Below are 72,089 nucleotides of genomic sequence, written 5' to 3'. Positions count from 1 at the left end.
CGATTGAATTAACCAATCATCATTTTTACCAGCCCTAGTGATCTCTTTATCAAGTATCCATCTTATGTCTTTGAAGTACCAGATTCCTCAGACAAAGGAGTGAACCGGTTTACATTTTACCCACTGGACCATGCGTAGTGAACACAGAAGAATAGGTGGGCGGAGGAGCTGAATAGGTGGCGCTGTACGGTACCGGTGCATTGACGGGTGGCGGTATCCCGTACTGAACATGCGTGTTTCCGTATAGATGTGTTTGGACGGGAGCCGCGGTATAATTCAGAGTAGTAGTTGGATATGACTGTTGATGAAACAATCTTGTTTGTCGAACTGCAAAATAGAAGAAAAGACATGTTATATAACATCTCTCCAAATCAAATAGAACCATAATTTTGGTTTGTTTGTTTATTATAACGTTCAGCTCTCGTTACATCATGTGGGGGTGTTTTTTCATGGTGAATAAAGATCTGCTTTATTCAGAGGAAACAAAAACTTAAATACATGTATATTGATAGTGAAATCTTGCCTTTATTAATTGTTCGATATATTGATTGCATAGTGATTTAAGAACCGAATATAAAACTAACAGTTGAAAACAAAATCAATCACCTGTATTTTGGTACGTTACCGAGCTATTTAAATTCGCGACTGGCCATCCGAATCGCGACCTCGTTCGGAAGTGAACTCCCTTGCAGTTCTTGATACAAACACATATAAAGACGAATATCAGCAATCCAATAGCCGTAAACACCCCGATGATAATTCCAGCTACTGCCCCGTCACCACTAGATCGAGAATTTTCAAAATTAGATAACTCCATGTGATAGAATATGAATTAGCAAATAAATATGATAAAACAGTTGCTTGCAATTTAGTGTTAGGTGAAAATAAAGAGTCGGTAGTCGGTTCAATATTGCGCAATGTAAGGCGTAAATTCAAAATCTTACGCTTGTGAACAAAATATTACAATGTAGTACCCCTAATAACAAACCAATTTTCGTCAATAAATAATATAGAGTCTGGAATATCTAGATATATGGTAACTAGTGGTCTACAATCTGAAAAATGTGCAATTAATGCTGATCAATTGTAAACACTCAGTACTATAGAGTACTTGTCACATATATATTTGTTATTATCTCCTCGCGATTCGATATAGTAACGGAACCGTTCATGTGTAGATGAGTGTCAGTATGTGTGTATCTCTGAGCTTGTATCCACAGTTTATGTCCGATTGATTTAATACTTTACTTATAGCTTATATGCTACCAAAGAATCGAAATGCCTTGTTCATTATTAGGTCAAAGGTCAAGGTCACTGTGGGGCTTGTAGACTCTCTGGAGGTCACATGTCGTGTTCGACTGATATGGTGCTGCACATATAGCTTTGTTATCAAGAGAGGACAGCCTCTATTGGTTTCAGACTCAAAAGGTCAAACTCACTACTAAGAGTTTGTGGAGAGAGAGAGAGAGAGAGAGAGAGAGAGAGAGAGAGAGAGAGAGAGATGTAGTAGTATTATACCACAAACATATTAAATATATAGGTACATACTGTATCTAACAAAAATACTTACATGTAATAGTAGTTGTAGTCATAGTAACTGTAACTGCAATAGTACCTGTTATAGTACGATCCGTAATAACAACCCGCCAATGCGAAGTATACACCTGTGAACATAGAGACGATTTTGTTAACACTGACTATGTGTCTGCACAACAATAATTAATGTCTTGTCTATGCATACATGTATGATGCTTTCTGAGATGACTATAAGTGTATTTTTGATTATGCTTGATTTTCTTCTAGTTAGAGGTGTAAAGCATAGAAATATGGATGCAGGTGCGATATTCACTCTCAAACTGTGATTGGGCTGCTCAAGATCATGTTAATTTCCATTACCGAATTACAATGTCTCCCGTTACGATAAATAATGGGAATTTCAAAAGAATGCAGTCGATATCCACAACTTGGCGATGTTTGGAAAATCGATCAGAGTTTTCGATACCATGTAGAATTTTATCATTGTATCATTAAAATCTACAACTACGTACAATTAATAAGCGAATTATATTCAAGAACTATCAGAGAAAAAAATAATTTATTTACCAAAGTTCAAGAAAACTGTAGACGTAATTTCTAATTCTCGTAACATTTTTGCTGCTTGTGGTTTAGTAGAAACACATGTCGTCGCTAACGATCCAATACTCTCCCAAGCACCGGGACATATACAAATACTGCAAATGGTCGATCACAGGTACTTTAAACACACAATCAAACTGGATTTGCCATTGCCATTTTGAAACTCGTAGAAATATATAAGAACCATAGCATTTTTTACCTTCAAGGTTTCGCCGTCGTTATTTTTTTTTCTATTTTATTTATTTAATACCCCATGGTACGCCGAGTTAGGTAGACCTCCGGGGCACTGACTGATGGCTGAATCAAGGTCTTGTAGGGTCTTGTAACGACGACCAGATAAGAACTTTTTAAGTTTTGGGGAAAAAAAGTCGCATGTGGCTCGATCTGGAGAGTATGGTGGGTGTGGCAAGACGGTAACCTTCTCCGACTTCAAAAATTGCTTCACAAGCTTAATTCTATGTGATGGAGCATTATCATGTAGACTAACATGCCTAAATCCTGACACGGCGTCGTTTATGATAATATATTTAGAGGTTTTAGTGAAAGGCGAAGATAACGAACAGTGATCAATCTCATAACTCCTACAAGCAATACAAAACAGATAGTTGGGCAAACACAGACCCCTGGTAATACCGACCTGTAACACTTTTGCCCTTCGGCACCGGAATTTGTACGGCTTTACCATCACATGAGAAAAATATGCAATAAAGAACCTTCTTTGTGTTTATGTTTTTTTCTGGCAACTACAGGCCTTCTACCGTGTTTAGTTAGTCATCTTTTGTTTCCAATTTTTCTTACTAGTTTGAAATAGTGAACCCATGTTTCGTCATCAATAACAATATTTGCAAATTGTCTTTGATTGAATTTGGGAAACATTTTGAGCAATTTCTTAGCAGTTTGTACTTGTACCCGTCTTTGGTCATCTGTCAATATATGCGGTATTCAGCTGGCAGAAATATTTCGTACTTTCAAATTAAATTCAAAATGATAGACATATGCCATCAGCTTTGCCTATATCAAGAATCGTGTATCTGCCATTACTTTCAATTATTTCCCCGACTTTTGAGACATTTGCCTTACCTGTTACAGTTCCAGGTCGGCCAGATTTTACTGCATCTTTGACGGACTCTGTGTCAGTCAGAAAGGTCTTTCTCCACCTACCAACTGTCTCATAAGATACCTTATCAGACCCATAAACTTCCATCAATTTGGTAAAAATCTGCATTACCGAATGACCGAGATTTGTGCGAACTTTCATATAAGCTCTAATTTCTTCAATATTCTCAACCCGTTTCCCAACCAATTTTACAACAGTGGTCAACGACTGGCTCTATTGAAATTGTTATAAGTTCAAAACTATGGGGAGCTGAAGACTCGTATCTATACTGTTGGAAAGGTATTGAATCGAGCTATCCACAGAATCGTGTAAAGCGTTATCATGTCGTGGTAAAATACACACATCGAACTGCCTTAGTATTCGTATAATTTCTGCCTTTTTGCACGGAAACTTCATGTTTCAGCAATTAAAAGCCCGGATGAAACAGAGTACATTGCATGTGATGTGACACTGGTGACGAATTTTGCATATTAACCCATCACTGGTGACGAAGTTTGCCTATCAACCCAGCATGCCGGACAAGATCAGAAGCTTTGGATATATCGATGAAGACTGCACCATGTACTGCCTCTTTTTCATTCCTGTTGTGACTTCGACTTTTAGCTTAACAAAATTGTCTATTGTGCCGCATGCGGGACGAAATTAACTTGACACATGATCCAGCATGCCTTGTTTCTCCAGAAACCATCTTCACATGGTGTTCAGCATTCTTTCAAAAGTTTTGCACAAGTATCATAAAAGTTATATTGGTTTGTAGGAGTCAGGAATCAGAGGGTCCTTGTCTGGTTAAGGTATTGGGGCGCCTATGACATTGGTACGTGATGCTGATTAAGTTAGATGGTTTTCAGTTGATGTAACCATTGATCAGGGGATGCTTGCTCCTCCTGAATGCATGCGCCAATCTCTGGTATGTCCTAGGGTCCGTGTATGCAGTAATCTCAATTCTGTACTCTTAGTGGGATTTATGAGATTGGTCACTGTTCGTTACCTTCACTTTTCATGGTGATGGAAATGGGTGTTGTATGAAGGGTTTGTTGTAAAACAGTATTATGATTATGGTTTGTTTTAGAACAGTATTCTGCTTATGGATTATGGAGAGAGAGATGGGTTTATAATAAGATGGAATTGTGTGCCCACCAGTTATGTCATGCTTTTGTTGTGCATGAAAATAGGATTCATGTCATGTACAGTGCCCACAACGTTATTCTTCACATTCCTATCGCGTTCTATCGTGCGTGTATCCTATCGTATCGTGCGTGTATCATATCGTATCGTGCGTGTATTCCATCGTATCGTGCGTGTATCCTATCGCATTGTGCATGTATTCCATCGTATCGTGCGTGTATCCTATCGTATTGTGCGTGTAGCCTATCGTATCGTGTTTTGCGTTCATCAGGTTTTTCCTTTTATTGTGAAAATTCTTTATCGTCTAGCTTCGGAAACTATCGGGATCGTTAATCAAATCTAATCAAATAGTACGATAAGTGCCTGTCATCTTACTGTCCGTCTGTCTGTAAACATTTCACAGTTTCATTTTTTTCACCAGAATCACTGGGTTAATTTCTACGAAACTTGGCATAAATCATCTATGAGTGAAATGGATTCAAGTTTGATGAAATGAAGGACCATGCTCATTCGAAAGGAGAGATAATAACAACATGCAAAAAAGATGGAACCATTTGAAAATATTCTTAAGAACCACTGGGCCAGAAAAGCTGACATTTACATGAAAGCTTAATGGCATAGAGGAAATTCAGCTTTGTAAAAATCATGATCCTGGGGTAGGGTGGGGCCACAATAGGGGATCAAAATTTTACATGTATGCGAATGTATAGGGAACCAAACTTGGCACAAAACATCCTTTAATAAAATTTTTTAATATGAAAGGTTATACCCGTCTACAAGAGCATATGGTAATTAATGAATTAGTAGACAAGTGTAGTATTTAGGTTAGATGTTTTAACGTCCCTCTCGAGATTTTTCACTCATATGGAGAGTCATCAAGACCGGTGAAGGACTTCAAATTTAGGCCTATGTTCGGCACTTATGACCATTGAGCAGTAGGGGTTCTTTAGCGTGCCACACCTACTGTGACACGGGACATCCGTTTTTAAGGTCATATCCAAGGACCCCTGATGCCGAGCGTTTGGCGATGAAACTGTCACTACCTGTTTTAACAACTTACATGTAGGTCTGTTGCGGCCAGGATTCGAACCCGATCTTCCGCTTGCGGGGTGAGCGCTATACTTCTAGAACACCACTGTGGTTGAATAATGGTTATATATTTTTTTTTTCTCTAAACTTAATGGGATCACAATTACTCACTCGACTTAACAGTTTAAAAATCTTTGAAAAGTTGTACAATTTGTAATGTCTGTTGATGCTTTGTATATTAGAATGATCACCTGCAAATAGTGCTTATATATCTCAACTGATTCGATATGCAAGAGCTTGTTCTACGTATAGTCAGTTTTTAAATCGAGGTAAGCTACTGGCAAACAAGTTTGTTTTCATCTTTTGGGCCTACACATTGAAATAGTCCTAGCTACGCCCCTGGCTTGTGTTCTTTTTAGGAATCGAGGAAATACAGTACATTTGAAGGAGAATATAAAGCTGGTGATTTTAAGGCAGAGGAAGAGTTAAAATATATCACAATTTCATTCTTAGTAGTCTGGAAAGTAAGCAATGGTTTGTCGAGTAAACTAAGGATAGTAAATCGGAAAGCTCCTTCACCTGAACCTCATGAACAGTTGCTTGTCTAGAAAAATGATTCGTGGTAAACTCATACACGTAAATAGGAAGTTCCGATTTGAAAAAATAATCAGTAATTACACTGTTTATTACATACATGTATATCTTAAGAGAGGCTGTTTTAATATTCCGATTTTTTTTTCACCTGTATTCTACTTATATACCAACTACTGAACTTATATCTGATTTCGTATATTACCTTTGTTTTTACAGTAAACATTCTCAGGGACATTGTATTTCACACATTTAGAAGATTAAGTTTTAAAATGGTGTTGCATCTCCCAAACGTCTGCTCAAATGAGCACGACTCAGCTGTCATCGTTGTTTTGTTTTTTTTGCATGTACATGTGCATCTGTACCATGTACCAATAGTCGTACGGATAGTTACTGGAAGTTTCTTACATGGGTTTGATACCTTATAGTACAGATGGATCACTGGTCGTTATCTTCACCTTTCATGGAACCAGTGTTTTTCACAGGTCTCTCTCTCTCTCTCTCTCTCTCTCTCTCTCTATCTCTCTCTCTCTCTCTCTCTGATGGCCTAAGTGAATACAAACAAGGAAAATTACAGTAAGTGGTTAATCGTAAATACATCAATATTGTTGTAATTAGTTATTGTAACACGTTCTTTGCATACAAGTCTTATAAGACATTACTTATTAAAGACAAAAATTAGACTCTTATCTTTCTCAAATATTTTTCGCGCAATATCAACTTTGACGTTTATAATACTTACTGTGACGTCATAGTACTTTCGGGTATGTAGTCTTGCGTTACGTTGTTATGAGAGAAAAACACGACTGAAAAAGACCGGTAAAACGGTCGAAATATTTCTACAAAGTGTGTGAATTTGATAATGCAAGCTATGTTTTTGGCGTACATAAGACATTACATTAGAAAATCGCATTTGTAATTGATGTTTTAGATCGTCCTACTTTGTTTCTTTTATGAAGTATACACACACTTCTTCGTACAACTACCCCTGTAATTGTCGACTGAGTTCAACACGCACTGGAAACTACCTGGTATTCAGTCTATGCTATCAGATTTAGGTCAAAGAGCGACAACTCGACATGTCTTACTGCCGAGAATCTTTGTTTTGCATTTCCTCACCAGTAGTATAATTCTATCCAATTTCCTTCCGTTATTTTGGGAACGGACACGGTGACGTCGATATCTGGTATGTACTGTATATGAGAATTCCACAACACTGGTTTCGATAAGTGATGGAGAAGTGAAAGTCGGTTATTGTAATTAAGTTATAATTAGTTACTATTTTCTATATAATTGACTGAATATTATTAATTACAAGTAATCATATGTATTCAAGGGTATGTCTAAACATATACCGGTATGCAATTGCGATGATTATTACGGTTTAATAATTACATTTCAATTACATGCCCTCATCTCATATCATCATAAAAAGCATGATGTCCCCGTATGACAGCGAAGGTTATTTTGGTATACACTGTACGGAGTTCGAGATACTGAAGCTCAATTGTGTGTGATCTTTGTTGATGTAATATATGTCTCTTGGTAAAAACACGGGTTGCGTCGCAAATTTGAGATTTGAATAATCATCAGGCTCGTGGCGTAATCAGCGCCTTTATAAATTACTTTTCTGACCTTGTATCTTTTTAGATCTGACACTATAAGAAAGTAAGGTGTCGTTGGATTTTCATGCTAATATATATATATATATATATATGTATAAAAAGCACTAAAATGACCAACGACACGAACAACGAGATTGTCAAATTTTCGGGATGACCCGTCCCTTCTTCAGGACAAACAAAAACAATTACATAATGTGGTCAATATCAACAGAGCATAATAACAAAAACTACATATAAATACATCTAGCACTACAACTACACTAATCTACAAACGTATTTACAACGCAGACTACATGTTTTTGGTCTTTAGGCTTGCCAATCAATGTTAAAAGTAGAGCGAATTAGGACATGCCTTATTCGTCCAAAGAGCTGATCCAAAATGTCCGAAAAGAAAAACAATAAACTTAATTAATCTCAAGTGGAACGAGTTAACCCAATTACGTTGACAAATAGTTAAGCTAACCCGTACCCAGAGAGATTCTATTTTAACCATGTATAATTTATAAAAGATAATAATAAGTAACAAATACAAAAAAATAAATAAATAATAAATAAATGAAAATAAGCTATGTAAACGAAGTAAGAAATGAACAAAGTTTGAGAGAAAGATAATGTAAACAACAAGTTTGAATAAGTTAACAAAATGGATCAACTCCAAACAAAAACAAAGAATATGCAGCCCAGGAAATTGAATCAACATCAGACATTCCCGTACTGATCATGTCTAGGGTAGATGTGTAAAAAAAAAAAACCCATAGAATCACGGAAACTGATAAATGGGTTTTACATGTAAGCAATCGGTTATGAAGTTCAAACAAATTTTAAAAGATGGACTGATTGTAAACAGAATTGAAAAGAAAAAAAAAATGTGTTCAAAAATGGTCATAGTACCACTGTTAGGGACATGATCAGACGAGTAGGTCTAGATGAAGCTTAAGATCTAGTAAGGGTTTAGCCCGTATTCATCCTGGTGAAGTCAGTAGGTTTGTTGATACCATGCTGTTCAAATGACTTCAACCTGTCCATCCAGAATATTTCCTTCTGCTTTCTTTCGGTATCTGACCAACTAGGGTCATGCTCAATAACCACTACTGTCATGTCCTCCCATCGGTGGCTATTGCCATTGAAATGTGTTGCTACTGGCAAATCTTTTTTGGTTCTGATGGAGGACCGGTGGTTGTTGACCCGTCTGCGAAGGTCTGTTGTTTCTCCTATGTACTGCTTCTGGCAGACATCGCAACTGATTAGATAGATGCAGTTATTGGTTTTGCAGGAAAGGTGTCCCAATATTTTATAACTGCGACCCGTGACAGGACTGCTAAAACTCTCAGTTTCTGAGCTATATTTGCATAATTGACATCTGAGGTCTGAGCATATTTTGAAACCTCCATTGGGTAAAGGGTTATCCAGTTTGGTCCTTACTATCATGTCCTTCAGGTTTCTGGGACGCCTGAAGGATGCCATCGGTGGTTCCTTAAAAAAACACCAGCCATTCGTTTGTTGGCATGCAGAATGGGCAGGTGTTTCTTCAGAATACCGCTGATGTTCTTGAGGGCGGGATAATACGTAGTGACCAATGGAACCCTGTCATTCTGAGGTTTTTCTTTATACTGGAGGAGGGACTGTCGGTCCTGTAGTGACATCTATATATATATACATATATATATAAGAACATATATCTGAGAGAGAGAGAGAGAGAGAGAGAGAGAGAGAGAGAGAGAGAGAGAGAGAGAGAGAGAGAGAATAAACTAACGCGCTTCATGAAGTAACAAACTGATGGAAGACCTGATCATCAAAGACTACGAAAATATTGTCAATGATGAACTTCAGCATTTGTTTTCTTTAAATTCAGAGTACTTGTGCGTGGAGTCAGAGTGGTGTTTCCCACAATCATTTTTTTGGATCAGTGATCACTAGATAGGAATATTTCGTTTCTCCATTTTTGAAAAGCAACTGTCTATGATGTCAGAAAGTATCATGAGGAATGGTCGTGCAAAGTGTTGAAAAGGCATAAGTTTTGTTGTTACTTTTATAAAAGATTTGCGATTCAAATTTACATGAAGTTCTTTAGCATTTTTTAGAATTCACATTTGATTCACATCACTTCTGATTATATATATTGTGGCACAGTGCATTTAAAGTTTCCCCTTCACAGCTGTTAATATCATCGTGAGGAGCAATGATATGAAATACAGAATATTTGCACATAAATTGGCGTTTTAGCATCCCAAACACTACTCCAACGCTTGCGGACAACACTTGTTGAATTGCGCTTACCTTACATGGAATGCAAACAAATCCAAAATCCAATCTAATGTCCTTCATTTTTATCCAAAAAGGCACTTAATACGGACACATTAATTTAACACCTAAGGAAAACTGATACTCACTCCTCAATGGAAGACACTCACCTGTTAATCTTATTGAACTCCACATTTAACCCCAGCAGGAGAACTTGAATGCTTGTAAGAAAGGACACCAAACTTACTTTGCACTAAAATCTTCCACACAGCTCAACTCGATAATTGTCTCCAAGCTATACAAAAAAGTTCTATTATCCTCAGTATTGTATAGGAGCGAACTGTGGACGAAAATATGTTGAAAACATCAACACATTTCAACATTTCATATCAGGTACTTAAATAGCCTCCCTCAGCAAACTAGATCAGACGTGTAAGAATGTATATTAGGACTTTGTCCTATTACTGCAGAAAATGGCATTAGGACACTGCAATTTTCTGGACGTCTTTGTGAGTTTGATTTTGACTATCTCACAAAACATATATACATGTACCTTACCCGTCTATGTTTCCATGACATGTGAAGAACAATGATTTAAGTGATCTATAACTCCTATAAGGAATTCAAAATAAAGAGTTGGAAAAACACGGACCAATGGACATATTACAGGTGGGATCAGGTGCCTAGGAGGAGTACGCACCCCCTGTCCATTGGTCATACGCGCCGCGAGCCCTACATGATTTGGCAAACTAGATCGTTATAACGACCATAAAATTTGCGAAATGGTGACTTTAAACGTGACTGTTGAAACTCCTGCACTATCAACTTATTTATCAGTAGAATTCCTCGAATTGAAATTTGATCATAGGCAGAACAAGCTCTTGTGTATCAAATCAGTTGACAGAGATAAACACCATGTGCAGGTGATAATGGAATATTGCTACATAAATATGGGAAGCTGACGATGGACAAGCTGCAATTACCACGTTTATCATAAAATTGAGTTGTTAGTTTGCTGTCAATATCAATTTTCAATAAAATATCTAAGTATGAACCAGAAGTGGATGACTCTGTTGTGTCTTTCATTGCGAGTTCACAGGGATATATCGAATCGACATATGAAAATTAGCATTGTTAACTGATAAAACGTCGTCGATACGTATATCTAAATAAAAGATGAAGATAGCAAACAGTGATCAATCTCATAACTCCTACAAGCAATACAAAATAGATAGTTGGGCAAACACGGACCCCTGGACATACCAGAGGTGGGATCAGGTGCCTAGGAGGAGTAAGCATTCCCTTTAAATGTCGCTTTAAAGGACACAGCGAGAGATATTTTTCTTCTCACGTAGAAGTTTTGAATAAATCCTGCTTTATACGAGTATTTGTTATGCTATATGACGAATCATTGTGTCAAACACCGTGGATTTATCCAGGATATTACATCGGCACCTATATTGACAAAATATAATTTGCATCCTGCTTTAACTCGCTATATTAAAAGCGGTGACTTCCCTCCAATTCAGAGAGGAAAATGTCTGTACAATCCTCTGCCGCCACTTATCATTCTAATGCCATGTTTCCTGATCCTCACGTTACTCGATTTGTCTTCCTGTTTGCCAGAGAATCACCAACATCGTTCTGGATTTTTACGTGCAAAGAGATTGTTCTGTGTTTATTGTCAAATTATGGACCCTCCTGGATATACCGCCCGAAATTTGCTAATTGCCCTGACACGGCTTTATATCGTGACAATTGGTGGCAAACTTTCACATTTCTCTAGCTGTCTAATGATCGGCACAGTCCTAATATTATTTGTATTGATATATCCTCCGTGCAAGACACATGACCTGAACATTGCCCGAGTACGATCTCGCAGAACTAGTTTACATCTCCTAACTTTTGCTTTAAAAGAGATGCAGCTGTAATTTGCGATAAAAAAAAAAACTTTGTAACTTGCGCTTGCATGTTGTGTAGAGTATAACCACGCAGCATTTCTTTATCCTTTTCTAACCAACATCTTTTATTGCTTGTATTCCTCATGTTAATTAGTTGATTGTTTTACGGTCTCATCCGAAGGATTGATCCGTTTACTCGATTCAGCATGATTATTTCGCACATTTGCATACGTACTAATTAATGTACTACCTTTCTACATGCATGATATGTTAGTGAATTTCCATTTGGTGGAAATAAAGAAAGAAGGCAATTCAATACATGTACCGGTAGTACTCAAGAAAAGGATTTCAACAAAATAAAATTTGGGAGGTACATATATGTCCGTCGTAGCACACATAAATGATTATTTGCTGTATATCAAAGTTTGTACATCTTCAAATTGTTAAAGTTCTCAATTTAGCAACCTGTATTAAGTTGTTTATGGTAATGCATTATTCATTTTAATAATTTGCTGTTCTTAGTGTGTTCATGGAGTTATATCTCCAATTTGAGAATTTTCATTTATGTCACAAACTTTAAAGACCGAGTTTTTCGACCGGTTTGTTTACCTCAGGTAAGTTTAGTTGGGGGCGGAGCTAATTTTAAGCAGGTGTGAAGCCCCGAGGGAAGAATGGTAGCTTGTGTATAGCTTCCTGAAAACACGGGATATTACCTGTGTTACCTGTATGTTTTCGTACAATAAATCGTAAGTGCAATTATTTTTCTTGTGCATGGTATTCAAAATATTGATAAAAAAATTAGTGAATCAAACATGTTAAAGCACGATAAATTCATTTTGTAATTGAGGACGTTGGCCATTGAAAAGTTAGTCAGAAAATTCTTAATTATAATCATGATGAACTAAAGTAAACTATCTACAGCTACTATGTTCTTCACTGCCACAAATGTCCCACGTAAGGCTGTCTTTCAAGGTTTGGATACCATGCTCGGACTTCACGAATAACACAGTCAGGCATGATGTCTCTCTTGTATCTGTGAGTCTGTCAAACATACAGATTCCTACGAGAATCCCTTCGTACTGCAGCGGATTTTCTGGCGATATAACGATCATCGTCCCACACCCCAAGATGACTCAACATAGTCCAGAATTTCTTATAAAGTTTTTTTCTGTTAGATTTATTTTTTCTGGACGGCACACCGGGATTTTTTGGCCACCAAAGTTGTCTGTGCGACTCGTCCATAACGCACGGCCTACACCAACAGTTGGGATATTCAGCTCTTCCGGCATTTCCCTCAATAGCTGGTCCAGGCGAAGAGGGTACTTCCTCAGATATAACTTCTTCTTCCTCGGCATCCCAATCCCAACCATTGTATGCAAAAAGGTTCCTAACAGCGGATAATTTCTCTTCTAATAGAGTTGCTGTTACTTTTGTTGCCATGTTTCGTCGTAAAATGATGCTGATAAAATTTCAACTGAATATTAACGGAATTTTAATGACGTATTTACTCATAATTAAAATTTTGATAATAATATATAAACACATTTCGAATGAGAGTCGGTACAGTCTCTTGAGCATAAAATCCATGCTTATGTAAATTATGTTCTAACCATCCATAATTTTCGTTCGCACCTCTTCCGAAACGCAACCCATCATAATTTATTATAATTGATGTAATTATATGTAAGAGTTTGTACTCAATACATTATATTTTGTGACTATAGATGTAATACAAAGTCATAATTTTCTTATCAAAACTTTCTCTATTGAGCTGGCATACTACGCGGTAAACATCAAAATATTTCACGGACGCCTCGATCGAGAGACAATGTGGACAATGTATACACACGGATTAGTAACTAAACGTCCATCAATTTCTAGCATCCAATCTGAAGCTAAATTTCTGCTGATTGACAGGGGTTTACAGACCAGGTAAAATTGAAGGCGGTGCTTCAACGTCAACATTACGGTCATAAATAACTATTCAGAAGAACATAGCCTCATTGTCATACAATTTTGCATTTCACTTCATGTAAACGCTTTTGTTTTGAAATACGTTACGAAAAGTTTACATTGGATATTATGTTTTTGTGTCATTCTACTGTGACGTCACAATTGAATGCTTTCTTTCGATTAACTCTCTTAAACGTTAGTATTTGCTTTCATTAACATATATATCTAATTAACATATGATATTGAGTGTAAAATATAAATATTGCATGTAGTTGAGTGTAACATTGAAAATTTTAATGTTACCCTCAACTGCATGCAATATTTGTTTTATTATACTGAATGTTATGTAAACAGGAAAGCAGAAAAACTTACGTCTGCTGACATTTGATCAATCACTGTCATGCGATATTTCGTATATCGATGCGGGTATTCCCGTTTATTGCAAACGTTCAAATGACGTCGTATAACAATCTACGGCGAACCGTACGCGCATAAATTTGATGCATGTGATATTTTTTTATAATATCACCCGTTGTCAAGTACTGTTACCCGTTACTAGATATTACCACCCTGTGGCGCGTGCTTTCTGTTCTCAGAGGGTAACAATATGTTTTTGCAAATCGACCAATCAGATTCGAGTATTTTACATGAAAGTATAATAAAACAAAATAGTGCATATAGATGAGGGTAACATTGATTTTACCTCTCGAAAACTATTGACATTTTATCGGAATTTTCTGCAGAGAAAGTTGTTACGAATTTGCTGACGTTTCAAATAAAAAAAATATATATATGGTACAAAGTCAATACATGTGTGATTGTTATTCAGGATAATAAAACTATTATAGACTTCTTAGCAGGAAGACATCACAAATTATCAAGTCATACCGTTATCACCCGAGGGGGCATAGGCACCCTCGGATGATAGCCCTACGAGGACCTGGTGATTTGTGATGTCGCCTTGCTAAACAGTACATAATTGTACATTCTCAATTACCTAAATATGATCTCACATGTATCTACACATTTTGTTGGATAAAATATTTTTGAACATATACTGAAAAGAGAAATGTATAATAACATTTCAAAAGTGATTATGGAAAACCATTGATGGGATTGTGAATTTTTATAAAGAAATTGTTTATGAAATTAAGAGGGAGAAATACCATATGCAAGGTGAAGATACCGAACAGTGATCAATCTCATAGCTCCTATGAGCAATACAAAATAGATAGCATGGCAAACACGGACCTATTATCCTAACAATTTGCAATTATGATGTAAATTATCACAATAAATATTTCATTTAATTGTAAATGTGTTGTAGGTTGCCACTATATATTGGCAACTATAGTTCATAGTTCATCACGACCATACAAATACCATATATCAACAAAGGCGTAAACTAAACGAATGACTTTCCGTGTTACATATTTTTGTTAGGGAAGGTACACACAGTACACATCCATAAGTCTCATATTTTTCTAGAGACTGTAGTGAATCGGAATCGACTCTGCGCTCTGATAACAGAAACAGTTTGACAACATGACTACATGTACGTGTTGACTGAACTTGATTGGTTGGTGTACAGTGATCGGACCAACGTTTTATTGATACACAGTCTCAGTCATTTTACAGACAAAAGACAATGGTGAAATTATAATATCCATCAAATGCCATCCCCATATTATAATGGCATGGGATTAACAATTCATTCTAACTAAATTAATGTTACATCCAAGAATACGTCATCAATTTATTGCAGTAATTAAAGGTAATTTCCCTCATCTTTCGTCGTTTGACATATACATTGTATGTTATAAAGTAACATTCAATGGAATACTAGTCACACTTAGTACTTGAAAACGTAACAAACACTTACCTGGGAAGAAATGCACTGAGCGAGAGAACACAAATATGCACAACAACAAAATATTGTAGATCTACAATTTATTTGGTATCAAACATTACATGAACCAATGAAGAACCTTTATACAAGTCAGTCATATATTTTATTGAACATAGCCTCTATTGATTTATTAGTTGTTTTAAACTTTGTGCAGCATTACTTGATTCCTGAAGATTAAAATTTTGTGCAGCATTGCTTGATTCCTGAAGATTAAGATTTTGTGTAGCATTGCTTGATTCCTGAAGATTACGATTTTGTGCAGCATTGCCTGATTCCTGAAGATTAAGATTTTGTGCAGAATTGCTTGATTCTGCGAAGGGCTTTAAGACTTGGGGGAGAAAAAAAGAAGTAAATTAATGGATTAACAGCATTGTTTAAAAGCAAACACAGTGACGAAACAGATACAACGTAATAATAAAAGGAAATCGGACATACAGCGATGCTGTAATCTATAGAAATACATATAAAATATAAAATTATACCTACTAAAATTGGAGTGGTACTCAATAGATAAATCACAATGATTATAAATATCATCAGGGACATTTTTCTCGAAATTGATGAGTGTTGTCCTGATGACAAATGTCCCGTGTTTTTTAGTTTGAAAATTTTAATAATATGTAAAACCACAATGAGTAAAAACGGTACAAATATGACATATATACAGAATATCATTTCCAAAACAGAAGAATCCTTTAAAGTGATATTATCATGCAGTTCCAACACAATTCCTAGGCAGTATAGAGATCCAGTTAGTATTCCTGCAAACCACACTCCTCCCGACATTTTTAATACGCTTTTTGTGGTGATCTTCACACTTTCCAAAGGCTTAGTGATGAATACATAACGTAAATATGCAATCAACACGATATGAAAGTTCGCACTGTGTAAGAAATAAAACGTTATCGTTGCGTACATGGGCACAGCTTGGTATCCCATAAAATGTTTTGTAGCGTTAATCCCGACTACGTAACGTGAGCACAAACATAACAAATCAGCAACAGAGAGACAAGCTATCATCGTGAATGTCGGTGTCCGAAGTTCATTCCTTGCTAATACAAGAATGATTACAATGGTATTAGCAATCACTCCGATAACAAGGAGGATTGTTGAGATAATTGTAAGTGATAAGCCCCACGAAGAATCCGGAAAAGATGATAGTTCTAGTTGAAATATAGCATTGCTATAATTCAATAAAGATGACGTATTTAGAAGTCCGAACGTCAGCTCTGTAAAATAGAGGAATCTGAATAAATGAATAAATATATATAATAAACAGATAAAATAAAATAACCCCCCTATATATTGTAAGTCATGATGATAGGATCACTATACGTACCGTCCATGATAATTGGAATGTCTTTTACAGAAGCCGTCCGTATTCCTTCAATTTTGTTTTTCAATCCTCCAATTTTTGAGAAAGGATCCAATGCAGTACATGTATGCATATAACATATATATGTGTGAATGTGTTTACACAGTCACTGAATGTAAGCCTGAATACTAAATCGTTTTATAGAGAAGCTCTTTAAGTATGATATAAGACTAGATTATGCGTTGCTATAACGGACAGTATCTGAATTATGCTGTCATTGAACAATACCAACCATTGATAATTTCCAGTGCAGTAGCTTATTGTAAAATTCACGGAAGAGATAAAAAGTTCACCATATAATGCAGTGTGTTTAAACATAGGTCTGGAATTGTCAAGAACCATTTATACGATATTCTAGAACAAAATATGTGTTGTTTGCTTCAAAAGACAATTTTTAATAAGATATGTATTGTTTGCAATGTTTTATCATGTCATATTGGAAATCAAAATCCTATGTGGCAAGAAGTGAGAAAATTCCAAGAATAAAACATCAGGGTGGGTGGTTGTAATAGAACAGAATTATCGCATTCTAGTATGGTATGTAATGAAACACACGCGATGACAATGTGGTATTCTTGTTTTATATCATTCTGCTGACTTTGGAAGTTTCTAGTATACCGGTACATAGAAGTATGCGACTTTGCATGAACAGTTAGTAGCATTGCAGAAAGCATAGGTGGCGCTACGTGCGCATATTCCTATTCAATATGGAATTATTGACCCAACTGCACACCATGCTCAATTCCGCATCTTGACATGTTTCCTATACTATTAATGTATTTGATTGGTGGATATTTTTAAAGTCACGACCTTGAACGAAGTGTATATCAAAATTTCCCGGGAAAAAGTCAAAAGTCGTTATAAGTAAGCGCAATCGAATTTTAGACACACCACATTTTCGGCTTTAACGATCGACTACACGAATATTGAAGTGATATAGGAAAAGTTAAGTGTCCAAAATACATATATCAATAACAACCAACGAAGTATTTCCTCGTAATATGATCTAAAACATCTGCATCCCTACACCGGAAGTCTTGTTCAGAGAAAATTCGGGATTAATTCTCAACAGTCTCAATGTCAATAATAGTCTTAAAGGACAGAAAAAACGTGTACAGTGTGTTGCGATATATATTTTCTTTATTTAAGGAACGACTTTAATTCTGGGGCAAGTTATACGAGTATAACCTGGTTTGGGTCAGTTTACGCTTTATAATCCGCGAAGCGGATCATGAAAAAGCGTAAACTGACCCAAACCAGGTTATACTCGTATAACTTGCCCCAGAATTAAAGTCATTCCTTATAATTTAATGCAAGAGACAAAAATGCTAACCTTCGTTTATTAAAATGTACATAAACTCGGAAAAATACAAGTCAACCAAGCCGCGCAATGATTTACTTAGCAACAGCGACACGAAGCGTCTAGCTGCGAAGCCAAAGGTCGCCATCTTTAATCTTAGTTCTACGGAGCCTAGCCATTTATCAAAATATTGTATCGAAAGTGAAGTTTGTAATGATAGAAAATATGTGTAGACTATCCATGTAATGCGTATTTCGCTGCCCTTTAGAGATAGAGATCGACTTTGAAGTCGCTCATCTCCGACAGATTGAGAAAATACGGGAAATTACATTGTTTAGGCATACCCAAAATACATCTTCATATATTAGAAAATGCAATAATTTACGGCTTTCAACTCTGTGAAAACTTCTACTCAACGAAAACTTACCCTTGTATGCAATGTTGTCGCTAATAGTAAATCCGACACAAGAAAATATGTAAGCAAGTAACAAATAGCGATCCACATGTCAATGTGTCTGACGTCATGTGATAAAATGTGACGTATGAATTTTTGTTTGCTCTTTTGAAAGACGGATCAAGGAACAAAACAACGCAGCCCCCCCCCCCTTTTACCAGTGAGAAATGTATTTCAAAATGAACAGGGTAATGCTTACTTGGCAAATCATTAATTCGAATATAATATCTTTGTTTTAATCTATTATTAGTATTATTCGACCATACATACAGAGAAAGATGTTTTACAAAAGTGATTTGGGTACAAGTAAGCGTAGATGCTAATATTGACAACGAGAAAACGACATGTGTATCAAACCGCAGTATCTTAATGTGCACGTTGACTTTCTATTCCGTAGAAGGCTGAAAACAGTGCTGTGATATAAATTTAGAGAGAGAAAAAAAAAGTTCCGACATCTGGTTGTCAAGGGGGTGTATCCCCATACCAAACCAGGTTATACAAAAATAACTTGCGTTCCTGAATTGGAATTTGACCAATCAGAGACAAGGATACAATGAAAATTAAATTATTCTATATTGTCTTTAAATAACAAAACATGTCTACGGTTTATTGAAATTGATATTTGATTTGCTCTTAAGTATTGCCGACATCGAATGACTCTATAGTCTAGATCTATTATGTCAGAACTGAAACAAAATCATTACATGTATTATTAGGTAAAATGTATCTTCCAAGAAATGCACATTTACTGTGTAGACTTATACCAGAGCATTTGCCAAGTGAGATTTATGACAAACCATCAAACGAGATTGTTTAAAAAATAACAATATCGGCGGTGAAGCATGATAAATTACCATAATTTGATGTCTTTATGAAGTTGCTGACTGTCCCATAAGTGGTGACATAGTTTTATTTTTTGGTTATTTTACTAGTATAGATGCATATATGTTACCTAGATGTCATAAAATATAGAAATTTGACTTTTCATTAAATGAATCAGTCTTGAGACGCTTTTAGCTGGTTTTTTGTAAATCAAAGTGTTTCATATTCCACACGGGTGTTATACTAAATTGCCTGTCATTTCATTAAATATTGTTGTATCAAGTCAATTTTTTCTGTATTGATATTTAGAAAGGATCCAAAAAATACCCACAGTTAAAAGCATTTTAAATTTTCATGTTAACATTTTTGACTGGCATTGCTACAGTTAGTTCCCTTACCGTTGCTAAACGAAATGTAAACAAGCCGTCATTTGCATTTTCACCTCGGATGCTGAGCAATGAAAATCGTGTGATAAAGATAACAGTCCAACAGCATTTGAGTATACTAAGCGAGGGCTTCGAAGTGGCAGCCCCCGACAAGTCAAAAATAGTTCAAAATTGCCTTACTTTACAACATGAAATCATATAAGCTGTTGTTTGGGTTATTCAAATCGAGGGGTTGACGAACTTTTCATTGTTTGGCAATTGAGGATCCCTTTGATGAAGTAAGGTTAGATACGAGTATCGTATGCATATCTAATGAGTTCTAGAAAATTAAGAAATGGATCTTGACAGCCTGTAAGATATGTACTTGATCGAACCAGGTGTTTTTTAAAACCGGAAATTGTATTACATTTAAAAACGGAATGACCTTTGTAGTTCGATCAAATATGAACTGTACAGCCAAAAAACATACTTTGCTGCACGACCTGCGAATGATGTGGCGAAAACTGCATAGGACAAACCGGAAATAATGTATCCGACCGAATACGTGTCCATAAATAGCAAATTAGGGACCCCTTTGTTAGTTTAGGTCACCTACACGTTTGTCAATGCAGTGATCTACGAGACAACCGAAGTGTCATGACACTTACGTTATAAAAAAGAAAGAGCACAGTTGTTTGCTAAAATCGTTTAAGATCTTCTCTTCTTTGTTTGCTTTTTAAAATATTTTTATAGGCTTTTAAAACATAAATAACCATACAAGCCAACCTTCATCCTTGTATTCACACTGTTGGGAAAATAAGAACATGAGTAGCATTTTGAAATAATAGCAATTAATTGATACAAATTATTAAGTCATTCAAAACGACATTTTTATTTTGATCACCTTTTGATAAAGACATTTGTGTCGATTAGAATTTTCATGTAAATAGTGTAAATGTAAAGATCCTAAAATATCATTAAACGTGAATGGTAAACCTTTCCTAGAGGTTGAAAATATTTGTGCATCTATTGACCAACAAAGTAATCACATTAATAATTTATTCATGTTCAATCAATAGGCAAAACATCATTGTTTGTATATCAAATTGCACTATTTCCCTGTCTTTTGTAACATCCAGAAAGAAAGACGTGACCAAATTCTTTCAACAAATACACAGTACTGAAATAAATATCTCCGTTCACACTACGTCATAGCCGTGGCCATATGATTAAGAAAGTTCTCGACTTTATGAATGAATATGTCCGTATTTATCAACCAATCGGGAGGCTTCCATATTTTGTACTTGGTTATATGGTTGTATATTGTTTAACGCCCCTCTCGAGAATATTTCACTCATAATTTTGGAGATGAAAAACAAAACCACTTGGAAATCATTAAATGACTCGTAAAGGAATTATCCGAGGATTGTCGATTGGGAAAGATGACAGCATAGCCAATCAAAATAAAGTAACTGATACATGCAAGCATATTCTCATTTTGTTAATTAGGGCAGATTGCATTTGATAGTTTGCTATTTACTTGACTTGATTCTAAATGAATGATCTGTAAGCGTTTTGTCTGTTTTCATTTATAAACAAACGCTATACGTTTTACATGCGGGTACATCCATTTCCAGTTCGGTACATGCCCACGAACAACACCACCACCAAACTACTGCAACATGTCCACGAATATCATTGAACTACCGCAACCTGTCCACCAACACCGTCACCACTAAATCACTGCGATCTGTCCATGAACACCGCCACCACTAAACTACCGCGACCTGTCAACAAACAACATCAATGCGAAACAACCTGGCCTATCCACGAACACCGTAACCACCAAATTACCGCGATCTGTCTACTGACACCGTCACTACTAAACCACAGCAACCTGCCCACGAAAACCGTCACCACTAACCTACCGCGATCTGTCCACGCACACCGTCCGTCACCACTAAACTACCGCAACCTGTCCACCAACACCGTCACCACTAAACTTCTGCGACCTACTAACGAATACCATCACGGAAAAACAACCATGCCCTGTCCACGAACACCATCACCACCAAAGAACCGTGCACTGTCCATAAAAACCGTCACCACTCAACCACAGCGACCTGTCCACGAACACCGTCACCATTAAACTACCGCGACCTGCCCATGAACACCGTCACAACTAAACTACCGCCACCTATCCACGAACACCATCACCGCTAAAGTACCGCGACCTGCCCGTGAATACTGTCCCCACTAAACTTCTGCGACCTGCCCGTGAACACCGTCACCATTAAACTACCGAGACCTGTCCATGAACACATTCATCACTAAACTACCGTGACCTGCCCATGAACACGGATACCGCTAAACTACGCAAACTGCCATTGAACTCCGTCACCACTAAACTACCGCGAATTGTCCACAAACATCGTCATCACTAAAACTACCGCGACCTGTCCACAAACACCGTCACCACTAAACTACCGCGAATTGTCCACAAACATCGTCATCACTAAACTACCGCGACCGGTCCACAAACACCGTCACCACTAAACTACCGCAAACTGCTAACAAACAGCGTCACTGCTAAAATACCGTGCCTTGGCAACGAACACTGTCACCACTAAACTACCGTCACCTGTCCACGAACACCGTCATCACTAAACTACCGTGGCCTGCCAGTGAACACTGTCACCACTAACCTACCGAGAAATGCCCATGAACACAGTCATCATTAAACTAGATTGACCTGCCCATGAACACCGACATCGCTAAACCACTGCAAACAGTCAACGAACACCGTCACCGCAAACTCCTGCGATCTGTCGACGAACACCAACACAGCTAAACCAGCCCCAAGTGTCCATGAAGACCGTCCCCACTGTGACCATTAAACGAGCGTGACATGTCCATCATTCGATATTCAGATTTACTGCTTTTATGTCATAATGCAACTACTTGTATTGGATTCCCTATAGCATGTTTGATATTTATGATATTGACAGAGTAATATATCAATTTACCTTAATTACGAGTCACATTTCATTGTGCCAGTTACGCACAAAGACAGACTTCAGTTATCGGAAATTAAAAACACGCAAAAAATAGTAATACATGATTATAAACATTTATTGAAGTTGCTAACAATATAGTTAGATTAATAAGATTATCATTTAAACTTTCCAACACACTACACGTTGATGTTCCCTGTTGAATAGATATATGCATTGCATGGTTGGGCAAATGGTAGCTATTCATTTCCCATAGGATTTAACACAAACCTTTAGCACTCTTCCTATTTCACTATATTGATTTGAGACAAAACCCCGAAGTTAAATGTATTAATTAAGAATACGAGTATACTGTTTGCAAGGGGGTGCTCAACGTGCGGAAACTACGAGATCTTTCAGAAATGTAATTCATTTGAGGACCACGATTGAATTAACCAATCATCATTTTTACCAGCCCTAGTGATCTCTTTATCAAGTATCCATCTTATGTCTTTGAAGTACCAGATTCCTCAGACGAAGGAGTGAACCGGTTTACATTTTACCCACTGGACCATGCGTAGTGAACACAGAAGAATAGGTCGGCGGAGGAGCTGTATAGGTGGCGCTGTACGGTACCGGTGCATTGAAGGGTGGCGGTATCCCGTACTGAACATGCGTGTTTCCGTATAGATGTGTTTGGACGGGAGCCGTTGTATTATTCAGTGTAGTAGTTGGATATGGCTGTTGATGAAACAATCTTGTTTGTCGAACTGCAAAGTACAAGAAAAGACATCTTATATAACATCTCTCCAAACCAAACAGAACCATAATTTTGGTTTGTTTGTTTATTAGAACGTTCAGCTCTCGTTACATCATGTTGGGGTGTTTTTTCATGGTCAATAAAGATCTGCTTTATTCAGAGGAAACAAAAACTTAAATACATGTATATTGATAGTGAAATCTTGCCATTATTAATTGTTCGATATATTGATTGCATAATGATTTAAGAACCGAATATAAAACTAACAGTTGAAAACCAAATCAATCACCTGTATTTTGGTACGTCACCGCGCTATTTAAATTCGCGACTGGCCATCCGAATCGCGACCTCGTTCGGATGTGAACTCCCTTGCAGTTCTTGATACAAACACAGACAAAGACGAATATCAGCAATCCAATAGCCACAAACACCCCGATGATAATTCCATCTACTGCCCCGTCACCACTAGATCGAGAATTTTCAAAATTAGATAATCCATGTGATAGAATATGAATTAGCAAATAAATATGATAAAACAGTTGCTTGCAATTTAGTGTTAGGTGAAAATAAAGAGTCGGTAGTCGGTTCAATATTGCGCAATGTAAGGCGTAAATTCAAAAATCTTACGCTTGTGAACAAATTATTACAATGTAGTATCCCCAAAAACAAACCAATTTTCGTCAATAAATAATACAGAGTCTGGAATATCTAGATATATGGTAACTAGCGGTCTACAATTTGAAAAATGTGCAATTAATGCTGATGAATTGTAAACATTCAGTACTATAGAGTACTTGTCACATATATATTTGTTATTATCTCCTCGCGATTCGATATAGTAACGGAACCGTTCGTGTGTAGATGAGTGTCAGTATGTGTGTATCTCTGAGCTTGTATCCACAGTTTATGTCCGATTGATTTAATACTTTACTTATAGCTTATATGCTACAAAAGAATCGAAATGCCTTGTTCATTATTAGGTCAAAGGTCAAGGTCACTGTCGGACTTGTAGACTCTCTGGAAGTCACATGTCGTGTTCGACTGATATGGTGCTGCACATATAGCTTTGTTATCAAGAGAGGACAACCTCTGTTGGTTTCAGACTCAAAAGGTCAAACTCACTACTAAGAGTTTGTGGAGAGAGAGAGAGAGAGAGAGAGAGAGAGAGAGAGAGAGAGAGAGTAGTAGTAGTAGTAGTAGTATTATACCACAAATATATTAAATATATAGGTACATACTGTATCTAACAAAAATACTTACATGTAATAGTAGTTGTAGTCATAGTAACTGTAACTGCAATAGTACCTGTTATAGTACGATCTGTAATAACAACCCGCCAATGCGAAGTATACACCTGTGAACATAGAGACGATTTTTTTAACACTGACTATGTGTCTGCACACCAATAATTAATGTCTTGTCTATGCATACATGGATGATGCTTTCTGATATGACTATAAGTGTATTTTTGCTTATGCTTGATTTTCTTCTAGTTAGAGGTGTAAAGCATAGAAATATGGATGCAGGTGCGATATTCACTCTCAAACTGTGATTGGGCTGCTCAAGATGATGTTAATTTCCATTACCGAGTTACAATGTCTCCTGTTACGATAAGTAATGGGAATTTCAACTTGGCGATATTTGGAAAATCGATCAGAGTTTTCGATACCATGTAGAATTTTATCATTGTATCATTAAAATCTACAACTACGTACAATTAATAAGCGAATTATATTCAAGAACTATCAGAGAAAAAAATAATTTATTTACCAAAGTTCAAGAAAACTGTAGACGTAATTTCTAATTCTCGTAACATTTTTGCTGCTTGTGGTTTAGTAGAAACACTATGTCGTCGCTAACGATCCAATACTCTCCCAAGCACCGGGACATATACAAATACTGCAAATGGTCGATCACAGGTACTTTAAACACACAATCAAACTGGTTTTGCCTTTGCCATTTTGAAACTCGTAGAAATATCTAAGAACCATAGCATTTTTTACCTTCAAGATTTCGTCGTCGTTATTTTTTTTCTATTTTATTTATTTAATACCCCATGGTACGCCGAGTTAGGTAGACCTCCGGGGCACTGACTGATGGCTGAGCCAAGGTCTTGTAGGGTCTTGTAACGACGACCAGATAAGAACTTTTTAAGTTTTGGGGAAGAAAAGTCGCATGGGGCTCGATCTGGAGAGTATGGTGGGTGTGGCAAGACGGTAACCTTCTCCGACTTCAAAAATTGCTTCACAAGCTTAATTGTATGTGATGGAGCATCATCATGTAGACGAACATGCCTAAATCCTGACACGGCGTCGTTATGATAATATATTTAGAGGTTTTAGTGAAAGGCGAAGATAACGAACAGTGATCAATCTCATAACTCCTACAAGCAATACAAAACAGATAGTTGGGCAAACACAGACCCCTGGTAATACCGACCTGTAACACTTTTGCCCTTCGGCACCGGAATTTGTACGGCTTTACCATCACATGAGAAAAATATGCAATAAAGAACCTTCTTTGTGTTTATGGTTTTTTCTGGCAACTACAGGTCTTCTACCGTGTTTAGTTAGTCATCTTTTGTTTCCAATTTTTCTTACTAGTTTGAAATAGTGAACCCATGTTTCGTCATCAATAACAATATTTGCAAATTGTCTTTGATTGAATTTGGAAAACATTTTCAGCAATTTCTTAGCAGTTTGTACTTGTACCCGTCTTTGGTCATCTGTCAATATATGCGGTATTCAGCTGGCAGAAATATTTCGTACTTTCAAATTAAATTCAAAATGATAGAGATATGCCATCAGATTTGCCAATATCAAGAATCGTGTATCTGCCATTACTTTCAATTATTTTCCCGACTTTTGAGACATTTGCCTTACCTGTTACAGTCACAGGTCGGCTAGATTTTACTGCATCTTTGACGGACTCTGTGTCAGTCAGAAAGTTCTTTCTCCACCTACCAACTGTCTCATAAGATACCTTATCAGACCCATACACTTCCATCAATTTGGTAAAAATCTGCATTACCGAATGACCGAGATTTGTGCGAACTTTCATATAAGCTCTAATTTCTTCAATATTCTCAACCCGTTTCCCAACCAATTTTACAACAGTGGTCAACGACTGGCTCTATTGAAATTGTTATAAGTTCAAAACTATGGGGAGCTGAAGACTCGTATCTATACTGTTGGAAAGGTATTGAATCGAGCTATCCACAGAATCGTGTAAAGCGTTATCACGCTGTGGTAAAATACACATATCGAACTGACTTAGTATTCGTATAATTTCTGCCTTTTTGCACGGAAACTTCATGTTTCAGCAATTAAAAGCCCGGATGAAACAGAGTACATTGCATGTGATGTGACACTGGTGACGAATTTTGCATATTAACCCATCACTGGTGACGAACTTTGCCTATCAACCCAGCATGCCGGACAAGATCAGAAGCTTTGGATCTATCGATGAAGACTGCACCATGTACTGCCTCTTTTTCATTCCTGTTGTGACTTCGACTTTTAGCTTAACAAAATTGTCTATTGTGCCGCATCCGGGACGAAATTAACTTGACACATGATCCAGCATGCCTTGTTTCTCCAGAAACCATCTTCACATGGTGTTCAGCATTCTTTCAAAAGTTATGCACAAGTATAATAAAAGTTATATTGGTTTGTAGGAGTCAGGAATCAGAGGGTCCTTGTCTGGTTAAGGTATTGGGGCGCCTATGACATTGGTACGTGATGCTGATTAAGTTAGATGGTTTTCAGTTGATGCAACCATTGATCAGGGGATGCTTACTCCTCCTGAATGCATGCGCCAATCTCTGGTATGTCCTAGGGTCCGTGTATGCAGTAATCTCAATTCTGTACTCTTAGTGGGATTTATGAGATTATTTATGAGATTGGTCACTGTTCGTTACCTTCACTTTTCATGGTGATGGAAATGGGTGTTGTATGAAGTGTTTGTTGTAAAACAGTATTATGCTTATGGTTTGTTATAGAACAGTATTCTGCTTATGGATTATGGAGAGAGAAATGGGTTTATAATAAGATGGAATTGTGTGCCCACCAGTTATGTCATGCTTTTGTTGTGCATGAAAATAGGATTCATGTCATGTACAGTGCCCACAACGTTATTCTTCACATTCCTATCGCGTTCTATCGTGCGTGTATCCTATCATATCGTGCGTGTATCATATCGTATCGTGCGTGTATTCCATCATATCGTGCGTGTATCCTATCGCATTTTGCATGTATTCCATCGTATCGTGCGTGTATCCTATCGTATTGTGCGTGTAGCCTATCATATCGTGTTTTGCGTTCATCAGGTTTTTCCTTTCATTGTGAAAATTCTTTATCGTCTAGCTTCGGAAACTATCGGGATCGTTAATCAAATCTAATCAAAAAGTACGATAAGTGCCTGTCATCTTACTGTCCGTCTGTCTGTAAACATTTCACAGTTTCATTTTTTTCACCAGAATCACTGGGTTAATTTCTACGATACTTGGCATAAATCATCTATGAGTGAAATGGATTCAAGTTTGATGATATGAAGGACCATGCTCATTCGAAAGGAGAGATAATAACAACATGCAAAAAAGATGGAACCATTTGAAAATATTCTTAAGAACCACTGGGCCAGAAAAGCTGACATTTACATGAAAGCTTAATGGCATAGAGGAAATTCAGCTTTGTAAAAATCATGATCCCTGGGGTAGGGTGGGGCCACAATAGGGGATCAAAATTTTACATGTATGCGAATGTATAGGGAACCAAACTTGGCACAAAACATTCTTTAATAAAATTTGTTAATATGAAAGGTTATACCCGTCTACAAGAGCATATGGTAATTAATGAATTAGTAGCCAAGTGTAGTATTTAGGTTAGATGTTTTAACGTCCCTCTCGAGATTTTTCACTCATATGGAGAGTCATCAAGATCGGTGAAGGGCTTCAAATTTAGGCCTATGTTCGGCACTTATGACCATTGAGCAGTAGGGGTTCTTTAGCGTGCCACACCTACTGTGACACGGGACATCCGTTTTTAAGGTCATATCCAAGGACCCCTGATGCCGAGCGTTTGGCGATGAAACTGTCACTACCTGTTTTAACAACTTACATGTAGGTCTGTCGCGGCCAGGATTCGAACCCGATCTTCCGCTTGCGGGGCGAGCGCTATACTTCTAGAACACCACTGTGGTTGAATAATGGTTATATTTTTTTTTTCTCTCTAAACTTAATGGGATCACAATTACTCTATCGACTTAACAGTTTAAAAATCTTTGAAAAGTTGTACAATTTGTAATGTCTGTTGATGCTTTGTATATTAGAATGATCACCTGCATATAGTGTTTATATATCTCAACTGATTCGATATGCAAGAGCTTGTTCTACGTATAGTCAGTTTTTAAATCGAGGTAAGCTACTGGCAAACAAGTTTGTTTTCATCTTTTGGGCCTACACATTGAAATAGTCCTAGCTATGCCCCTGGTTTGTGTTCTTTTTAGGAATCGAGGAAATACAGTACATTTGAAGGAGAATATAAAGCTGGTGATTTTAAGGCAGAAGAAGAGTTAAAATATATCACAATTTCATTCTTAGTAGTCTGGAAAGTAAGCAATGGTTTGTCGAGTAAACTAAGGATAGTAAATCGGAAAGCTCCTTCACCTGAACCTCATGAACAGTTGCTTGTCTAGAAAAATGATTCGTGGTAAACTCAGACACGTAAATAGGAAGTTCCGATTTGAAAAAATAATCAGTAATTACACTGTTTATTACATACATGTATATCTTAAGAGAGGCTGTTTTAATATTCCATTTTTTTTTTCACCTGTATTCTACTTATATACCAACTACTGAACTTATATCTGATTTCGTATATTACCTTTGTTTTTACAGTAAACATTATCAGGGACATTGTATTTCACACATTTAGAAGATTAAGTTTTAAAATGGTGTTGCATCTCCCAAACGTCTGCTCAAATGAGCACGACTCAGCTGTCATCGTTGTTTTTTTTTTTTTTTGTTTTTTTTTTTACATGTACATGTGCATCTGTACCATGTACCAATAGTCGTACGGATAGTTACTGTAAGTTTCTTACATGGGTTTGATACCTTATAGTACAGATGGATCACTGGTCGTTATCTTCACCTTTCATGGAACCAGTGTTTTTCACAGGTCTCTCTCTCTCTCTCTCTCTCTCTCTCTCTGATGGCCTAAGTGAATACAAACAAGGAAAATTACAGTAAGTGGTTAATCGTAAATACATCAATATTGTTGTAATTAGTTATTGTAACACGTTCTTTGCATACAAGTCTTATAAGACATTACTAATTAAAAACAAAAATTAGACTCTTACCTTTCTCAAATATTTTTCGCGCAATATCAACTTTGACGTTTATAGTATTTACTGTGACGTCATAGTACTTTCGGGTATGTAGTCTTGCGTTACGTTGTTACGAGAGAAAAACACGACTGAAAAAGACCGGTAAAACGGTCGAAATATTTCTACAAAGTGTGTGAATTTGATAATGCAAGCTATGTTTTTGGCGTACATAGGACATTACATTAGAAAATCGCATTTGTAATTGATGTTTTAGATCGTCCTACTTTGTTTCTTTTTTGAAGTATACACACACTTCTTCGTACAACTACCCCTGTAATTGTCGACTGAGTTCAACACGCACTGGAAACTACCTGGTATTCAGTCTATGCTATCAGATTTAGGTCAAAGAGCGACAACTCAACATGTCTTACTGCCGAGAATCTTTGTTTTGCATTTCCTCACCAGTAGTATAATTCTATCCAATTTCCTCCCGTTATTTTGGGAACGGACACGGTGACGTCGATATCTGGTATGTACTGTATATGAGAATTCCACAACACTGGTTTCGATAATTGATGGAGAAGTGAAAGTCGGTTATTGTAATAAAGTTATAATTAGTTCCTATTTTCTATATAATTGACTGAATATTATTAATTACAAGTAATCATATGTATTCAAGGGTATGTCTAAACATATACCAGTATGCAATTGCGATAATTATTACATTTTAATAATTACATTTCAATTACATGCCCTCATCTCATATCATCATAAAAAGCATGATGTCCCCGTATGACAGCGAAGGTTATTTTGGTATACACTGTACGGAGTTCGAGATACTGAAGCTCAATTGTGTGTGATCTTTGTTGATGTAATACATGTATCTTGGTAAAAACATGGGTTGCGTCGCAAATTTGAGATTTAGATAATCAACAGGCTCGTGGCGTAATCAGCGCCTTTATAAATTACTTTTCTGACCTTGTATCTTTTTAGATCTGACACTATAAGAAAGTAGGGTGTCGTTGGATTTTCATGCTTTTATATATATATATATATATATATATATATATATATATATATATATATATAAGAACATATATCTGAGAGAGAGAGAGAGAGAGAGAGAGAGAGAGAGAGAGAGAGAGAGAGAGAGAGAGAGAGAATAAACTAACGCGCTTCATGAAGTAACAAACTGATGGAAGACCTGATCATCAAAGACTACGAAAATATTGTCAATGATGAACTTCGGCATTTGTTTTCTTTAAATTCAGAGTACTTGTGCGTGGAATCACAGTGGTGTTTACCAAAATCATTTTTTTGGATCAGTGATCACTAGATAGGAATATTTCGTTTCTCCATTTTTGAAAAGCAACTGTCTATGATGTCAGAAAGTATCGTGAGGAATGGTCGTGTAAAGTGTTGAAAAGGCATAAGTTTTGTTGTTACTTTTATAAAAGATTTGCGATTTCAAATTTACATGAAGTTCTTTAGCATTTTTTAGAATTCACATTTGATTCACACCACTTCTGATTATATATGCTGTGGCACAGTGCATTTAAAGTTTCTCATTCGCAGCTGTTAATATCATCGTGAGGAGCAATGATATGAAATACAGAATATGTGCACAAAAATGGGCGTTTTAGCATCCCAAGCACTACTCCAACGCTTGCAGACAACACTTGTTGAATTGCGCTTACTTTACATGGAATGCAAACAAATCCAATCTAATGTCCTTATTTTTATCCAAAAAGAAACTTAATACGGACACATTAATTTAACACCTAAGGAAAACTGATGCTCACTCTTCAATGGAAGACACTCACCTGTTAATCTTATTGAACTCCACATTTGACCCCAGCAGGAGAACTTGAATGCTTGTAAGAAAGGACACCAAACTTACTTTGCACTAAAATCTTCCACACAGCTCAACTCGATAATTGTCTCCAAGCTATACAGAAAAGTTCTATTATCCTCAGTATTGCATAGGAGCGAACTGTGGACGAAAATGTGTTGAAAACATCAACACATTTCAACATTTCATATCAGGTACTTAATTATCCTCCCTCGGCAAACTAGATCAGACGTGTAAGATTGCATATTAGGACTTTGTCCTATTACTGCAGGGATTGGCATTAAGACTGTTTTGTCCAGTTAACAAAATGCCTCAAACCAAAGTTCAAAATGCAATCCATTTTTTGATCAGCCAAGGGTCTGGGACAGACATCATTGTGAGACATTCTGTGAAAGCTACCAAAAAATACTAAGAAATATGTAATTCATGTAACTTTTCAATAAATGAATACAGATTTACATACAAACATTGTGTCAAATTAATCAACACATTCAAAAATATAATTTAGAGTCCTAACATTGTATATTATACATAGTATCAATTACTGAACAGTAGATAATCAGTTTTGTATTGTTCATAATGCACAAATAATTTACTAAATTCAAAATTATCTCATTCAAGACAGTCTAAAGATTCATAACATTGCAAAATTAAAAATAGTATTCACTCGAAAATGAAATGAACAGCATTTACACAATTACTTATAATTTCCACAATTCAACCTTTGCATAGTGAAATAAACATTACAATATATCATTCTGACAATTTTCAAGAATAAAACTTACATGGTTGCCGCTGTCTATGAAAATAGAATTATGTTACAATCTCGTGGATATGATACCGGAAATGAAAATATATACATAGAAAACAAAACCGTACATAACCAGGTATGAGAATTCCGGATTGATATGGCGTAATTACACTACACTCCCCGTCTGATTTGATAATATCACTACTATTTTCAAAACAAAATTATGAACGAACTACCAACTTGTAACATATATGCTCATAAAATGATTTCTGTGCTAATCAGTTCAAAACCCTATCTGAACACAATCACATTACTGTTTGTTTGATATAAGAAGCACAACTTCCGTTGCTGGACGTTTGAAAATCTTTCTGTCTGAGCCGAAACACATATCTACCTTGCAGACACGAGAGTCAACACTAGGATATGTGTTCTCAATAATTCCCATCGGCCAATCATTGTGATGAAGGGTCTTATCACGAAGAAGGACGATATCACCAACTTGAAGATTTCTTTCATTCTGTTGCCATTTCATCCGCTGTTGGAGTGAAGAAAGGTATTCCATTTTCCACCTTTTCCAAAAACAATTCGAAAGTTGTTGTACACAGCGCCACTGGTCCTTCATCAAATCCTTTGCTGTAAACTCTTCTAAGTTGAAAGAGTCTACCACACGTTTTGTTTTCAAGGAAAGTAACGTTACGGGGGACAAAGGAATGGGTGAATCTGGGTCGTATGAAATACCACTCAGAGGGCGCGCATTGATAACAGAGCATACCTCTGCCATGAAGGTCACCAGAACTTCATGAGTAAGTCTTGTCACTTTAGGATCGGTGAGCAGAGAATCCAATATCCTCCTAGAGACACCTATCAGCCGCTCCCAGGCCCCACCCATGTGTGAAGCGTGTGGGGGGTTGAACTTCCACTGAATTTCTTTCCTAGTCATGAAGTCTTTCAGCTGTGCATTGTCGATGTCAATCTTGTTGATATTCATTTCCGAAGTGGCTCCTATAAAGTTAGTGCCACGGTCTGAGCAAATGGTACGTACTTCACCTCTAAGGGCTGTAAGACGACGTAATGCACTGATGAAGCTAGAAGTGCTCAATTCCTCTATTACTTCAATGTGGACTGCTCGTATCACCAAACAAGTAAATATTACTGCCCATCTCTTAGCTTGAGCCTGACCGCTTCGTGTTTTTCGAGTTACAATGGACCAGGGTCCAAATACAACCACTCCAATATGTGTAAAAGGGGGTCCAGGATGAAGGTGTGCTTCAAAGATGTCGGCCATTTTTGGTTGTTGTTGCTTGCCTCGCAACTTTCTACAAGTTACACACTTCTGTATATGAGAGTTCACTCGACGACGACATCCTACTATCCAGTATCCTGGACTTCTAATTGCTCCTTCTGTGAATAAGCGTCCTTGATGTTTCACTTCTCGATGAAAGTGATCCACAAGCAAATTGGCAATATGGCTCTTTTTTTGGAATGATCAGTGGATTCTTCTCTTGAGGCATCAAATTAGAATGACGTAGTCTGCCTCCTACTCTGAGGAATCCAGCTTCATCCATGTAAGGGTCTAATTTGAAAACAGGATTTCTATGGTTTACAGTTCTGCCTGTCTTGAGAGCTGAAATTTCTTCAACAAAGGCCTCTTCCTGCATCAAATGAATGATAAAAAGTCCAGCTCCCTGCAATGTGAGTGGGGTTTGATTTTTGTTGTCATCACTCTTCATCATTTTTCTCTTTTGCATTATCTTCTGAATGAAACATATAGCTCGAGTCAATCGCTGCCAATCTGAAATTTTTTCAAAGCGATGACATCCTAGTTGACAAATGCTTTGTACATCCGTTCTACAAGAACTGACTTCCGGATCACAATCAATGTCAAGGTCATACTGTTCATGTTTGCTGCTATCTAGTAATTCATGTGGACCGTTCAACCAGAGACTGGTTTGCATTTCCTTCACTGCCACTGATCGGGTCCCTTCATCTGCTGGATTTATTTTCGTTGGAATATAATTCCAATCTTTCGGTTCACTAAATTTGCGAATTCTTTCTACTCGGTTGGCCACGTAGGTGAAAAAGCGCTTAGTTTCATTTCTAATGTAGCCCAAGACTACCTTACTGTCTGTAAAAAATCGAATCGAGTCAAAGTTAGTATCAATCTCTGAGGAGATAAGTTCATACAGTTCTGTTGCCAATACGGTCGCACACAATTCCAATCTTGGAACAGTATGTCCATGTTTAGGTGCCAGTTTAGCTTTCCCCATAACGAAACCAAGTTGCTCCTTCCCTGTGTCTGAAGCAAGTCTGAGAAACGCAACAGCTGCAATGGCCATGGTTGAAGCATCTGAGAATATCAGTAATTCTGTGAAACTTGCCTTACTGACAGACACCTCATCATATATGTACGAGGGATTTGCAAACTTTCTAAGTCTTTCAAGGATGATTTCCATGTTGTCCACTTTTGAAGGAAATCATGTGGCAAAGGTTCATCCCAGTCTAACCCACTTGTCATAGCTTCACGTAGAATACTCTTTCCTGCAATTGTCACAGGTGCAACAAATCCAAGTGGATCAAACAAACTGTTGATAGAAGAGAGGACGCCACGTCTAGTAAATAGTTTCTCCTCCATGTTTACTTTGAATATGAAATTGTCATATTAAAGGTTCCAACAGATTCCTAAACTCCTCTGTGTTGGTAGATCATCCGTCCACAGTTCTGTGTCTTTCAAATCTTTAGCCAGGTCCTGAGAATCGAAGGCAGATAAAACTTCACTAGAGTTGGATGCTATCTTGTGTACCCGCAAACAGCCATGGTCTATCAAAGCCTTCTTAGTACGTTGAAGTAGATCTATTGCCTCTTTTGCCGATGAATGAGAAGAAAGAGCATCATCTACATAGAAATTACGATGCACGAGGTTTTTCATATCTGAACCACACTGTGCCTCTGCGACATCAGCCGTACGACGTAGTCCATAAGTCGCCACCGCAGGGGAGGGACTATTACCGAAGACGTGTACTCTCATTTGGTAGTCCACCAGAGGTTGTTCAAAACAATTGTCGTTATGCCAAATGAATCTCAAGTAACGTCTATGTTGAATGTCCACCAGGAAACTATAAAACATCTGTTCTATGTCTGCAACTATTGCTACACATTCTCTTCTGAATCTCAGTAATACACCCACTAAGTTATTCATTAGATCTGGTCCGCTCATTAGGACATCGTTAAGTGATAGTCCACCACACTTTGCAGAGGAGTCAAAATCTCCACGGATTTTGTCTTTCTTCTGGGGGTGATAAACACCAAACAGAGGTAAGTACCAACACTCGGTGTTTGGTGGAAGCTGCGGTGCTAACTCAATGTGACCCGCTTCAAACAAGTTCCTCATAAATTCAAGAAAGTGAGTTTTCTTGGTTGAGTTCTTAATCAAACTTCTGTCCAGGCTAATGGCTCTATCCAATGCTTGCTGTCGATTGTTTGGTAAAATAAGTCGTGTCCTTTTTAAGGGTAAGGGAGCAATCCAATGTCCTGAAGAGTCTTTTTTCATATCACTGTCCATCTGAGCCAAGAATTCTCTATCTTCACAAGATAATGACGGTTGATTGTCTGTACTGGTTCTCTTAAATACTGATTGTTTTTCAACACATTCTGAAACATGCATGTTATGGTCGTATGGCATCAAAATGCCAATGGATGGTTGTTCAGAAGTCGAACACAACATAGTTTTCATAACATCAGCAGATTTAGGTGTGTGTATTCCATCCAAACACGTCTCTCCAATAATTACCCAACCTAATGATAGACGTTGAGCATACGGCTGAGATGGGTCGCCTCTTATCTGCTCAAGGACATGCTGTGCACTCAAGAGATCCCTGCCAATGAGTAATGATATGTTTGCCGCATTGTCAATAGGTGGAATAAAATCTGCTATATTAGTAAGATGAGGATAATGAATGGCCACATCACAGGTTGGAATTTCATGACGATTGTTAGGAATAGCGTCACACTCAATCAAAGTTGGTAAATTGAATGTAGTCTGATTGTTCAATGAGTTGATAACGAAGCCATGAGAACGTCTGTCACTCACTACTGAGGATCCACTACATGTAGATAGTTTGTATGATATTTCAAAAAGTTCAGGTTTAGCTAGTGACTTGTTGCTCTGTTCATCAAGTATGGCGTACACATTAACTGGTGGCTGTTCACTAAGTCGGGGGTGAATGCTGACTAGGACAATCTTAGCACACGATTTGCCTCTAAAATTTCCGCAGATTTCTGTACAAGCTGCATTAACGTGTGCCGCAGTTTCAGTCCGTGCTATCTGTCGTTGTAGTGTCGGTTTTTCACTTGTCAGTTTCTCCCCGCCATGATTCTGAGAGGGTTGATTTGATGTGTTATCATGCATAGCAGTGCAGTGATGTCTGCTACCACAAGTGTTACATTTCACATACACACGACAGTCCTTTGACAAATGCTTTCCATCACAGCACTTAAAACACTGACCATGCTTCCTTAAAATGTCCCTTTTCTCACCAATACTCTTTGTGCGGAAGGCATTACAGTCACTAGTAGAGTGGGATGAGTTGTAGAGTGCACAGCGCACTCTTTCGTCATCTTCCGACACAGCTGTTTTATTGGAATTAACAGCCTGTTTGTGAAACTGTTTGTTTGATTTTGTCCGTGATCCCGAATAACTTGCTGAATCAAGTCGCTGCGATTTTTTTTCTTGTGGTGGATCATCAAAATCAAATCCCGGGTCATTGATTATGTATGTCATATCTTGAACAAAGGTACAAAATACACTGAATGCGGGGTACACCACATCATTATTCCTTTTGTAGCTGATCGCCTTATCACACCATTTGTTCTGAAAGTTCTTGGAAATTTACGTAACACAGGGTTTACTCCATCAGATGTGTCAAAGTAGCTCAAAGTCTTGCTGTACTTTGGATTGTCTTTAACAGCATTGATTTCATTCAGGGTGTCTAAAAGACAAAAATATTCCAGCTTGTTGCTAAAGCCAAATTTCTCAATAATGTCCCATAACTTCCTCTTTAAAGCCTTTGCAATACGATCTGGACTGCCATAATATGAATCTAGTCTTCCCCATGCTTTTTGAATTGCACGAATTGAATCACTAGTATTGGAGTTCTTAATACTCTTCACTTGTTCATATGGCTGTCCTTTGAGGTTGTGTATCATGAGGTCAAGTTCAATAGATGGAGATGCATCAATTTCACTCATCACTGCCTTGAAAGTAGATTTCCATGCTAAGTAGATCTCAGGGTCACCAGCAAATGGTTTCACTCGTTCTAAGATGAAACTTTTCTTAGTCAAAAAGGTTGTCATATCCATAAATGCTCGATTGTGTTCAACTGTCTTGTTCTGATCACTCATACTCAATCGTGACACACAGCCCTCCCGCCCCTCTGGAACAAAGAGTTCAGCACGGGGATTCAGTCTACTGTCTGGTGGGGTAACAGGTGGTGGGGTGACCATGTTAGATAATGTTGGTCTCATTGTTACAAATGGAGTTTGCACATGGGGTAAATCTGGTTTAGGTGTTAACAGTCTTACTCTATCAGCCTCCTTCTCATTGTTCTCAACATGTACACTCTGATTTACAACATACCGGTTTGTGTGCGATGTAGTCCAGTCACTTTGTTCACTTTCACTAGCCACACTATGATCTTGAAGTTCCTCCTCGAGAATCTTCATGTTAATTTCAGCAACTTCTTTGTCCTCTTCTGCTTTCATGTGAATCAATTGGCTATCAAAGTTGGCCTAGGGCCTCTGCCTCCACCTTCGCTCTTTGACATATAAGTTCACTTTCTTTATCAACATATTCCAATTTTTTTCTTGCTGTTTCTGCTTTTATTTTCAGCTGTAAATATAGGTCTGATGCTGCACTGCTTGTTTGTGATCTCAGAGATTTACGAGTTGATTTTACTGATCTTGTCCGTGTTGAAGAAACTTTCTTTACTTTCACTGATTTCTCCATTTCTTGAGTAAAAAGTTGTTTCACTGATTCTTCCTGTAAGTGTAGAGCTCCCTTCACTTTTAACTGCACAGTGTCATAAATGAGTGTCTGAGACTGTAGCTCATTTAAGGTGGGTCGATCCTCATGTGACTTATCAATATTAATGGTTAAAAGTGGAAAAACTGTATTAATTTCCACTCAATATAGTTTAATCTAATCAATAACCAAAGAAAATGTGTATGTTGCCACCCTTTTAAAGATGTCAGACATACAAAAACAGAAGTATATATCAACATAAAAAAATTGCACATTTTCGTTGAACAGAATGATGAAAATTAATAAAAACTTGTTGAAATGACAAATTTTAAATGTCAACAGTTTAAGAAATCTGATAATTCATAGATATAATATGTCTTACGGCGTGACCGTGCTTGAGGGCGAAGCAAAAAGTATTGGCATTAGTATCTATATCCTAAGCAAGACAAAAATCAACCCGAAGTTAGCACGAGAACAGAGCTTCATCAAAGCATCCTACTTTTGGACATTCGATCCGCCTATATATTGAACGCTGGAAATATAACGTAATTGATGTAAACAGTACATTGTGACGTTGTATTCAGCGTCGTTATTTAGCAAATTTACAAACATAGCGTTTGAACCAGGGTAGACGAGATTCAAAATGGAGGAATACATGTCCACGTGCTAATATTCGACGCCATTGCTACCAAACTTTTCAAGTTCCATAGGTATGGTTTACTTTTTCATTATTTTCATATATTTTCCTTTTAAAACATGCTTCGCCCTCTAATAAAAATTAATTGTGGATATTAGGGAAAGCATTGTGTCATAGACATGCAGTAGAGGAAATTCCAGCATAGGCGTTATTGCCCTTGACAACATTTTTAAAATTATAGATAATTGATTATCTATGGAAATTTAAAACTTTTTCAGTATCAAAATTTTGCCAATTTTTTTATTTTCTTCAGTGAATAAAGTTCCTCTGAAAGATATATTTCAATAATGTGCAAAATTCAAATAGATAAAGATTTTGCAAAAACCTATGGCATCACAAGAGGATCGATCAACCTTAAACTGTCCTCTGTATGTACCCTCTTGAGATAGTCACAAAAAGTTTCATGCAATGTCACATACTCAGCAAAGTTTTTCTTAATGAGATCTTGGGTCAGTTTCTTGGTATCCTCGTTTTCCGTATGTTCAATGACAAGAATATTTTCATCGATGAGCCTGCGTATTCGAGCAAGTTTTACTGAATATCTTTCCACTTCTTCATGAAACAAACCTTGTCCTTTTTCTGTCATCTTTTGAGTGTCAGGTTCCATCTTTCACTGTTTTGTCCAGTTAACAAAATGCCCCAAACCAAAGTTCAAAATTATCTCATTCAAGACAGTCTAAAGATTCATAACATTGCAAAATTAAAAATAGTATTCACTCGAAAATGAAATGAACAGCATTTACACATTTACTTATAATTTCCACAATTCAACCTTTGCATAGTGAAATAAACATTACAATATATCATTCTGACAATTTTCAAGAATAAAACTTACATGGTTGCCGCTGTCTATGAAAATAGAATTATGTTACAATCTCGTGGAAATGATACCGGAAATGAAAATAGATACATAGAAAACAAAACCGTACATAACCAGGTATGAAAATTCCGGATTGACATGGCGTAATTACACTACAAAGACACTGCAATTTTCTGGACGTCTTTGTGAGTTTGACATTAACTATCTTCCAAAACGCATGTACCTTACCCTTCTATGTTCCCATGACATGTGATTTAAGTGATCTATAACTCCTATAAGGAATTCAAAACAGAGAGCTTGGAAAAACCGGACCCATGGACATACTAGAGGTGGGATCAGGTGCCTAGGACGAGTACGCATCCCCTGTCCACCGGTCATACCCGCCGCGAGCCCTATATTATTATTATTAGTCTATGAACTTGATTCGAATATATAGTCTACTAGTATATTATTATTATTATTATATGATGTGGCAAACTATATCGTTATAACGACCATCAAATGTGCGAAATGCTGACTTTAAACGTGACTGTTGGAACCCCAACATTATCAACTTATTTGTCAGTAGCCTGCCTCGATTTAAAATTTGATCATAGGCAGAACAAGCTCCTGTGTATCAAATGAGTTGACAGAGATAACCATCATGTGCAGGTGATAATGGAATATTGCTACATAAATATGTGAAGTTGACGATGGACACGCTGCAATTACCACGTTTATCATAAAGTTGAAATGTCAGTTTGCTGTTAATATCCATTTTCAATAAAATATCTAAGTATGAAGCAGAAGTGGGTGACTCTGCGGTGTCTTTTATTTCGAGTTCACAGGGATATATCGAATCGACATATGAATGAAAATTAGCATTGTTAATTGATAAAACGTCGTCGATACCTATATCTAAATGTCGCTTTACAGGACACACCGAGAGATATTTTTCTTCTCACGTAGACATTTTTGAATAAATCTTGCTTTGTACGAGAATTTGTTATGCTATATGATGAATCATTGAATCAAACACCGTGGATTTATCCAGAATAGTATACCAGTACCTATATTGACAAAATATAATTTGTACCCTGCTTTAACTCGCTACATTAAAAACGGCGACTTCCCTCCAATTCAGAGAGGAAAATGTCTGTAAAACCCTCTGCAGTCACTTATGTAAGGTGAAGATAGCAAACGGTGATCAATCTCATAACTCCTATAAGCAATACAAAATAGATAGTTGGGCAAACACCGACCCCTGGACATACCAGAGGTGGGATCAGGTGCCTAGGTATATCAAAGTGTGTAAATCTTCAAATTGTTAAAGTTCTCAATTTAGCAAACTATATTAATTTGTTTCTGGTAATTCATTATTGATATTAATAATTTGCTGTTTTAGTGTGTTTATGGAGTTATATCTCCAATTTGAGATTGTTCATTTATGTCACAAACTTTAAGTGAATAACCTAAAATTTGATTTTCATTTATGTATAAATGTATAGATGTTACAAGCTTTGAGTGAATTACCTCAAATTTGATTTTCATTTATGTATAGATGTTACAAGCTTTGAGTGAATTACCTCAAGTTTTGACCTTAGCATGGCACTTACGGTCGTTGCAGTGGGATACACTTATCGTTACAATACCTTTCATTACACTTTATGATGATATTCAAAGGATCTGTACATAACTTTCATTTCTAGTGTCGGAGACTTGACAAAGAAACAGTCATGATCTGTAATATAATATATTTGTGAGGTTTTAATCTTTTTACATATTGAATTTTTTAGGCATTCATGGGATTTGAACCCTGAAATCAACTTGTCCACTGAGCTAGGTTATTTCGTATTACATAGCATCATCATGTATGGTCATTTGTCAATTGGTTGAATTATTTTAATCTTTTAATTTCTTAAAAACAGTTGTTTATTCTATTTTTAATTGACAATTGTGGTTGAGAAAGTCTGTAAAATGTTTTGGTGACTATTTTTCTCGTGCTCGAAGCCATAATTTTTGTTGCTGACAGACATATTGTAGTAAGAGAGATTTTTGGTGAAAATCAAGCCTGTAATCCATGTTATGTGCTGTGGAGCTCAATAACCATTTGAAAGGAAGACAACTACTTTCATTTTCCCTTCCGTAGAGTGATCCTTCAGAATAATACAGTCAATTTTATTGGTCGATGGCTTGTCACGTGAAGGGAGGCAATTTATGATGTCTCCCTCACATGCAGTTGTCACCCTGCAGAAGATAAATTATTATTGCACAAGTGAGACAGCTCTATTAAAATTAATTGAAAATGAAAGGTGAAGATAACGAACAGTGATCAATTTCATAACCCCTACAAGCAATACAAAACAGATAGTTGGGCAAAAATATATACGAGATCGTTAATCATTAACTTCAGCGTCAACATTACGGTCATAAATAACAATTCAGAAGAACATAGCCTCATTGTCATACAATTTTGCATTTCACTTGATGTGAACGTTTTTGTTTTGAAATACGTTACGAAAAGTTTACATTTGATGTTATGATTTCGCGTCATTCTACTGTGACGTCACAATTGAATGCTTTCTCTCGATTAACTTTCTTAAACCTTAGTATTTGCTTTCATCAACATATATATCTAATTAAAGTATGACATTGAGTGTAAAACAAAATAGTGCATGTAGTTGAGGGTAACATTGATTTCACCCCTCGAAAACTATTGAAATTTTATTGGAATTTTCTACAGAGAAAGTTGTTACGAATTTGTTGACGTTTTAAATTAAAAAATATATATATGGTACAAGTCAATACATATGTGATTGTTTTTTAACGTTCAGATTATTCAGGATAATAAAACTATTATAGACTTCTTAGCAGGAAGACATAACATATTATCAAGTCTTAGCGTTATCACCCGAGGGTGCATAGGCGCCCTCGGATGATAACCCTACCAAGACCTGATATTTGTGATATCCCCTTGTTAAATAGTACATAATTACCTATATATGATGTCACATGTATCTACACATTTTGTTGGACAAAATATGTTTGAACATATACTAAAAAGATAAATGTATAATAACATTTCAAAAGTGATTATGGAAAACCATTGATGTAATTGTAAATTTTAAAGAAATTGTTTATGAAATGAAGAGGGAGAAATACCATATGCAAGGTGAAGATACCGAACAGTGATCAATCTCATAACTCCTATAAGTAATACAAAATAGATGGTATGGCAAACACGGACCTATTATCCTAAACATTTGCAATTATGATGTAAATTATCACAATAAATATTTCATTTAATTGTAAATGTGTTGTAGGTTGCCACTATATATTGGCAACTATAGTTCATAGTTCATCACGACCATACAAATACCATATATCAACAAAGGCGTAAACTAAGCGAATGGCTTTCCGTGTTACATATTTTTGTTAGGGAAGGTACACACAGTACACATCCATAAGTCTCATATTTTTCTAGAGACTGTAGTGAATCGGAATCGACTCTGCGCTCTGATAACAGAAACAGTTTGACAACATGACTACATGTACGTGTTGACTGAACTTGATTGGTTGGTGTACAGTGATCGGACCAACGTTTTATTGATACACAGTCTCAGTCATTTTACAGACAAAAGACAATGGTGAAATTATAATATCCATCAAATGCCATCCCCATATTGTAATAGCATGGGATTAACAATTCATTCTAACTAAATTATCGTTACATCCAAGAATACGTCATCAATTTATTGTAGTAATTAAAAAGGTAATATCCCTCATCTTTCGTCGTTTGACATATACATTGTATGTTATAAAGTAACATTCAATGGAATACTAGTCACACTTAGTACTTGAAAACGTAACACACACTTACCTGGGAAGAAATGCACTGAGCGAGAGAATACAAATATGCACAACAACAAAATATTGTAGATCTACAATTTATTTGGTATCTAACATTACATGAACCAATGAAAAACCTTTATACAAGTTATTCATATATTTGTTGAACATAGCCTCTATTGATTTATTAATTGTTTTAAACTTTGTGCAGCATTGCTTGATTCCTGAAGACTAACATTTTGTGCAGCATTGCTTGATTTCTGAAGATTAAGATTTTGTGCAGCATTGCTTGATTCCTGAAGATTAAGATTTTGTGCAGCATTGCTTGATTCTGCGAAGGACTTTAAGACTTGGAGGAGAAAAAAAGAAGTAAATTAATGGATTAACAGCATTGTTCAAAAGCAAACATAATGACACAACGGATACAGTGTAATAAGAAAAGAAAATATGACATACAGCGAGCCTGAAATCTATAGAAATACATATAAAATATAAAATTATAACTGTTAACATTGGAGTGGTACTCAATAGATAAATCACAATGATTATAAATATCATCAGGGACATTCTTCTCGAAATTGATGAGTGTTGTCCTGATGACAAATGTCCCGTCGTATTTAGTTTGAAAATTTTCATAATATGCAAAACCACGATGAGTAAAAATGGTACAAATGTGATATATATACAGGATATTATTTCCAAAACAGAACCATCCTTGAAAGTGATATTATCATGCAGTTCCAACAAAATTATTAGGCAGTATAGAGATCCAGTTAGTATTCCTGCAAACCATACGCCTCCCGACATTTTTAATACGCTTTTTGTGGTGATCTTCACACTTTGCAAAGGTTTAGTAATAAATACATAACGTAAATATGCAATCAACACGATATGAAAGTTCGCACTGTGTAAGAAATAAAACGTCACTGTTGCGTAAATATTCCAAAATTGGTATCCCATGACATTTTGAATACCGTTAATCGTGAACACGTAACGCGAGCACAAACAGCAAATCAGCAACAGAGAGACAAGCTATTGCCGTGAATGTCGGTGTTCGAAGTCTCTTCCTTGTTGATACAACAATGATTATAATAGTATTACCGGTCACTCCGATAACAAGGATGATTATTGAGATGATTGTAATTGACAAGTCCCACGAAGAATCAGAAAACGTTTCTAGTGCTGCTTGAAATGTAGTATTTGGAAGTCCGAACGTCAGCTCTGTAAAATAGAGGAATCTGAATAAATAAATAAATATATATAATAAACAGATAAAATAAAATAACCCATCTATGTATTGTAAGTCATGATGATAAGATCACTATACATGTACGTACCGTCCATGAGATTTGGAATGTCTTTTACAGAAGCCGTCCGTATTCCTTCAATTTTGTTTTTCAATACTCCAATTTTTGAGAAAGGATCCAATGCAGTACATGTATGCATATAACATATATATGTGTGAATGTGTTTACACAGTCACTGAATGTAAGCCTGAATACTAAATCGTTTTATAGAGAAGCTCTTTAAGTATGATATAAGACTAGATTATGCGTTGCTATAACGGACAGTATCTGAATTATGCTGTCATTGAACAATACGAACCATTGATAATTTCCAGTGCAGTAGCTTATTGTAAAATTCACGGAAGATATAAAAATTTCACCATATAATGCAGTGTGTTTAAACATAGGTCTGGAAATTGTCAAGAAGCATTTATACGATATTCTAGAACAAAATATGTGTTGTTTGCTTCAAAAGACAATTTTTAATAAAATATGTATTGTTTGCAATGTTTTATCATGCCATATTGGAAATGAAAATCCTATGTGGCAAGAAGCGAGAAAATTCCAAGAATAAAACATCAGGGTGGGTGGGTGTAATAGAACAGAATTATCGCATTCTAGTATGGTATGTAATGAAACACACGCGATGACAATGTGGTATTCTTGTTTTATATCATTCTGCTGACTTTGGAAGTTTCTAGTATACCGGTACATAGAAGTATGCGACTTTGCATGAACAGTTAGTAGCATTGCAGAAAGCATAGGTGGCGCTACGTGCGCATATTCCTATTCAATATGGAACTATTGACCCAGATGCACACCATGCTCAATTCCGCATCTTAACATGTTTCCTATACTATTAGTGTATTTGATTGGTGGATATTTTTAAAGTCACGACCTTGAACGAAGTGTATATCAAAATTTCCCGGGGAAAAGTCAAAAGTCGTTATAAGTAAGCGCAATCGAATTTTAGACACACCACATTTTCGGCTTTAACGATCGACTACACGAATATTGAAGTGATATAGGAAAATTTAAGTGTCCAAAATACATATATCAATAACAACCAACGACGTATTTCCTCGTAATATGATCTAAAACATCTGCATCCCTACACCGGAAGTCTTGTTCAGAGAAAATTCGGGATTAATTCTCAACAGTCTCAATGTCAATAATAGTCTTAAAGGACAGAAAAAACGTGTACAGTGTGTTGCGATATATATTTTCTTTATTTAAGGAACGACTTTAATTCTGGGGCAAGTTATACGAGTATCACCTGGTTTGGGTCAGTTTACGCTTTATAATCCGCGAAGCGGATCATGAAAAAGCGTAAACTGACCCAAACCAGGTTATACTCGTATAACTTGCCCCAGAATTAAAGTCATTCCTTATAATTTAATGCAAGAGACAAAAATGCTAACCTTCGTTTATTAAAATGTACATAAACTCGGAAAAATACAAGTCAACCAAGCCGCGCAATGATTTACTTAGCAACAGCGACACGAAGCGTCTAGCTGCGAAGCCAAAGGTCGCCATCTTTAATCTTAGTTCTACGGAGCCTAGCCATTTATCAAAATATTGTATCGAAAGTGAAGTTTGTAATGATAGAAAATATGTGTAGACTATCCATGTAATGCGTATTTCGCTGCACTTTAGAGATAGAGATCGACTTTGAAGTCGCTCATCTCCGACAGATTGAGAAAATACGGGAAATTGCATTGTTTAGGCATACCCAAAATACATCTTCATATATCAGAAAATGCAATAATTTACGGCTTTCAACTCTGTGAAAACTTCTACTCAACGAAAACTTACCCTTGTATGCAATGTTGTCGCTAATAGTAAATCCGACACAAGAAAATATGTAAGCAAGTAACAAATAGCGATCCGCATGTCAATGTGTCTGACGTCATGTGATAAAATGTGACGTATGAATTTTTGTTTGCTTTGTTTAAAGACGGATCAAGGAACAAAACAACGCAGCCCCCCCCCCTTTCCCCAGTGAGAAATGTATTTCAAAATGAACAGGGTAATGCTTACTTGGCAAATCATTAATTCGAATATAATATCTTTGTTTTAATCTATTAATAGTATTATTCGACCATACATACAGAGAAAGATGTTTTACAAAAGTGATTTGGGTACAAGTAAACCTAGATGCTATTATTGACAACGAGAAAACGACATGTGTATCAAACCGTTGACTTTCTATTCCGTAGAAGGCTGAAAACAGTGCTGTGATATAAAGTTAGAGAGAGAAAAAAAAAGTTCCGACATCTGCTTGTCAAGGGGGTGTATCCCCATACCAAACCAGGTTGTACAAAAATAACTTGCGTTCCTGAATTGGAATTTGACCAATCAGAGACAAGGATACAATAAGAATTAAATTATTCTATATTGTCTTTAAATAACAAAACATGTCTACGGTTTATTGAAATTGATATTTGATTTGCTCTTAAGTATTGCCGACATCGAATGACTCTATAGTCTAGATCTATTATGTCAGAACTGAAACAAAATCATTACATGTATTATTATGTAAAATGTATCTTCCAAGAAATGCACCTTTACTGTGTAGACTTATACCAGAGCATTTGCCAAGTGAGATTTATGACAAACCATCAAACGAGATTGTTTAAAAAATAACAATATCGGCGGTGAAGCATGATAAATTACCAGAATTTGATGTCTTTATGAAGTTGCTGACTGTCCCATAAGTGGTGACTTAGTTTTATTTTTTGGTTATTTTACTAGTATAGATGTATATATGTTACCTAGATGTCATAAAATATAGAAATTTGACTTTTCATTAAATGAATCAGTCTTGAGACGCTTTTAGCTGGTTTTTGTAAATGAAAGTGTTTCATATTCCACACGGGTGTTATACTAAATTGGCTGTCATTTCATTAAATATTGTTGTATCAAGTCAATTTGTTCTGTATTGATATTTAAAAAAGATCCAAAAAATACCCACAGTTAAAAGCATTTTAAATTTTCATGTTAACATTTTTGACTGGCATTGCTACAGTTAGTTCCCTTACCGTTGCTAAACGAAATGCAAACAAGCCGTCTTTTGCATTTTCACCTCGGATGCTGAGCAATGAAAATTGTGTGATAAAGATAACAGTCCAACGGCATTTGAGTATACTAAGCGAAGGCTTCGAAGTAGCAGCCCCCGACAAGTCAAAAATAGTTCAAAATTGCCTTACTTTACAACATGAAATCATATAAGCTGTTGTTTGGATTATTCAAATCGAGGGGTTGACGAACTTTTCATTGTTTGGCAATTGAGGATTCCTTTGATGAAGTAAGGTTAGATACGAGTATCGTATGCATATCTAATGAGTTCTAGAAAATTAAGAAATGGATCTTGACAGCCTGTAAGATATGTACTTGATCGAACCAGGTGTTTTTTAAAACCGGAAATTGTATTACATTTAAAAACGGAATGACCTTTGTAGCTCGATCAAATATGAACTGTACAGCCAAAAAACATACTTTGCTGCACGACCTGCGAAGGATGTGGCGAAAACTGCATAGGACAAACCGGAAATAATGTATCCGACCGAATACGTGTCCATAAATAGCAAATTAGGGACCCCTTTGTTAGTTTAGGTCATCTACACGTTTGTCAATGCAGTGATCTACGAGACAACCGAAGTGTCATGACACTTACGTTATAAAAAAGAAAGACCACAGTTGTTTGCTAAAATCGTTTAAGATCTTCTCCTTTTTGTTTGCTTTTTAAAATCTTTTTATAGGCTTTTGAAACATAAATAACCATACAAGCCAACCTTCATCCTTGTATTCACACCGTTGGGAAAATAAGAACATGAGTAGCATTTTGAAATAATAGCAATTAATTTATACAAATTATTAAGTCATTCAAAACGACATTTTTATTTTGATCACCTTTTGATAAAGACATTTGTGTCGATTAGAATTTTCATGTAAATAGTGTAAATGTAAAGATCCTAAAATATCATTAAACGTGAATGGTAAACCTTTCCTAGAGGTTGAAAATATTTGTGCATCTATTGACCAACAAAGTAATCACATTAATAATCTTTTCATGTTCATTCAATAGGCAAAACATCATTGCTTGTATATCAAATTGCACTATTTCCCTGTCTTTTGTAACATCCAGAAAGAAAGACGTGACCAAATTCTTTCAACAAATACACAGTACTGAAATAAATATTTCCGTTCACACTACGTCATAGCCGTGGCCATATGATTAAGAAAGTTCTCGACTTTATGAATGATTATGTCAGTATTTATCAACCAATCGGGGGGCTTCCATATTTTGTACTTGGTTATATGGTTGTATATTGTTTAACGCCCCTCTCGAGAATTTTTCACTCATAATTTTGGAGATGAAAAACAAAACCACTTGGAAATCATTAAATGACTCGTAAAGGAATTATCCGAGGATTGTCGATTGGGAAAGATGACAGCATAGCCAATCAAAATAAAGTAATTGATACATGCAAGCATATTCTCATTTTGTTAATTAGGGCAGATTGCATTTGATAGTTTGCTATTTACTTGACTTGATTCTAAACGAATGATCTGTAAGCGTTTTGTCTGTTTTTATTTGTAAACAAACGCTATACGTTTTACCTGCGGGTACATCCATTCCCAGTTCGGTACATGCCCACAAACAACACCACCACCAAACTACCGCAACATGTCCACGAATATCATTGAACTACCGCAACCTGTCCACCAACACCATCACCACTATTTCACTGCGAGCTGTCCATGAACACCGTCACCACTAAACTACCGCGAACTGCCAACAACATCACTGCAAAACAACCTGGCCTATCCACGAACACCGTAAGCACCAAAGTACCGCGATCTGTCTACATACACCGTCACTACTAAACCACAGCGACCTGCACAGGAAAACCGTCACCACTAACCTACCGCGATCTGTCCACGCACACCGTCACCAGTAAATTACCGCAACCTGTCCACCAACACCGTCACCACTAAACTTCCGCGACCTGACAACGAATACCATCACCGTGAAACAACCATGGCCTGTCCACGAACACCATCACCACCAAAGAACCGTGAACTGTCCACAAAAACCGTCACCACTCAACCACAGCGACCTGTCCACGAACACCGTCACCATCAAACTACCGTGACCTGTCCATGAAAACCGTCACAACTCAACTACCGCCACCTATCCACGAACACCATCACCGCTAAAGTACCGCGACCTCCACGTGAATACTGTCCCCACTAAACTTCCGCGACCTGCCTGTGAACACCGTCACCATTAAACTACGACGACCTGTCCATGAACACATTCATCACTAAACTACCGTGACCTGCCCATGAACACGGATACCCCTAAGCTACCGCAAACTGCCATCGAACACCGTCACCACTAAACTACCGCGAATTGTCCACAAACATTGTCATCACTAAACTACCGCGACCAGTCCACAAACACCGTCACCACTAAACTACCGCAAACTGCCAGCGAACACCGTCACTGCTAAAATACCGTGCCTTGGCAACGAACACTGTCACCACTAAACTACCGTCACCTGTCCACGAACATCGTCACCACTAAACTACCGTGGCCTGCCAGTGAACACTGTCACCACTAACCTACCGAGAAATGCCCATGAACACAGTCATCACTAAACTAGATTGACCTGCCCATGAACACCGACACCGCTAAACCATTGCAAACAGTCAACGAACACTGTCACCGCAAACTCCTGCGATCTGTCCACGAACACCAACACAGCTAAACCAGCGCCACCTGTCCATGAAGACCGTCCCCACTGTGACCATTAAACGAGCGTGACATGTCCATCATTCGATATTCGGATTTACTGCTTTTATGTCATAATGCAACTACTTGTATTGGATTCCCTATAGCATGTTTGATATTTATGATATTGACAGAGTAATATATCAATTTACCTTAATTACGAGTCACATTTCATTGTGCCAGTTACGCACAAAGACAGACTTCAGTTATCTGAAATTAAAAACACGCAAAAAATAGTAATCCATGATTATAAACATTTATTGAAGTTGATAACAATATAGTTAGATTAATAAGATTATCAATTTACCCTTTCCAACACACTACACGTTGATGTTCCCTGTTGAATAGATATATGCATTGCATGGTTGGGCAAATGGTAGCTATTCATTTCCCATAGGATTTAACACAAACCTTTAGCACTCTTCCTATTTCACTATATTGATTTGAGACAAAAACCCGAAGTTAAATGTATTAATTAAGAATACGAGTATACTGTTTGCAAGGGGGTGCTCAACGTGCGGAAACTACGAGATCTTTCAGAAATGTAATTAATTTGAGGACCACGATTGAATTAACCAATCATCATATTTACCAGCCCTAGTGATCTCTTTATCAAGTATCCATCTTATGTCTTTGAAGTACCAGATTCCTCAGACGAAGGAGTGAACCGGTTTACATTTTACCCACTGGACCATGCGTAGTGAACACAGAAGAATAGGTCGGCGGAGGAGCTGTATAGGTGGCGCTGTACGGTACCGGTGCATTGACGGGTGGCGGTATCCCGTACTGAACATGCGTGTTTCCGTAAAGATGTGTTTGGACGGGAGCCGTTGTATAATTCAGTGTAGTAGTTGGATATGGCTGTTGATGAAACAATCTTGTTTGTCGAACTGCAAAGTAGAAGAAAAGACATCTTATATAACATCTCTCCAAATCAAACAGAACCATTATTTTAGTTTGTTTGTTTATCATAACGTTCAGCTCTCGTTACATCATGTGGGGGTGCTTTTTCATGGTCAATAAAGATCTGCTTTATTCAGAGGAAACAAAAACTTAAATACATGTATATTGATAGAGAAATCTTGCCATTATTAATTGTTCGATATATTGATTGCATAATGATTTAACAACCGAATATAAAACTAACAGTTGAAAACAAAATCAATCACCTGTATTTTGGTACGTCACCGAGCTATTTAAATTCGCGATTGGCCATCCGAATCGCGACCTCATTCGGAAGTGAACTCCCTTGCAGTTCTTGATACAAACACATACGAAGACGAATATCAGCAATCCAATAGCCGCAAACAGCCCGATGATGATTCCAGCTATTGCCCCGTCACCACTAGATCGAGAATTTTCAAAATTAGATAACTCCAAGTGATAGAATATGAATTAGCAAATAAATATGATAAAACAGTTGCTTGCAATTTAGTGTTAGGTGAAAATAAAGAGTCGGTAGTCGGTTCAATATTGCGTAAATTCAAAAATCTTACGCTTGTGAACAAAATATTACAATGTAGTACCCCTAATAACAAACCAATTTTCGTCAATAAATAATATAGAGTCTGGAATATCTAGATATATGGTAACTAGCGGTCTACAATTTGAAAAATGTGCAATTAATGCTGATGAATTGTAAAAACTCAGTACTATAGAGTACTTGTCACATATATATTTGTTATTATGTCCTCGCGATTCGATATAGTAACGGAACCGTTGGTGTGTAGATGAGTGTCAGTATGTGTGTATCTCTGAGCTTGTATCCACAGTTTATGTCCGATTGATTTAATACTTTACTTATAGCTTATATGCTACCAAAGAATCGAAATGCCTTGTTCATTATTAGGTCAAAGGTCAAGGTCACTGTGGGACTTGTAGACTCTCTGGAGGTCACATGTCGTGTTCGACTGATATGGTGCTGCACATATAGCTTTGTTATCAACCTCTATTGGTTTCAGACTCAAAAGGTCAAACTCACTACTAAGAGTTTGTGGAGAGAGAGAGAGAGAGAGAGAGAGAGAGAGAGAGAGAGAGAGAGAGAGAGAGAGAGAGTAGTAGTAGTAGTAGTAGTAGTAGTATTATACCACAAATATAATTAATATATAGGTACATACTGTATCTAACAAAAATACTTACATGTACTAGTAGTTGTAGTCATAGTAACTGTAACTGCAATAGTACCTGTTATAGTACGATTTATAATAACAACCCGCCAATGCGAAGTATACACCTGTGAACATAAAGATGATTTTGTTAACACTGACTATGTGTCTGCACAACAATAATTAATGTCTTGTCTACATACATGGATGATGCTTTCTGAGATGACTATAAGTGTATTTTTGCTGATGCTTGATTTTCTTCTAGTTAGAGGTGTAAAGCATAGAAATATGGATGCAGGTGCGATATTCACTCTCAAACTGTGATTGGGCTGGTCAAGATCATGTTAATTTCCATTACCGAATTACAATGTCTCCTGTTACGATAAATAATGGGAATTTCAAAAGAACACAGTTGATATTCAGACCTTGGCGATATTTGGAAAATCGATCAGAGTTTTCGATACCATGTAGAATTTTATCATTGTATCATTAAAATTTACAACTACGTATGTACAATTAGTAAGCGAATTATATTCAAGAACTATCAGAGAAAAAATAATTTACTTACCAAAGTTCAAGAAAACTGTAGACGTAATTTCTAATTCTCGTAACATTTTTGCTGCTTGTGGTTTCGCAGAAACACAATGTCGTCGCTAACGATCCAATACTCTCCCAAGCACCGGGACATATACAAATACTGCAAATCGTCGATCACCGGTACTTTAAACACACGATCAAACTGGTTTTCCCATTGTCATTTTGAAACTCGTAGAAATATATAAGAACCATAGCATTCTTTACCTTCAAGATTTCGCCGTCGTTATTTTTTTTTCTATTTTATTTATTTAATACCCCATGGTACGCCGATTTAGGTAGACCTCCGGGGCACTGACTGATGGCTGAGCCAAGGTCTTGTAGGGTCTTGTAACGACGACCAGATAAGAACTTTTTAAGTTTTGGGGAAAAAAGTCGCATGGGGCTCGATCTGGAGAGTATGGTGGGTGTGACAAGACGGTAACCTTCTTCGACTTCAAAAATTGCTTCACAAGCTTAGATGTATGTGATGGAGCATTATCATGTAGACGAATATGCCTAGATCCTGACACGGCGTCGTTTATGATAATATTTTTAGAGGTTTTAGTGAAAGGCGAAGATAATGATAACAATCTCATAACTCCTACAAGCAATACAAAACAGATAGTTGGGCAAACACGGACCCCTGGTAATACAGACCTGTAACACTTTTGCCCTTCGGCACCGGAATTTGTACGGCTTTACCATCACATAAGAAAGATATGCAATAAAGAACCTTCTTTGTGTTTATGGTTTTTTCTGGCAACTACAGGCCTTCTACCGTGTTTAGTTAGTCATCTTTTGTTTCCAATTTTTCTTACTGGTTTGAAATAGTAAACCCATGTTTCGTCATCAATAACAATATTTGCAAATTGTCTTTGATTGAGTTTGGTAAACATTTTGAGCAATTTCTTAGCAGTTTGTACTTGTACCCGTCTTTGGTCATCTATCAATATATGCGGTATTCAGCTGGCAGAACTATTTCGTACTTTGAAATTAAATTCAAAATGAAATGCCCCCGTGATAGAGATATGCCATCAGCTTTGCCAATATCAAGAATCGTATATGCCATTACTTTCAATTATTTCCCTGACTTTTGAGACATTTGCCTTACCTGTTACAGTTCCAGGTTGGCCAGATTTTGCTGCATCTTTGACGGACTCTGTGTCAGTCAGAAAGTTCTTTCTCCACCTACCAACTGTCTCATAAGATGCCTTATCAGACCCATAAACTTCCATCAATTTGGTAAAAATCTGCATTACCGAATGACCGAGATTTGTGCGAACTTTCATATAAGCTCTAATTTCTTCAATATTCTCAACCCGTTTCCCAACCAATTTTACAACAGTGGTCAACGACTGGCTCTATTGAAATTGTTATAAGTTCAAAACTATGGGGAGCTGAAGACTCGTATCTATACTGTTGGAAAGGTATTGAATCGGGCTATCCACAGAATCGTGTAAAGCGTTATCACGCTGTGGTAAAATACACATATCGAACTGCCTTAGTATTCGTATAATTTCTGCCTTTTTGCACGGAAACTTCATGTTTCAGCAATTAAAAGCCCGGATGAAACAGAGTACATTGCATGTGATGTGACACTGGTGACGAATTTTGCATATTAACCCATCACTGGTGACGAAGTTTGCCTATCACCCCATCATGCCGGACAAGATCAGAAGCTTTGGATCTATCGATGAAGACTGCATAATGTACGGCCTCTTTTTCATTCCTGTTGTGACTTCGACTCTTAGCTTAACAAAATTGTCTATTGTGTCGCATCCGGGACGAAATTAACTTGACACATGATGAAGCATGCCTTGTTTCTCCAGAAACCATCTTCACATGGTGTTCAGCATTTTTTCAAAAGTTTTGCACAAGTATCATAAAAGTTATATAGGTCAGTAGGAGTCAGAAATCAGAGGGTCCTTGTCTGGTTAAGGTATTGGGGCGCCTATGACATTGGTACGTGATGCTGATTAAGTTAGATGGCTCTCAGTTGATGCAACCATTGATCAGGGGATGCTTACTCCTCCTGGGTGCATGCGCCAATCTCTGGTATGTCCTGGGGTCCGTGTATGCAGTAATCTCAATTATGTACTCTTAGTGGGATTTATGAGATTATTTATGAGATTGGTCACTGTTCGTTACCTTCACTTTTCATGGTGATGGAAATGGGTTTTGTGTGAAGGGTTTGTTGTAAAACAGTATTATGATTATGGTTTGTTATAGAACAGTATTATGCTTATGGATTATGGAGAGAGAGATGGGTTTATAATAAGATATGGAACTGTGTGACCACCAGTTGTCATGCTTTTGTTGAGCATGAAAATAGGATTCATGTCATGTACAGTGCCCACAACGTTATTCTTCACATTCCTATCGCGTTCTACCGTGCGTGTATCCTATCGTATCGTGCGTGTATCATATCGTATCGTGCGTGTATTCCATCGTATCGTGCGTGTATCCTATCGTATTGTGCGTGGAGCCTATCGTATCGTGTTTTGTGTTTATCAGGTTTTTCCTTTTATTGTGAAAATTCTTTATCGTCTAGCTACGGAAACTATCGGGATCGTTAATCAAATCTAATCAAAAAGTACGATAAGTGCCTGTCATCTTACTGTCCGTCTGTCTGTAAACATTTCACAGTTTCATTTTTTTTCACCAGAATCACTGGCTTAATTTCTACGAAACTTGGTATAAATCATCTATGAGTGAAATGGATTCAAGTTTGATGAAATGAAGGACCATGCTCATTCGAAAGGGGATATAATAACAACATGCAAAAAAGATGGAACCATTTGAAAATATTCTTAAGAACCACTGGGCCAGAAAAGCTGACATTTACATGAAAGCTTAATGGCATAGAGGAAATTCAGCTTTGTAAAAATCATGATCCCTGGGGTAGGGTGGGGCCACAATAGGGGATCAAAATTTTACATGTATGCGAATGTATAGGGAACCAAACTTGACACAAAACATCCTTTAATAAAATTTGTTAATATGAAAGGTTATACCCGTCTACAAGAGCATATGGTAATTAATGAATTAGTAGCCAAGTGTAGTATTTAGGTTAGATGTTTTAACGTCCCTCTTGAGAATTTTCACTCATATCGAGAGTCATCAAGACCGGTGAAGGGCTTCAAATTTAGGCCTATGTTCGGCACTTATGGCCATTGAGCAGTAGGGGTTCTTTAGCGTGCCACACCTACTGTGACACGGGACATCCGTTTTTAAGGTCATATCCAAGGACCCCTGATGCCGAGCGTTTGGCGATGAAACTGTCACTACCTGTTTTAAAAACTTACATGTAGGTCTGTCGCGGCCAGGATTCGAACCCGATCTTCCGCTTGCGGGGCGAACGCTATACTTCTAGACCACCACTGTGGTTGAATAATGGTTATATATTTCTTTTTCTCTAAACTTAATGGGATCACAATTACTCACTCGACTTAACAGTTTAAAAATCTTTGAATAGTTGTACAATTTGTAATGTCTGTTGATGCTTTGTATATTAGAATGATCACCTGCATATATTGTTTATATATCTCAACTGATTCGATATGCAAGAGCTTGTTCTACGTATAGTCAGTTTTTAAATCGAGGTAAGCTACTGACAAACAAGTTTGTTTTCATCTTTTGGGCCTACACATTGAAATAGTCCTAGCTACGCCCCTGGCTTGTGTTCTTTTTAGGAATCGAGGAAATACAGTACATTTGAAGGAGAATATAAAGCTGGTGATTTTAAGGCAGAGGAAGAGTTAAAATATATCACAATTTCATTCTTAGTAGTCTGGAAAGTAGGCACTGGTTTGTCTAGTAAACTAAGGATAGTAAATCGGAAAGCTCCTTCACCTGAACCTCATGAACAGTTGCTTATCTAGAAAAATGATTCGTGGTAAACTCAGACACTTAAATAGGAAGTTCCGATTTGAAAAAATAATCAGTAATTACACTGTTTATTACATACATGTATATCTTAAAAGAGGCTGTTTTACTCTTCCGATTTTTTCACCTGTATTCTGCTTATATACCAATTACTGAACTTATTTCTGATTTCATATATCACCTTTGTTTTTACAGCAAACATTCTCAGGGACATTGTATTTCACACACTTAGAAGATTAAGTTTTAAAATGGTGTTGCATCTCCCAAACGTCTGCTCAAATGAGCACGACTCAGCTGTCATCGTTGGGTGTTTTTTTTTACATGTACATGTGCATCTGTACCATGTACCAATAGTCGTACGGATAGTTACTGGAAGTTTCTTACATGGGTTTGATACCCTTTAGTACAGATGGATCACTGTTCGTTATCTTCACCTTTCATGGAACCTTTGTTTTTCACAGGTCTCTCTCTCTCTCTCTCTCTCTCTCTCTCTCTCTCTCTCTCTCTCTCTCTCTCTCTCTCTCTCTCTCTCTCTCTCTCTCATGGCCTAAGTGAATACAAACAAGGAATATTACAGTAAGTGGTTAATCGTAAATACATCAATATTGTTGTAATTAGTTATTATAGCACGTTCTTTGCATACAAGTCTTATAAGACATTACTTATTAAAGACAAAAATTAGACTCTTACCTTTCTCAAATATTTTTCGCGCAATATCAACTTTGACGTTTATAATACTTACTGTGACGTCATAGTACCTTCGGGTATGTAGTTTTGCGTTACGTTGTTATGAGAGAAAAACACGACTGAAAAATACCGGTAAAACGGTCGAAATATTTCTACAAAGTGTGTGAATTTGATAATGCAAGCTATGTTTTTGTCGTACATAGGACATTACATTAGAAAATCGCATTTGTAATTCATGTTTTAAATCATCCTACCTTGTTTCTTTCATGAAATGTACCTACAATTTTTCGTGCAACTCTCCCTTTAATTATCGACTGAGTTCAACACGCACTGGAAACTGCCTGGTATTCAGTCGATGCTATCAGATTTAGGTCAAAGAGCGACAACTCGACATGCCTTACTGCCGAGAATCTTTGTTTTGCATTTCCTCACCAGTAGTATAATTGTATCTAATGTCCTCCCGTTATTATGGGAACGGACACGGTGACGTCGATATCTGGTATGTATTGTATATGAGAATTCCACAACACGGGTTTCGATAAGTGATGGAGAAGTGAAAATCGGTTATTGTAATTAAGTTATAATTAGTTACTATTTTCTATATAATTGACTGAATAGTATTAATTACAAGTAATCATATGTATTCAAGGGAATGTCTAAACATATACCGGTATGCAATTGCGATGATTATTACGGTTTAATAATTACATTTCAATTACATGCCCTCATCTCATATCATCATAAAAAGCATGATGTCCCCGTATGACAGCGAAGGCTATTATTGTATACACTGTACGGAGTTCGAGATACTGAAGCTCAATTGTGTGTGATCTTTGTTGATGTAATATATATCTCTTGGTAAAAACACGGGTTGCGTCGCAAATTTGAGATATATAATAATAATAATAATAATATATATATATATATATATATATATATATATATATATATATAATTCAATAAAAAAGCAGGAAAATATACAGTTCCAAAATATATTTAAATCACTAGCGCTTTCTGGATTTTAACATCCATCCTCAGGTGAATACAAATTTTAAATCATTAAAATTTTAAATTTGTATTCACCTGAGGATGGATGTTAAAATCCAGAAAGCGCTAGTGATTTAAATATATTTTGGAACTGTATATTTTCCTGCTGTTTTTATTGAATTATTTTGACTGTGTGATATCAACTCTTTCTATTTGGATTATATATATATATATATATATATATATATATAAGAACATATATCAGAGAGAGAGAGAGAGAGAGAGAGAGAGAGAGAGAGAGAGAGAGAGAGAGAGAGAATAAACTAACGCGTTTCATGAAGTAACAAACTGATGGAAGACCTGATCATCAAAGACTACGAAAAGATTGTCAATGATGAACTTCAGCATTTGTTTTCTTTAAATTCAGAGTACTTGTGCGTGGAATCAGAGTGGTGTTTAACAAAATCATTTTTTTGAATCAGTGATCACTAGATAGGAATATTTTGTTTCTCCATTTTTGAAAATCAACTGTCTATGATGTCAGAAAGTATCGTGAGGAATGGTCGTGTAAGTGTTGAAAAGGCATAAGTTTTGTTGTTACTTTTATAAAAGATTTCCGATTTCAAATTCACATGAAGTTCTTTAGCAATTTTTAGAATTCACATTTGATTCACATCACTTCTGATTATATATATTGTGGCACAGTGCATTTAAAGTTTCTCCTTCACAGCTGTTAATATTATCGTGAGGAGCAACGATATGAAATACAGAATATGTGCACAAAAATGGGCGTTTTAGCATCCCAAACACTACTCCAACGCTTGCAGACAACACTTGTTGAATTGCGCTTACGTGACTGTTGAAACTCCTGCACTATCAACTTATTTGTCAGTAGCCTGCCTCGAATTGAAATTTGATCATAGGCAGAACAAGCTCTAGTGTATCATATCAGTTGACAGAGATAAACACCATGTGCAGGTGATAATGGAATGTTGCTACATAAATATGGGAAGCTGACGATGGACAAGCTGCAATTACCACGTTTATCATAAAGTTGAGTTGTTAGTTTGCTGTTAATATCCATTTTCAATAAAATATCTAAATATGAACCAGAAGTGGATGACTCTGTTGTGTCTTTAATTGCAAGTTCACAGGGATATATGAAAATTAGCATTGTTAACTGATAAAACGTCGTCGATACGTATACTGTAAATGTATTACATTTGACTGTGTATTCTGTTCAGCGCCTTTGGCGGAACGCAGCTTCCGCTAAATCAAGTACATCACTAAATGCCATCCGTAAATCTAGATGTTTAAAGTAATTCAGGAATGCGCTAAATCAAATCTACGCTAACTTGTTGAAAAAATGATTTCTGCCAAATATCGTACACGCCAAATATAATACTTTTACAGTATCTAAATAAAAGGTGAAGATAACAAACAGTGATCAATCTCATAACTCCTACAAGCAATACAAAATAGATAGTTGGCCAAACACGGACCCCTGGACATACCAGAGGTGGGATCAGGTGCCTAGGAGGAGTAAGCATTCCCTTTAAATGTCGCTTTAAAGGACACAGCGAGAGATATTTTTCTTCTCACGTAGAAGTTTTGAATAAATACTGCTTTATACGAGTATTTGTTATGCTATATATATGACAAATCATTGTGTCAAACACCGTGGATTTATCCAGGATATTATACCACTACCTATATTGAAAAAATGTAATTTGTATCCTGCTTTAACTCCCTACATTAAAAGCGCTGACTTCCCTCCAATTCAGAGAGGAAAATGTCTGTAAAATCCTCTGCCGCCACTTATCATTCTAATGCCATGCTTCCTGATCCTGACGTTACTCGATTTCTCTTCCTGTTTGCCAGAGAATCACCAACATTGTTCTGGATTTTTACGTGCAAAGAGATTGTTCCGTGTAAGTTTATTGTCAAATTATGGACCCTCCTGGATATACCGCCCGAAATTTGCCCACTGCCCTGAAACGGCTTTGTATCGTGACAATTGGTGACATTTCTCAAGCTGTCTAATTATCGGCACAGTACCAATATTATTTGTATTGATATATCCTCGGTGCAAGACACATGACCTGAATATTGCCTGAGTACGATCTCGCAGAACCAGTTTACATGTCCTAAACTTTTGCTTTAATAGAGATGCAGCAGCAATTTGCGATAAAAAAAACTTTGTAACTTACGCTTGCATGTTGTTTAGGGTATATCCACGTAGCATTTCTTTATCCTTTTCTAACCAACATCTTTTATTGCTTGTATTCCTCATGTTGATTGGCATCGTCGGTTACCCACGGGTGCTTCTATTCGATTAATCTCCATCACCCGTGGGTCAATCCTATTCAAATAGCTCGTTTCTCATTAAATATGCATGAACTTTTTGACTTTTTCTTATCCAATGAAATCATCGGTTACATATACTTATTGATCTTCTGCTTCGGAGATAAATATGGTGGCCCATGTTTACGATGCAAAAAGATAACCAAGGGAAAAGTTGTGAATTATCAAAGACAAAAAATCCTACAGACAGGTGAAATCAAATGTAGATTTTTGTCAGTTATTTTTAGAACTGAACTTGGAAGAAGACGGTTTCGTTTGCAAGTTTTGTGACGACGACATTAAAACGAAAGTAGCGAAGTTGACCGAGAAACGGAATGAGTTGTTGGCAGAATTAAAAAATGCTGTCGGTAGCAAAGTACTTACACCTGTCATTAAAAAACGGGGACGACAAAAAAAACTCAACACACCAACACCCCGTAAACTAAAGGTCCGACGCTTGTTGTCATTCCCAAATTCTCCTGGAGCTAGTGACGTGCGTGACCCAGCTGATTCCATAAAGCCATTGAGAGATGAATCAGCAGGAGAGAGATCTCAGCAAGCTGCAGATGTATTGGGTGAACAAATTCAGCCTTTAGTTGTAGACAGTGTACAACCTGATTCACAAACTAAGTTATACCATGAAAAGGACTTTGATGTCAAGGTAATATTAAAATATTATTACTTTTATTGTAGTGAAATATGGGGAGTGAATCTCTCATTCAAAGGTATTTCAAAGATAGAAAAAAATCATTTAAAATTCATTAAAGATATCCTTGGAATGCACTGCAAAAATCCTATTGCTGGTTGTCTGGCAGAACTTAACAGACTACCACTTTGGTCCAAAATTTCATTCTAAAAATATTGGAATCACCTGATAATTCTTTGGCTTTTAAACTTTACCAATTCACAAGTGATTACAGTACTTGCCACACTGGTGTGATTGAGGATGAAATTCATTTCTTTTTCAATGCATGTACAAATCTTATTGTAAGCTAAGGAACACCTACCTTAGAAATATCTATAATATTATACAGAAAAATATTTTTCTGGACATTCAAAGATACATGTTACAAGTAAATATTTAAACAGTGATATACATTAAGTCTTTAAAATTACTGTGAAATTTATAAGAAACTAATCCAATAAAAATCTGTAAACATTATGTATGGTGTTCAATGGGCCTTTGCCAATTATTGTAATTGTGTTTGTGTCAATAAATATTGTATTTGTATTAAACAAATACTGTGTATGTACACACACCTGACATGTAAAAAAAAATTGCATTGGTAGGCATTGAAAACAAATAGATCAAGTTGATACATATATTTCAAAACTATTGAAGGGAGATGGTGTATATTAAATTTACTCCAGCATGCTTGAGGTTCATGGCAAGCTACTTTTGACATATATATATGGAAAGTTAATCGAAGCTCTATCTGCTTGGAGTAGGTGTTATATATTGTCACCAGTATAATTTTGTTTATCTTGACTTCGAAAAAGTATTGGTATGGTAATGGCTGACATAATTTCAACTGACACTGGCAGTAAACAAATACACAGAGCAGAGTGATGGCAATTTCTTGAAAAAAAAATGGTTCTATTTTTTTTTAAAATAAGATGCTCTTACATCAATGTCTTGTAATATAACCCCTGGCCCTCTGTACCTACTTATCTCTATGTGGTACTGACATCTAAAATGTTTGTTTGTGGGTGAATGAAAAAATGAAGCAAAGCATACTTGACCAATTTTACATGATTTACAAACTGTCTTGGTGATTTTAATGATATATTACCATATATTGTGTCATGGTATTTTGTAGGAGTGTTTCTTTATTGATTATAATGCCCTTTTGTATTTATTAACTTCAATGTATATACAACATAACATTACTTAAGAAAAATGATTTCAACTAACTTGAAATTCATTGACAAATAATTTCAGTTTGTGCCTCTTTTCTTTTTTAAATTACTCAAATCATGACACTTAATTATGTTCCCCAAACAAAGTTTGGGAACATATTGTTTTTACTCTGTTTATTATTATTCTTCCTTCTTGTGACATTTTTGTCCTCAGATGTTCTCCTTTGCAATCTAAGTTAGTTTTTTTATTTTTTTATTTTTCAATGAAATCATTTGATATTTATATCGTTGGTATAACTTGAGACCTTAACTGTTTAGCATGGTCAAAATTACAATTTTGCACGTGCATGCACGTGTGCTTAAATTTGATAGGATATAACAGAAAAACGTATAGAACTTTAACGTTAATAAAGGAAATCTAATGAAATTTACAGGAAAGGTAGATATGCCAAATTTCTACAGATCCTTGCAATAAAAATTTCAAAATACATACCTTTTACATTTAAGTAGATGACATTAGGCTTCTAACTTTTCATATCCTTATCTTACTATATTGAAATACTTGATTTTCTGAATTGCAGAGTGTGTGCTAAAAGATGGACATCGTGTTGTCACAGATTGGCCATCGCTCAGTCAAGCTAACGAACCGCTTTCCAAACTTGATCCAAAGGCTATGCAACAGTGGATGCAGTTTCAGAAGAGAATTGCTTCCAAATTACTACACTAGAACATGGACAGTGAAAATGTAGTCTATGTAATCATAGTAGGTCTTTGTTAGGCCTCGCCTAATGACAGGTGCCCTATAGGTATCATTTTATGTCAATGAAGTTGTTTCTTTGAAAAGAATTTCATGAACTTTACACTTGATTTCACAGAGGAAGGCCTGATTTATCAGATTTGTCATTGAATACATAGTTATGGGAGTCGGAATTTTTTTGTGAAATCAGTAAAATAATGATAGCATCTTCTTTGATATGCAATATCTTTGAGACTAGAATTTTTTTAGGGTGGATGTACGAATTCAACTACCAGACCAGATACATGTAGTTCAGTGGTACAGCACCAGATGGTTAATATTCATTGTAGGTCTCTTTCTCACTTGGCAGTTTTCTGTTAAATATGAGAAAGTATTTAAGCTTGTTACAATTATCGGTATCAATGGCCATTTTCACAAAAAATCTTTGGAGTAATAAAGTTTGACTCTGCCTTAAACTCAACTGTTTAAGAATGCCAGTTTTAGTACCTATGTATATAATTAATAGTACGTAAAAGATATTAGAATTAGTGTTTTAATGTATTCAATGTAAAACGATGGGATAATCAGCAATTTTGAAGGATTTAAATCAATTGAAAATAATATATATTGTTAAATAATGATGAAATTGAAGTAGAATATATTTTCATGTCTGGTAAATGATTAGAAGCTAGTCTTTATGCACTTCAGACTTCAAAGTTATCTGCCCTTTATAAAAATTAGAATTTTCTACAGATATGTGTGGTAAATGATTAATTTTATTTCATGTTTTCATAGAGAAAGTGTATGAAACTTTTTACCAAGAGATTTGTATGAAAATATAATTTCTTTCAAAAGTATTTTAATATTTTTAACAGGCTCCTCTCATAAACTTCAATGTATAGGTGAAATATGGTTGTTATACATTGGATACCTTAAAATCTTTGATTTTCATCACATGTTCTTTGTGGAAAGGACCACAGATCAGTCTTCATTTCATGCATACAAAATCCCTCACTATTGTTTTTTCTTTGCTCAAATACCTTTAACCGCATCATGATTGTGTATATGTTCACATGCAAGACTAAATGATTCAATTTGTGCAATCATTCAAACATACTGAATGAAACTGAAATCTTGAAAGCAATTTCACATTTTATTTATTTCTGTTAAGGTAGTTCCAACTTTGTGTGATGGTTGAAAATGAAAAAAAAAAAATCCATAACAAGAGTTTACCAATTTTTTTTATCCGTTCAATTAAATTTCTCTGAAAGAAATATCTTCATCATCATGCGCAGTTTCATTTGATAAAATATTTTTTCAAAAACCTATGATCGATGACATCTCATGAAGATCGATCTACCTTAATTTATGTACATGTGTTGACTTTTATAACGGGTGTGTATGTGTGTGAAACAAAAATGTTGAATGTTTGGTTAAAAATAACACAGTATCTAATTGCATGGGAGCAACTTCAAAATCTGAGAATTTTTTTTACATTACATAATAATACCCACCCCCATAGAATTCAATGCCATAAATATTTATCTAAATTTGATTTTCCTCATTCTTATATATAAAAAGAAACATTTCCAATAACAACAATGCAAGATGCACTTTTTAATAATACCCGTATGAAATTTTTAGACGTACTACGCCTGGAAATCAAAGAAATCCAGGCGTACAAGAGTTTTACGTAGTTTTGAAAATACGGTTAAATTTGAGACGTACACGTATTTTGACAAAAATACGTCTCCTTAACCCAAGGCGTATTTTTCAAACTCCAGGTGGATTTTGTAACTTTGTTCATTCTAAATAGGGAATTCAGAGACTTAGACTTTTCAAGAGGCATATTTTTTTGTTAAAAGAACTTAGTCAATTTCATGAGACATATTATTATAAATCCAGATGGATTTTATAACTTTGTAACTTTTTTTGAAATTGAAGCTATTCTCTTTTTTTTTTTTTGTATGATTCTTTTAAATTCCCAACTTCAAGCAAATGTCTCAGTCCCTTGATACCAAAACCTTAACCAAAAAAAAAAACTTGACACAAGTAGCTACATGAAATGAAATGCTTTTATCTTGGATATATACAAATTACAATTTCCTCTAGAATGTATTGAAGTTGTGAACATTGCACATACAAATCTTGATAAATAATAATTACTTGGTATGTCTATTTCAATGACTGAGAATTTTGACAGAAATTTAATTACAATACATAAAAAATAAATTTCATTTTTGAAATTACATGAGGGTATGAACTGCAATGCTTCAAACATGTCAAACCGGCATTCATGAAGTGGTATAATGCTTAAAGAAGCATGCCAGTAGGAAGCATTGCTTTTTCAAAAATGAAATTCATTTCTACATTATATCAAATGTATCATCATCCTCATCATCAAACTCAAAATCTGTGTCATCTGACATACCAAAACTTTCATCACTTGAATCATCATCAGTTTTGTATAAATGAAATAGGTGCTGAAACTGTAAACAACACTTGTCTTCACAATCACATTTCTGTGAGCAAATATCACAACACAGATGCTTGATACCTTTTCCATTTGGAAGAGAATCGTATGACTGTAACATTTGAAGTCTACGGCATTTATCTTTATTCTCAATGTAATTTTTCATGTCAGAATCAAGTTTGTGTGTGTGTCTGCTGTTGTAAATAAGCAGATGCAAAGCTTGACAACCATCACGACCAGCACGCCCAAGTTGTTGAACGAAACTGTCCATATATTTAGGTGGACCATAATGTACAACATTGTTGATGCCTTTATAATTCACCCCCATACCTGCTGCACTTGTAGCAATTAAGACTCGTATTGTCCCATTCTCATCATTCATGTCCTGTCTAATTTTTTCCTTCACTGTTTCAGATGTACAAGAATGAAACATATTGACATATTCCATAACAGACTTGTCCAACACCATCAGAAATGCAGTATATATGTCTGCACAAGTTTTTATACTTGAAGAAAATACAAGTGTTCTGGTACAGTCCTTTTTCTCAAGAGACAAATCCTTTAGTAACCAACCAAATGTCACTTCAATAGGCACAGTGTTTTTAATCTTTTCCAGAAATAATTTTATGTTTTCCCTATCTGGACTGTCAATAATGTCTACACAGTTGTTTAGAGCAAGTCGTTTCCTAATTAATTTTCTTGCTTCCTTACTAGCAGTGGCTGTGATCACTAGGGCAGGACAACTGATCAATGATCTTATCTCCCCGGTCCGTGAAAACCATTCCCTGAAAGCCTGGATATGCATTGTACTTTCTCCCCTGTGAACAAAAGTGAAATTAGAAATGAATTGAAAATGAAAGAGAAACTTGCATGTAAATTGTTGACAGAATTACAAATAATGAAAACAATTGTGTTTCACATGGGGAAGGGGGGGGGTACTGGGGTGAAATATAATTAAATAAGAAAAGAGCCACACAAGCCGATTATTATGGACCCACCCCTACCCATGGTATGTTGAAATTAACTATTTCAATAAAGGACAATGAGACCTGGGACTAGTAAGTTGTTAGAATTTGTTTCCCATTCCCTTTAATTTGTTCAATAACCAAGATGCCCACGGGCCTTATTAGTTCACCTGTCAGTGATGAGCCATGATGACTGATCTGATCGAAATTAAAGTCATTTCTGACAGGGTTGGCAAAAAAGTGGTCAATATGAGTATTGACCGTACTGGTGGTCAATACTGGTTAAAACCGGTCATTACTGGTTAATACTGGTCGATTGAAAATATTTGGTCATTATTGTCTGTGTTATTTATTTTAAATAAATAATGTACAAATGACTGTTGAATTGGGGAAGATGTAAAAATTTCCGTAAGTATAAGTATTGTTTCATCAGTCTTCATTTTAACTGTTGAATAAACATTTGAGGGGGTGGGTTGGTGATGTTTTCATAACAATGTCATACTAATATTTTTGCCCAATTTGTCTCCAATCTTTTAGGTTTATTTACATTTACAAATACTCATAAGACCTATATGATTATCATGTGAAAATGACATTGAATATTCCTAAATTCAAATTAATCTATCATTATTCAGTATGTCTTCATTTCATTCTTCATATATTTTGAAAATACATAGATATTTTTGTTGCGGACACTACAGGTCATCATACATTACATATCTAATACATTGTCATTTATTTTAAAATCAATGTTGATAAATGTTTCTTTCTCGACTAATTCATGTGTCATAGGATCAACTCTGGAAAATTAGACATCAAAAGTTGTAGAATGGGTTTTATTTTAAATGGGAATTACCATATAACATTGACCATTAATTTTCCCTCATTATATATTGTTATGCAGTTTCAAAAAATATTGATGATGTCACAGATGTTCATTCTATTAAACATGTTCTAAGGAATGATTTTATAGATTAAATTTCATAAGTTAAAGAATACTGATGACTCTTCTTTGTTTTCTCTCAAATTTTATATTGTTGCGGACACTACAAATATACTAAAGTATTTGAATATGTATATACTAGATGTTATGGGTGTAAATTCCGAGTTTGAACATATATTTTCACAATATTTTAATCCATTACATGTTTAAAGTAAATACTTGAAAATTATAGTTATCATAAAGATAAATCATAATACATTTTCTTGAAAAAATCTATGAAATCAAAAAGCTGTTGCAAAACAAAAGTTGAAATAATGAATTAACATGAAGTTTTTTTTTTTTAGCTCACCTGAGCTGAAAGCTCAAGTGAGCTTTTCTGATCACCCGTATTCCGGCGTCCGTCCGTCCATCTGTCCGTCCGTCTGTAAACTATTCACATTTTCAACTTCTTCTCAACAACCACTTGGCCAATTTCAACCAAAGTTGGCACAAAACATCCTTAGGTAAAGGGAATTCTAAATTGTTAAAATAAAGGGCCAGGCCACCTTCCAAGGGGAGATAATCAAGAAAAGGTAAAAATAGGGTAGGGTCATTAAAAAATCTTCTTCTCAAGAACCACTGAGCCAGAAAAGCTGAGATTTATATGAAAGCTTCCTTATATAATACAAATTCTAAATTGTTAAAATCATGGCCCCCGGGGGTCGGATGGGGCCACAATAGGGGATCAAAGTTTTACATACAAATATATAGGGAAAATCTTTAAAAATCTTCTTCTCAAGAACCACTGAGCCAGAAAAGCTGAGATTTATATGAAAGCTTCCTTATATAATGCAGATTCTAAATTGTTAAAATCATGGGCCCCGGGGGTCGGATGGGGCCACAGTAGGGGATCAAAGTTTTACATACAAATATATAGGAAAAATCTTTAAAAATCTTCTTTTCAAGAACCACTGTGCCAGAAAAGCTGAGATTTATATGAAAGCTTCCTGATATAGTACAGATTCTAAATTGTTAAAATCATGACCCCCGGGGGTCGGATGGGGCCACAATAGGGGGTCAAAGTTTTACATACAAATATATAGGAAAAATCTTTAAAAATCTTCTTCTCAAGAACCATTGAGCCAGAAAAGCTGAGATTTATATAAAAGCTTCCTGATATAGTACAGATTCTAAATTGTTAAAATCATGGCCCCTGGGGATCGGATGGGGCCACAATAGGGGGTCAAAGTTTTTTTTGTTTTTGTTTTTGGTTTTGTTTTTTTTTGTGTTTTTTTTTTATATAGTGCAGATTCAAGTTTGTTAAAATCATGGACCCCGGGGATTGGATGGGGCCACAATAGGGGGTCAAAGTTTTACATACAAATATATAGGAAAAATCTTTTAAAATCTTCTTCTCAAGAACCACTGAGCCAGAAAAGCTGAGGTTTATATGAAAGCTTCCTGATATAGTGAAGATTATAAATTGTTAAGATCATGTCCCCCGGGGGTCGGATGGGGCCACAATAGGGGGTCAAAGTTTTACGTACAAATATATAGGAAAAATCTTTTAAAATCTTCTTCCCAGAACCACTAAGCCAGAAAAGCTGAGATTTATATGAAAGCTTTCTGATATAGTACAGATTCAGGTTTGTTGAAATCATGCCCCCCTGGTGTAGGATGGGGCCACAATAGAGGATCAAAGTTTTACAAACAAATATATAGGGAAAATCTTTAAAAATCTTCTTCTCAAGAACCATTGGGCCAAAGAAGTTCACATTTACATGAAAGCTTTCTGACATAGTGTAGATTCAAGTTTGCAAAAACCATGGCCTCCAGGGGTAGGTTTGGGGCCATAATAGGGACTACGGTTTTACATGCAAACAGATATGGAAAATCTTCTGATATGGACCAATGAGACTCAGGTGAGCGATGTGGCCCATGGGCCTCTTGTTCTTGTAAGTTTAAACATTGGAATTTTATAAAATTGCAAGACGTACAGACATTTTCACATATTTAAACATTATTTTGCTAATATTTTTTTGATTTACATACAGTAAATTGCACGTAAAAGTGGAATAATTTCTCACTGATTTGGTTTCTATTACCAAAAGCCTCTTCTATAAATCTCTTTGAACAAAAACTTGAAAATAAAGACATTTTTGAGCTACAACAGCATAACACACAAAATATCCCTTTTTTCAGTTGTATATCTTGAATATTTTTTTTTTAATAGAACATGGGACTTTTATATATCATTGGATTTGTTAAAGGTACCATTTGGTCAATATTTGGTCATATTTGTTATGGGTTTAATCATATATATTGATGTAGAATGCATTATAACATTAGCAAGTATGAATTATCACCAATACTGTGAAAATGGCATTTTGCATACGACCCTAATTTAACAAAATGCAGATGTGAATAACATTAATCTCAAGTTCGTTGTAGTGAATATGGGAAATTTCTTTCAACTGTAAGTAACAAAATAGTATAATCTATTTTGGTATATTTCCTATACTCTTTTTCATATGGAGTGCATTGAACAAAAAACGGGATATAACAACACATCTACACGTATAATTAACGTCATGCGGCTTATAAATGGGTAGTCCTTGGTGTCATATTAAAACAGTATAACAGCAAACACATTTTTTAATTTCGAAATATCGCAATATTGAAATTTATTTTCTGTAAATAAGTAAATATACGGTTTACCTACCAATGAACAACAGTATGGGCTTCATCAACAACAAATAATCGGAAGGACTTGGATGATGACAACATATTCCGCCATTTGTCATTCTGTAAAACAGCTTCTGGTGAAGTGAAGAGAAATTGGTATTCACCAGCAAGGATCCCATCGTCCTCGTTCTCATCTTTACCAATGTAGGTTGCTGTAAATTCTTTTGATTTCAAAAATTCAGTCTGTTCCTTCATAATAGCAAGGAGGGGACTAACAATAAGTACGTGTGCAAGTTGTGGTTGGTACATACGCTCGTAAAACAAAGGAAATGCCATGTAACAGAGTTATTTTCCACCACCAGTTCTCAGGGAGAGGAACACATCCCGATTATCTAAAAGACTACTAATTGCCTTTTCCTGTTGAGCACTTAGCTTTTCCACTTCAAAAACTTCTCCGACTTTCGTCAATAATGGCGCTTCCATACTTGATTGTTTTCCGAATATCATTTTGAAAGATGTTACGTGATTGGTCGGGCTCTCCGAGTAAAGTTTACTCGGACGTGATTTGATTGGTTACCCCCGTCATGCATAATTAATGAGAAACGAGCAAAAATAGCATCAGACAACCACGGGTATGAGGGAGCGTGAGTGGACTCAAAACCGTGGTTTGCGACGATGGTTGATTGGTTGATTGTTGATTGTTTGACGTCCCGCTCAAAACTTTTCCTCTCGTATGGAGACGTCACCATTATTGGTGAAGCACTGCAAAATGCTCAGCGCTCACGACCTTTGAGG

General features: G+C 36.2%; 3 protein-coding genes, 2 long non-coding RNA genes and 1 pseudogene across 6 annotated transcripts; all 6 read right to left on the bottom strand.

Annotated features, from left to right (window-relative positions):
* Positions 1-988: 988 nt before the first annotated feature.
* Positions 989-2,176, bottom strand: LOC130048492 (uncharacterized). The gene is made up of 3 exons (XR_008797284.1): positions 2,104-2,176; positions 1,571-1,664; positions 989-1,025 (listed from the first exon to the last, which is right to left on the bottom strand). It is a non-coding gene; the product is annotated as an uncharacterized LOC130048492 (long non-coding RNA).
* A 21,104-nt stretch (positions 2,177-23,280) lies between these two features.
* Positions 23,281-31,996, bottom strand: LOC130048491 (cysteine and tyrosine-rich protein 1-like). Of its 2 annotated transcripts, none has more exons than XR_008797283.1 (4): positions 31,921-31,996; positions 25,002-25,050; positions 23,986-24,161; positions 23,281-23,706 (listed from the first exon to the last, which is right to left on the bottom strand). XR_008797283.1 is itself a non-coding variant. In XM_056145334.1 (4 exons), exons 1-4 carry the CDS (start codon positions 25,510-25,512, stop codon positions 23,489-23,491), a joined length of 489 nt encoding a protein of 162 aa, XP_056001309.1. In that variant the 5' UTR covers positions 25,513-25,524; the 3' UTR covers positions 23,281-23,488. The 2 variants fall into 2 exon arrangements, 1 of the variants encoding a protein (XP_056001309.1); XM_056145334.1 differs by lacking the exon at positions 31,921-31,996 and adding an exon at positions 25,467-25,524.
* A 2,015-nt stretch (positions 31,997-34,011) lies between these two features.
* LOC130048769 (uncharacterized) lies at positions 34,012-35,076 on the bottom strand. Its single transcript, XM_056145819.1, has one exon. The coding sequence runs from the start codon at positions 35,074-35,076 to the stop codon at positions 34,012-34,014; it is 1,065 nt and encodes a 354-aa protein (XP_056001794.1).
* Positions 35,077-35,282: 206 nt separating this feature from the next.
* Positions 35,283-38,380, bottom strand: LOC130048768 (uncharacterized). The gene is made up of 2 exons (XM_056145818.1): positions 37,513-38,380; positions 35,283-37,402 (listed from the first exon to the last, which is right to left on the bottom strand). The coding sequence occupies exons 1-2, from the start codon at positions 38,378-38,380 to the stop codon at positions 35,283-35,285; spliced, it is 2,988 nt and encodes a 995-aa protein (XP_056001793.1).
* A 5,735-nt stretch (positions 38,381-44,115) lies between these two features.
* On the bottom strand, positions 44,116-46,085 carry LOC125656296 (uncharacterized). Its single transcript, XR_008797282.1, has 2 exons — positions 45,322-46,085; positions 44,116-45,205 (listed from the first exon to the last, which is right to left on the bottom strand). It is a non-coding gene; the product is annotated as an uncharacterized LOC125656296 (long non-coding RNA).
* Positions 46,086-66,615: 20,530 nt separating this feature from the next.
* On the bottom strand, positions 66,616-71,783 carry LOC125653619 (ATP-dependent DNA helicase RecQ-like; annotated as a pseudogene).
* Between the last annotated feature and the right edge of the window lie 306 nt (positions 71,784-72,089).

The sequence above is a fragment of the Ostrea edulis genome, chromosome 7 (genome assembly GCF_947568905.1).
Source record: "Ostrea edulis chromosome 7, xbOstEdul1.1, whole genome shotgun sequence".
In the NCBI taxonomy this organism is placed as follows: Eukaryota; Metazoa; Mollusca; class Bivalvia; order Ostreida; family Ostreidae; genus Ostrea; species Ostrea edulis.
The sequence above is the reverse complement of the archived record's forward strand: the minus strand, read 5'-3'. Positions and strand labels throughout refer to the sequence as shown.

What these genes read in the sequence shown, in the direction of transcription:
- LOC130048491 (XM_056145334.1), bottom strand. Translation starts at nt 25,512, where the DNA reads ATGTTACGAGAATTAGAAATTACGTCTACAGTTTTCTTGAACTTTG. An exon ending in TACAGATCGTACTATAACAG is followed by an intron (nt 24,162 to 25,001) that starts GTACTATTGCAG and finishes TTCTCGATCTAG; the next exon opens with TGGTGACGGGGCAGTAGATG. An exon ending in GGTGACGTACCAAAATACAG is followed by an intron (nt 23,707 to 23,985) that starts GTGATTGATTTG and finishes TGTACTTTGCAG; the next exon opens with TTCGACAAACAAGATTGTTT.
- LOC130048769 (XM_056145819.1), bottom strand. Translation starts at nt 35,076, where the DNA reads ATGGAAATCATCCTTGAAAGACTTAGAAAGTTTGCAAATCCCTCGTAC.
- LOC130048768 (XM_056145818.1), bottom strand. Translation starts at nt 38,380, where the DNA reads ATGAAAGCAGAAGAGGACAAAGAAGTTGCTGAAATTAACATGAAGATT. An exon ending in TGGAGTAAACCCTGTGTTAC is followed by an intron (nt 37,403 to 37,512) that starts GTAAATTTCCAA and finishes CCTTTGTTCAAG; the next exon opens with ATATGACATACATAATCAAT.